The sequence below is a fragment of the Fringilla coelebs genome (assembly GCF_963513975.1).
Source record: "Fringilla coelebs genome assembly, chromosome: 1".
Lineage (NCBI taxonomy): Eukaryota > Metazoa > Chordata > Aves > Passeriformes > Fringillidae > Fringilla > Fringilla coelebs.
Genome location: NC_140028.1, coordinates 122,479,170 through 122,551,258, shown reverse-complemented (window position 1 = coordinate 122,551,258; position 72,089 = coordinate 122,479,170). Strand labels below are relative to the sequence as shown.

The following is a 72,089-nucleotide window of genomic DNA, read 5'->3' as shown; positions in this document are numbered from 1 at the left end:
GAGCTTTACAAATCCCTCCCATAAAAGAGAGATCTGTCACCACTGTTCCAAGAGAATATGAGCTATGTGCATGTGATCCACCATCTCTATAAGTGTTTATACTCCAGACATTTACTCAGAATCTTCCATCAAGATACATAATTCTTTAAAGTAAATTTGAGGGGAGAAAATGCAAAGAAAAAAAAAGATGCTGTTTTCTCTAAAAAAATATATACCAGGGACCTTTAATTTGGTCCATTGCCAACAACCTTGATTTCCTTTATCTCTTGAGCTGAACCACCCAACCAGTCTTCTTTGGGACAGAGCTCAAAAGACCTATGTGAGGTTTGGGTATCCTACTTGAAGAGTTAACCACAGATTGATTCAGGAATGCTTCACACAGCCTACATCTACCAGTTTACCTGTACTTACACGGAATGTTTCACTGGCTAATTGACATTTTGTTTTTCTATTTATGGAATGCCCAATGGAATAGATGTGAGATTCATAATTCATTGTTCCTGTCATGGTGCAAAAGGAGAATTCCCACAGCAGGGCTGTCTGACTGCATGTCCTGGGGTCTGACTCCCTGCCTTCAGCAGAACTCCAGCTCTGATCTGAGTAAAACCAGCAGACATCACATTAGTGTTATATTCTGTTATGCATCATCAAGGAAAAGCATTTCTCTCACTTGTATTGGGCTTGTATATGCTTGACTTTTGTATTCATAGCCTGTTTAGCTCTTGCTTTATTCTTTGATGTAAGTAAAGCAATCTTTTTTAAAAATAATTAAAGTTATATAATTTATTTCAGAAGGGGCAGAGAAGGGAAAAAAGATCCAAAAAACAAATATCTTTTTTTTCATAAAACCACACAAATCAGGATTCTGTCAAATATATCCTGGTACTTCTAATCTAGTCTGTGCATCTAAAATGATAAAATACATTGGATAGAGAAAAGTACAGAATTAAATTAATAAATTCAAAGAAAATGTTTGGTGCACAGAACCTTCATGCCTATAAAAAGACTTCAACACTTCAACACTAAAGATGACTCTTTTATTAAAGAGTTGTATTTTGCCTTCATTGTTTTTGAAGGATATTTATTTTCCAGGTTCTTAGATTTATAGAAGCCATCATCATTCTTGCAATGTGTGTCTACTGATAAGGCTATGTTAAGCATGTGCTGCTAATGTATATGCCTCCCAGAACTCTTCATTACATACTGGAACTCAGCAATTATTCTCTTTTAGGGGAGGGATTTAAACTGTGCCCTTTGAGTAAAACCAAACACTGACAGACTTTAAATGCTGTGGCATGGAGCTGAGCCTGCTTGCATCCCAGAGTTGTGCACAGAGGGCTGAAGAGTGGATATATGGCTCTGTGCTGCAACAGGGCAGTGATGCCAGTGAATTACAACCCACAGGATTGCATCAGCTGTACCACTGCTTGGAACCCCAAAGTGAACTCCACAGTTTATCAAGATACAGTTCTTTTTGCTTTTTTTGTGCTCTTAAAACAACTTGCAGATGTGTTGGCAGTCACAGCTCTTGCTGAAGGCAGTTGGGATTACAAGTCCTCATCTCAAAGTGATTAAAGATCAGATTTATGTATAATTTAAATATTTCATAGCATAGCTGTCAGCCCATTCTGAAGTGAAAACAAGTGTAAGAGCTGACTACAAGCTTTGGTTTGGTGTTTAGATGAGAACAGCTGGTAAAATTTTATTTGATTTTTTTTTTTTTGGTTTGATTATTTTAACTGTGTCTATTTGATAACCCATATTGACTTAATCAATAAAATTCTTGAATTAGTTATGTGGCTGTTAAGCCAGGTGCAGTTCTTTTGCCACGTTACCAAGAGCTCAAAAACGCTTGTCTTGGTTGAGGACTGTAGTCAGCCCGATGAGGCAGCACTTCTGTTAGTGTGCTGTCATGATTTTTTCTGTGAAGCCACACAGGAATAGAACTGCTTTTCCTTCTGAGAAGGAAAAGCTGGCCAGCATCTCTGTGGCTGAAACTAGTCAATAGGTCTCTCTTGCCCACAGGCTATTTTTTGTTCTTATAGTTATTAGCCATGGGAAAGGATGATTGGGTCCCTCCAAGTCAGGTCAGACTACAGCTCTGAATAATGCTTTCCCGGGCTTTTCCCTTGTTTCAGGCACAGCAATACACCTTGGTTTTAGGCACGTGTGTTTAGAAACTGGGGTGAGTATGTTGTCTTTCTTTTTAGATATCTGCTTGCTGGACTTGGAAATTCAGAGTGGTTTATCCTGAATAGTCTCCTTAGGAGTTACTAAAGAACATGTTACTTTGACATGGGAGGTGAGATCTGCTCTTCTATATTTTTATACACACCTTTAATTTCTAGATCCTAGATTTCCATATCTAAAGAACTGGGCATTTAAATACAGCATTTACCATCAAGAATACTTTTTATTAACATGAAGTACACCCAACATATGGTAAACTTTCCTGATATACATGTCTGGAAAAATTTAACGGTTTTTGTATTGTTTAAAATTGCATTCACATTTGAAGGTTTGACCTTGTGTTCATTTAATCAATTTCTGGTATCTATTAGAAATATCGCTCTCTCAATCTTTGTACCATCCATGTTAAAGCAGATTGCTCCTTATCACTTATTTCTTATGTCTCTCTGTAGAATAAGAACTGTTTTCAGGATGAAATGTTTCTTTGAATAGCATGTAAGAAAAGGAAAACAATAAAATCAGAATGCATAAACTTTCAGAAAGTGCATAATGTAATTTACTTTGAACTAATTATCCCTAAAAAAAATTGTACTAATTTTACAGCATTATCCATGTCTTTTGTTTTTGTAGTGAATAAGCACGTTTCTGTGATATAAATTGTCTCTCTTAATTTAAAAGAGCATTACACTGTTCTGCAAAGGATCTAGATACAGTTAGGGAGAGGACATATTTTATTGTCTCAAATGAGTATTTTAAAGTACTCAAATTTGTATTTTAAAACTTCTTCAGCAAAATATCAGGAGAGCAGGGGGGAAAAAGTCTTAGATGACATATTAAAAGAAAAAACTCCAAAAGTAATATTTTATAAGGAAGATAGGTTCAAAGACAACACTGGGTTCCAAGACAAGATTGGGAGTCTTGGATTTACTTCTTGCTCCAATGGGGGCTGTTTGTGTAGTTTAGTTGTTCAGTTTCTGTTTACATTAGTGTGCTTAACAGAACCTTAAAATAGGCCAAAATATAATTAAGTCTCTCTTTAAGGCCACTTTTCCTGTTGAATGTCATGAGAATTATAACTGAAAGGATTATAACTGAAAATCAGATCTCTTTGCTTCTGTTTTCCCATTTCAAGAATAACTGGAATGGAAAATAAGCAGAGATGTGGATTTGGAAAATCACTTATTTGGATCACCTCAATAAAAATTTGTTTGATTTTTCACAGAAGAAACCTGTGAAACGCTGAGAATATTACAGGTCCTATGTTTATAGTTTCTTTAGTCAATTTATCATTTACTTTTGGTGGAGTTTTTGCTGTTCTTTTTTGGGGGGGTGGGTATTATAGAATTTTTAGGTAGTCAAAGGCAATAATTCCTTAGCATTTCTGAAGTTGGTTTTGGAAAAATAAATTGCTTGTTAGTGCAAAAATGAAATAATGGGCAGCAACAGTGTTTCTCTTTTGCTTTATTTGTTTTCAGTTCACTAGTGCGCTTAAAATATCAATGAGTTGGGTTTTCTGTTAATCTTTGGTTGGTTTTTTTGGGGAGCTGGATTGTGGCTCTTTCCCCTGGACCAGAAGAATCTGCTGTTTTCTAGTGCTCTTCCCTTTCATTTTGCTAATAAAAACCCCTGCCTTTTGTTGATGGCTACCATTTTCTTCCCTCTTACTACCATCCCCCATTGCCTAAAACTCAACAACCAATTCTCTTAACAGAAATGCACAGGAGATTCAACAGAGTACAAGAAACCACATCCTGTTTTTCTTTACATCCCTTGTTCCAAACCCAGTAATATCTAACTTCAAGGGAAGGGAAGGTGCAATCCATTGATAAGGAAGTTCTGTGTTCAGCTCTGGGCCCCCAGCAGAAGAACTGGACCTGTTGGAGTGAGTCCAGAGGAGGGCCATGAGGATGATTGGAGAGCTGGAGCGCCCCTCCTATGAGGACAGGCTGAGAGAGTTGGGATTGTTCAGCCTGGCAAACAGAAGGCTCCAGGGACACCTTATAGTGCCTTCCAGTACCTAAAGGGGACCTACAAGAAATCTGTAAAGGGGCTTTTTACAAGGGCGTGGAGTGACAAGGTAATGCTTTAAACTGAAACAGAGGAGGTTTAGATTAGATATTAGAGGGCGTTAATTACTGTGAGGATGGTGAAACGCTGGAACAGGTTGCCCAGAGAGGTTGTAGGTGCTCATCCCTGGAAGTGTTCAAGACCAGGTTGAATGGGGTCCTGTGCAACCTCATCTAGGAGCTGGCACCCCTGCCTTTGGAAGGAGGGGGTTTGAACTGGGTGATCTTTACAGTCCTTTCCAACCCAAACCATTCTGTGGTTTGAAATATTATATTTAAAGGAGTGGATGAAAGAGAAAAAAAATCACTGGTAGTTTTGGCCGTGGTCTCACCTGCTTGGCTATTAAAAGAAGAATTGTAGTGAATATAAAAAGTCTTATGGACTTACACTTTCTCAGCATGAGTTATTGAAAAATAATGCAACTTTCAATAAAAGTGCTAGACTTTTATTATAACCTTAGTGCCCACCTTTATTCTGGCTTTTATTGTAGCTTTCAGGGAATAAAATGTCAAGCACATTCTTCAGTTAGTAGCAACTGATTCCTTGGTGAGAAAATTCTTGATGTTAAAAGTATCTGCCAAGCATCTTCACCCTACACTCTCTGTTGCTGATACACTATTATTGGGTGTGTGCATGTGTGTAGGCATCTGTCTGTCTATCCAGACACAGATTATAGTGTATACCTTGGCATTTAAAATTTTATCAATCCATGTGTTTCCCATGAAATCCAAGAAATTACATGCCTCAGAAAACTTCAGAAAGAAGAGGCATTTGACATTAAGACTGTTGTGACTTTTTGAGCACATCCAATTGATGACACCACTTAATTTTCTTCTCAGGTATTAATGTTACATTTGATATATTCCACACCATACCCGTTCCTTTGACATCAGTAGAAATTATAAGTGTAAACTCAATGAGAGAAAATATAAGTCTGTGGTACTTACAGTTAAAGATATAGCCTGGCTACAGAATTTACAGCATGAAAACCAAGAAGTAGGTTGTATTATTTATCCCACTAACCTATTATTTTCCTACTCTACTGGGGCAAATAAGTACATTTTTTTGTCAGAAAATCACTCTCCTTCACGTTTATTCTTCTTTAAATTTTATGCATTTTATTTGTTTGTTTTTTTTTCTTTTTCCACTGTTAACTTATACCCTAGGCCATAGTATTCTAATCTAATATTTTCTAAGGCAATTTAGGGTTTCTAGTGTCTATAGAGATTATGTACTCCATATGCCTAACAATATGAGCATGATTTTCAGGTACAGCCAATGGGCAGCTGAAAGTAGGGGAATTCAGTCTGCTCATTTACATGGACTCTGGATCAACACCTTAACATTTGAACAAGAAAGAAGATAAGATTGCTGACAAAACTCTTCCAGCAATTTGTCATTAATTTGTAGCTGGAGGTCATAATAACTTCCCAGCTACATTCACACAGACAAATTGAAAGGTCAGTATTTGAAAGAACAGTTATACCAGCGGTTGCTTCACTGTGAGGTCTGTGACAGGAGCTATTTCCTATTCCAAATGCCTGCAAATGCCAAGTTTCCCAGGAAAAAGGCAATAACTAGTGAAAACTAAATGTTTAGAGGGAACTACTGTGTCTGGTGCCCCTTATTAAAATCAATTTTGTTCAAGCAAAATCTTTCTTGTCCAAGGGAGGCCAATTATAAATACATCTACAAGGACTTTAACATATGTTTAACTGCTTACAAAATAGTTCTCTCCAGTTGAAATGAGGAAATTACACAGTGTTGTTGAATTAAACATGCATGTATATCTCCTGAAAAATTCAGGAAAATCTGGAGAACAATAGATTCTATTAAGTTTTGGTTGAGCAAGAACCATGTGCCCTTGAAAACTTTAAGAAATCCTTAAAGTTTGAAATCCTTAGAATTTGATTCTTAAAGGAAAAAAACCCAAACAACAAAACCAGATTTCCAATTGAATTGCAGGTTTCCTTCTGTTCTGCTCATTCCTCCTGCCTCTCTAATTAAAAAAAAAAAAAAATCAGAAGATTAAATTTTGGGGGGGGGTTTGTTTGCTTTGTTTGTTTGGGGTTTTTTTGTAATTTAATTGGAATTCAGGTTTTTGTTCACATGCTTGTAAATTAAAACATGACGGTTATCACCATTAGTTAAATGCAACAAAGAGATTTTAGCTCATTTTTTAAGACCCTTTTTGAGTACCTGATTATCCAATGCAACCATTACAATATGGTTTTCCTAAAAGCCTGGCAGAAGTATGTGCAAGAGATAAAAGCTTTGGCTGCTGCAGTGAGACTCTGGTGAATATCTTGTTACAGGAATAGCTACTGAAACACTTGCTCTAGTTTTTACACGTGCATCTCTCTTCTGCAGCTTATGCCACAAATGGTGCAGCTGTCCCTGTCTCAGTCCCCTGATCACCTGAAAGTTTAAATGAACGTGGAAGATGCGCATGGAACAGAGGAGAACATGAGTTGTGCATTCTTACAGAGTCACAGGAAAACGGAGTCAATGAAAGAGTTATTCTCTTAAACACACTTTCTCATGACATGGCAACTCTGAGGTGTCATATGCCTCAGATGACAGTGAAAGTCTTTATCTATGGATGTACAGAGCAGGACAACTCAAACACAGAACAGAGAGTTCACAGGACTATGCTGATAGTCCCTCTAAGAGGAAGGATGACACAATCCAAGTGAAGTTCAGGAGCCTCTTCAAGATGAGTAACTAAAGGAAAAATTAACAAGCCCCAGGGAAATTAATCATTTCAATTATGACCACACCAACTGCAAAAGGCCCTGAAAAATAGTAACATTTTATAATGCAAGGGATACAGAACTTAGGATAAATTTGAGAAGCTCCTTCATTCACACACAAAGTGATGTGCATGAGGTTTGAAAGTTAAATTGAAAGATCCATAAGAAAAATTTATGGTGACAGAGGAGAAGCCTGGACAGAGGGAACAGCAAAGCAACCAGATATCTTTCTGAACAGCAAGCAAGATTTTAACATCATAAAATGAGTATTATTAAACTAACATAATTTATCAATCATGTTTCTTTTCAGTATTTTTTCCTGCTTTTCCTTTCATGCAGAATTAAGAACTGGTACAAAAGGAAGGTATGTAGGTAAGAAAGACATGTAATGAAAAAATATTCTTTTTGTGAACTCTGAAAAATACCATGAATTATGATATACAATCACAGAACTAAATAATTTAAATAATTTAGTTCTGTGATAAACCATCACAGAACTAAATAATTTCCTGTCACTTTTGCACAGGCTGCATTTTTGACTCTTAAAAAAAATAAAACTATTGCAAAGAAACAGTAATGTGAAGAGGAATGTAGAGATCACTTACCTTAGCAAATTCTAGGTGCTATATGCTTTATCCCAGTCAAATTTTGTACTGTGAGGAAACTTATTCAGGCAAATCTGCATTTACCACTATGTTAGATTTAGAATCAGACAAAAGGAAAATAGGAGTTTATCTGAACTGTTTCTTCCATTAGAGATTTTTTTTTTCCTTTCTAGTTCTTCCAGGTACATTGTCACCTTTTACTTAAAGAAATTGGTGCTCTGAGCTAAACCACCTATTTCACAGATTGGTATGTAGATACAAGCTATATAATCAGGGAGGACTTAATAAATAGAAAAAGGAAAAGGAAAGTCAGTTCTATTTTGCAACCAGATTTAACATATAGGAAATATAAAAGATCCATCACACCTTTCAGTGATGAATTTCCTTCTCTATTAGCTCAGAGATTTCATTCTGCATAGGAAATGAGGAATTGCTCATTTCTTCCTTGCTTACTTAGGATTACACAGAATTTCCTGAAATATAAATATTGAAATTCATAACAGAGGGCCTATAATTGCCTCTAACTTCCAAGAAGATATGTGCCATAGGAGACCCCCATTCCTTTTTACATGGATGAAGGCCAGCAGCAGTCCTGCCCTGTAAAATGTTCTGGAACACTTCACACTTGTATCAATTGACATTAATCCTCTGTTTGTACAAGAAATATCACAGCCATGTGGGAAGCATTTACTGGATCAAGCAGCAAAGAATTTGAAAAAAATATGCCCACTGTGTCAGTGACTGATGAGATTTATATTAGTGGGAGGAAGAACAGGCATTAAATCAAGAGATATTTATGCAAACTTCATTTTACTGTGTACTTGGCCTTGTTATGAACTTATTTATAGTTATAATTTACTTAACCAGTGGTTCTGTGTCTGGCTCCTGTTTCAAGAATTCATCAAAAATTCATCATCTGGTCTGTTCAATAATATATACTTTAAAATGGAAAGCAACAAACTATAAATGACATAGGAGGGAAAGAAAACACATACTGCTATATATTCATTCTTAATGGGTATGAATCACAGCAGTGAGTGCAGGTAAAATGAATGGGAATATTGGTTTGCAAGATAGTAAATAGGAAGAGTTAAAATGTGTTTCTGTTTCATAATTTCTGATTTTCCTCATTACTGAAATTTAATGGAGGGAAGTACTTTTACTACACTCATCAGGAATCTTAACTTCAGGTCTTTCTGCCACCCTGCAAATTGACTGCATTGCACAGATCCCCGCTTGGTATAAAGGGCCCTGATTTCTGTGACCATAAAAACTCATGGGGTGTTTTGGACCCTTGAAACTCATTGGTTCTGAGCTGGTAGCTCCAACTTTGCTGCAAAGGTCCAGTCCTGCATTTCCAACCCGGTCCTAGGCAACATCACAGAAATGGTGACAGGATTTGGATACACTGTTTAGCGTTGATCTTTGTATACCCTCATTACCTGAAAGAAAAATCTTCACTGAAACCAGCACAAATGCTGCTGTCAGCAGTGAATGGGGCAGGTTCCCAGACTTGCAGTTTTTGGGTATGTGTCTAGCAAGTTTTGAGTAAGAGGAGACCGCTCCAGACAAATGGGGAAATGGGATATGGAAAAAACCTTCTTGCATAACCTTTGATTCATCTTTCAATAAAACTGTGTTCATGTCATTGTTAGTGACAAGGAGATGTGTGTAATCCTTGCGGGATTTTTCTGTTGGTGAGCCTTAATCACTTCTCCCTGCATGCTAGTGAAGGGCTCATGTCAGCCGTCAGAGTGCAGCCAGCGATGCTCAAACGAAAACTTCTTCTTAAAGCCTTGCTGGTAAGAGTTCTTATTTTGATTCCAGTTACTGTCAGAAGAGCTGCAAAAATCCCCAGGCATTTCTTGAAGTAATGAAGTGGAAGATTTCTCCCAGAGGAAGATGGACAAAGTTAGAGAGACACATATTACCTGGTATTAGCAGTGCCAGAGTCTCAGGAGAGTCCTGTGCAGAGTTTTCCAACAAGCCTCTGAAACTACAGCAAGTAATGGCATGTCAGAGAGCCTTATAAAATGGTGAGATGGACAGAAAGGCTCTTTGTGAAAGTAACCAGCATTTCCATGCTTGGAACAAATTAGGTTATTCTACTTTATAGATCCCCGATCGAAAGATTTGCAAACATCGTACATAAACATTTCTCAAAACAGTCAAGTTCAGTTGTAGAATTGAGAGCCATATTTCCTGTAAAGCGTTTGTCTAAGCTATTTCAGAAGCTTAAAAGTGAGCTGAGATTTCTCTTGGTGAAATCCAGGTAGGGTTGTCCTCCTTGCTGGTTTGTACCAACATAAAGATGTGAACCCCATGGTCTGTGGGAGTTCTAAGCTAATGTGTGAACCTGGACCTCCTTCTGCTTTGGTTTCCTTCCTGCTTCCAGAGTCCAAGTCAGTATTTCTTCTGTTTCAAAGCCACTTCTTATGCTTATTCCAAATGGAAGAACTTATCACCCTTCTCTCTTTTACCTCTTCTCTCAAATTTTTCTGAGGTGGGCACAGGCTCTGAGGAGCTGCGAAACCGCCCTTTGGCCAATCAAACAAATAGGTCTGGTAATTTTAGCTGTATTTCTAAGTCATAAATTAGGAAAATGTATGTGCTTTTCCATGGGCAGTTTTGAATTTAGCATGGTCTGTTGACACAAAAGTTTGGAATTTACTGAATTAGAGAACAGAAATAATTAGAACAGAAATAATCAGAACTGCAGTGAGGAGCGTCATCCTGTTGAAGCTCAGCACAAAACTTGAGTATGGCTTTTTCTACAGTCTCCTTTATGTGCAGTTGCACAGATGAACTAGTTTAACTTCTTTATGGAACTGGAGCCCAGAAAGGAGGGAGTTAATAGTAGAATCAAATATTTAAACTTTTTAGGTGATAAAGAGGAGAAATTATATATTTTACATAGCTAAATATACCTAAGTTACATACTCTTGATGGAAAGACAGTCCCCAAAGAGTTGTTTCTCCCCAGAATTATATAGTGAGCTATTTGCCTAGCATCAGGAAAAGTTATAAATACAGTGCTAAACAAGACTTCTTACAAGGATTGTAAGAAACCTTTAATACTGAGCTCAGGAGTGTGGAGGGTTTTACCATCTGTGGTATTTCTGGGCTGATTATTTTGTTTTTATTCTCTTCCTGGATCTTCTCTTCTGGGGAAGTATTTGCAGCAGTTTCAAAGTTCAGACAAAAAGGGGTTTGCTCCGCAAAGAAAAAATCATCATTTTTGTTATGGAGACAAAAATGTACATCAAGGTCCCTAACATTTTGATACTTCATATTTCTCCTTCCCCGTGCCCCTTATTGGGCTGGATTTTGGTAAGTAGCAACAGTAATGAGAAAGAGTCCATCAAATTCTTAATTTGGTTGCTACATGAATTGGTCGTTTTCTCATCTAAAACAAATGAATCTTCTGTCTTCCCAGGACACCTGAAAATGACAGTCTTTGTCAATTATTATAGCTATCTTATTGTATTGTTACCTTGTTGTTGTTGCAATCTTACATGCTCTTTTTCATTGATGCTTTATTTGTAGTGGTTACCCACAATGTAAGATTTGCAATTAAACAATACCGAGTGAGTCAGTGCCTCCAGAAGAAAATGTAGCTGATAGCATGCTTCTTATTTGTGTGATAAGTATTTTTATTAGAACTAGATTGCAGATTCCCCCTCTCCCCCATTCTCTTTAATACAGAATAATTATGGGTGAATACAAGACAAAATATTTCTTCATCTTCCCTTGTAAGATAATTGTTCATAATGGTAAAAATGGGTGATTTGCATGTTTGCATAATGAAATGCAAATGAAGGCAGACTGAGTGGAGGGAGAGGAATGGCTGCAGTGCACAGGGCTCCACAGGCACAACAGGGTGGCTGGTGGACTCACTAGGCTAAGTCAGAAAGCCTTGCAAATACCAGTGTACCAAAGCAGGTACAGTGATTGTGTTTACATTTTAAGAGGCATTTAATAGAGTATAAAAGTGAAAATGCCCACAGATTGGCTCTCCACAATTCATTGTAGGGGGCAGAGAAATTCCTTTGTTTGGCTTTGTGTGTTTCATCAGAATAATTAATGGGCCTGACAATTTAATTCTGTGTAATCATATTCTTATAAGCAACTTTACAACTCCTCATTTATCAAATGCTGCAGGAGAAGCAGAAATGTTGCAAAAATAGGCACAAAAGAAACCTGGGCTCCACTGGGTGCTGAGGTACCTGAAATTTCAAGGAAAAAAAAAAGCCATAATACATAAGTATGAAAACTAGATTATTCCATTTTTAAGGTGAAGCTTTTGTGCTGCACATGTGATAGAGTAGGAAGCAGATTGGACCCTTCCTGTGGTTCAGACTACTGGGGAACAAAAGTCATGAAGAATAACGGGACTTAAGGGAAGTAATGGGATGATGTGACTAGTATGACCCCCTAGGAAAGGGATATCTCTTTAAAACCACCTTTGCCCTTCCTGATGACACTTTTCCAGTTGAGAGGCCAAACACTGACCAAACACAAAGTCTAGACTCTCTCTAACCATCATCCACATCCAGTTTTCCAAACTACCTGCAAATGATCACAGTTACTGTTATACTTTTATAAAAGTGACTCAAGCAGTTTGAAGGTTAATGGTTAATTAAAGACAGCATGACATGTAGTCTGAAGAGGATTGATTAATGATCATTTATTATATCAGGGTTTTTTAAAAATGTTTCATATTGTACCACACTTTTCATAAGTACAAGTGCTACATAACACTTGGAACAAGAGTTGCTCTTACCATTTGGCACCCTGACGCCATGCATTTCTTCTGAAGGTACAGTACTAAGGTTCAAACACAAAAATTTATGAATTATCTACAATTAATTTTAGTTCTTACCAAAATTATCTAAAGTATTCAGTTATTTCCCAAGGGATCAGGCATTAGGCATGCAGTGTTCACAAAAGAGATCTGTTCTGCTGTTATTTCCAACCTTATCAGGAGATGGAAAGTCATAGAATCGTAAGATACCCTGAGCTGGATCATCGAGTCCAACTCTTAGCCCTGCACAGGACATCCCAGCAGTCATACCATGTGTCTGAGAGCATTGCACAAACATTTAAACTCTGTCAGGCTTGGTGCTGTGACCATTTCCTGGGGAGCCCATTCCAGTGCTCAACCACACTCAGGGTAAAGAACCTTTTTCCTGATGTCTAACCTAAATCTCCCCTGACACAGCTTTGGGCCGCTCCCAAGTCCACTTATTTCAACTCAGATCTGTTAGCAGTGACTCTCAAGTAAAGTGGCAGATTCTATGACATTTCAGATTTGAGGAAGATGTCAAACGTTCCTGACAACATTGTTTGTTTGGAGTAACAGCCCTTCGAGACCCAGGGGTAACCTATTGTGACTCACTACTGTTTGCAAGTGTTGGGTTTTTGGGGGCTTTGTTTTTTCTTTTTTTGTTTTGTTTTGCTTGGTTCTGTTTCCAAAGAAGTATAACACTCATTTCATGTTTCCAGGACATTAAATCATACCAAGGAGTCTTTGTCTTGCCTTTTAAGTCTTTTTTATTCATTTTTGTCCTTACTAACCAGGAGTGCAAATATTTTAGCAGCCCAGAGGTTCGTATTCAAGATTTCTTTTAACCAAAAGCAATAAATGCTATTTTGTAATAAAATCATTCTAAATACAGATTATAGTCTTACTATAGTCTTACATTCTTTCTATTCAAAACGTTCGATTCTTTTGTGATTTTCGTTCTCTGCCAGAACATTGCCTACACATTATAGAGGGTGTGCTTGTCCAAGTGCATATTTTGCACTGACATTCTAGGACGCAGTTTGTCCACTTGGTGAATGTTGATACATACTTGGACTTCATCCAGGGATGAGCTGAACTGCTCCTTTTCTGAAGAAGCCTGACAAAGAAGTTACTGCTTCTCTCTATTCTATGTCAGTACCGGAACTCTCAGGGTTGTATGGACTCCAGTGATTTCATGCTTGTCTTCTGTTTAATCCTCTCCTTATTTCAGATCCTTATTTCACTGCACAAGTTATTTAGTCTTGTAGGAACAGTGCTCAGACTGATAAATTCTTGCACTAGGCCTGTATGTGTAGCTTTGCTGCAGAAAGATTTACTACTGGACAGGCAGGTACAGGCTGGTTTCCAGGAACCAGCACATCACATTGGATCAAATTTCAAAAGCTGAAAAGTATGAATTCTAGGACAAAAGCTCTTATTCAGAGGCAGGTGTATATAACTTCCAGAATCTGAGACATGTTTGATATGAGAATCCCTAAGCATCTGGCTGTCTTTTCCTTCCTCAAAATAAGTACAGGATACCTGCTCCATCAGTGGCTGTCCCACGTGGCAGAGCACTAAGAACACTGGGTTTAGCTGCCTGGACTTAGCATGCACAGAGGCAAAGGTGCCAGTGTCAAGCCTTGAACACTTGGAGAGCACTCTGCCAAGAAGCCTTGTGAGAGCTTTTTCTCCCTGTTTCCATGCCCCAGCCCACTTTGTTCACTACAAATCTTCCCCCTATTTGCTTCTTCCCCCAGATTTATTTGAGGAGCATAACACCATCCAGCATTTTCCAAATATTCTTTTGGTCAGTTGGGGTCAGCTGTCCCAGCTGTGTCCTAATAACTAAGGTGTCCTAAGACCCCAGTCAAATCCAGCACAACACCATGATTCACCCATGACTTTCTGGCTTGTCCTCAGACCTGCCTCATCCCTGTGAACTAGTTGGACTATTGAATGATCTTGCAGCCAAAACCTGCTCTCTATGCTCAGATACTGTGGGCTTGTTCCTCAATCCCTGCTCCCTCTGGTTATGGAGCAGTACCTGCTTTTGCTGCTCCTTGACTATTAGAAAGAAAAACTGTCCATGTGTGCCTGGAGGGGACACCTGGGTTTGGAAAGTTCATCATTTATTAGCTGTTGTTGCCTTTAGTCATCTCCAATGAGTGACAGATACCTGTAAGATCAGGATTTCCCATTCATATCAATGAGGGTTTCCTGTAGCATGTAGCATATGGGAATTGACACTATTTACATACAGAACCAGACTGTCTGAAAGTCATACAGGGGCTATTAATGAGCAGCATGAAAAGATAGATGAGTAAAATGGCATCAATTGCCCCCTCCATGACAAATCCAACAGCAGATTTGTAACTCCAGGCTGGTTCCATAGTGGTAAGGGATCCAGGCTTCATGCTGGCACTGTTCCTGCTCTGGGACTGAAACTGAGGGGGGTGGGCTGGGGTGAGTTCACACTATAGCACAGATACCAGCACAGATACCAGTTTCTCCCCAGGACCTCTAATGCAGATTTTTTTTATCTTGAAGCTCATTCTTTCTTGCTAAGGATCCCATGTCAGGCAGGTTGGTACTAGATGATCTGGAAGATCCCTTCCCACCCACATTCTATGATTCCATGACCAGCTTCAGTGACCAGTATCCAAACTGGAAGAGACTAATTCATGCTACAGTTTTAAGACCTAGGGAGAGGATTATGGTGGAAAACTCTGAGGTTTTAAAAGCCAGTTTATTATTGCCTACATGCTAAAACTGTGTAGCTTCTAATTGTCATTCCTTATGCACAAGGAAAGTTGTTACTTCCTCAATCCTCACACAAGAACACTCACACACAGACACTCTGCCACCCTGCCCCAATTCTTCAGGGAAATCTACAATTAAAATTGTGCCTGTGAGGAGTTGGACTAGGAAGAAATAGAATAAATGCATTGTGTAGAGGTCCCTGTCACAGACTTCTTTAAAAATCTACTGTTTAGGATTATAATCAATTTAAATTTCTGGAGGAGGTTGGGCTCTAAGGGGTTGGCCCCATTAGCAAAGAAATTAAAAAATTATCAGCATTAAATTTAGTTCTTGGGGTGTTGTGGCATCTACCTATCACAAGTCCCACAACATAAATACCATTCCCAAATCATTTTTGTCCTTCCTAGACTGTGTAGATATAATGAAATGCTTTCTGTCATCATCAGAACCTGTTGCTCCTTTCATAGCAGGACCAGTACATTCTAAAATGGAACATTTCTTGGAAAATGGTACAGCCTGTTATGGTCTGAAAGAATGGCTGTGTAAAGGTTTTTTGGGGTTTTTTTTTGGTTTTTTTGTGATGTCTGCAAGTTGGAGAACAATGGCTTAGAGAATGAGGATTGGGAAAACATGTTATGAGCACAGTTGGCACCAAAAAAGGCACAATCAGTGAAGCAGGGAGCTAACATCATAGCTGATTGTATCAAGAGTTGATGATACACCTCAGTTCATCACATATTGCTGAAGTTCTGTAATTGCACTGAAATAGTTGAGCAGTAGTAGCATTGACCTAGTTCAGAAAATAGTATTTGTTCTCCTTGCACATATGTTAAATTTAATTCAAAACATTAAAAAAAAATTAAAAATACTAGCAAAGGCTTTGGAGAAGCCTTTTAATAGTTTTAACTAGTTAACTATGAAGACACATTTAATCCAAGTGCTATCTCAGGTAGACAAGAACTGCAGCCAGCAGGAGGACACAACGGGTTCAGTTTCCATGGAAATTTACTCAAAGGAAAAGGAAAGGTAGGCACTTAATCTATAGATAAGTTAGTAAAATATTCTTTAAAACGCTGTGAAATCAACTAGTCTGCTATAAAAAAAAAATCAATGAAATGCAATAGAAATTTTATAACTCTATAGCTGTAAAAATAAACAGCATAAATTTTTAGATACAAAAGGAGCAAGGGAAGGGTTCAAAACAGTACCTGGTAATAAGTTTGCTTAGTAACAGGCAGAGTCTGCTGAGTGAACCAAAGCTGTCTTTCCAAAGTCCTATTTTTAGAATGATCACTGCATTCTGCAAGCTCATCTATGACTTCACTGGTTAAATAAAAACACTACCTGGCCTGAAAAGAGACAAAAATGATGAGGATTTTTATGACTACAACTACCAATATAAACGAGGGGTTTATGATGTTTTTTATTGATCATCATTTTATACTGGTGATATTTGGGTTTGTTTAAAAAATTCAGGAGTCCTTAGTTTGAGAGTGGAAACAAGTGATTTTTAGTAAAATTATGCAATTGCTGCTTGAATATATTAGCAAAAGGGTTTTTTTTTAAATTTTATTGTAATCAGCAATATACATATGTTTGTACACAATATTCAGTAATGTGCATTTGTATCCATATTCAGACTTTTTATTTGGGCTTTTTTTTTGCCCATCTAGAGTCTGAAATACCCTAAGGGAGTCAGAATGAAGTCTTTTACAAACAAGGTCTGTGTCAACTCAGGTATTGGTCAGCATCATTCAGAAATATAAATATCTTCTTAGTAAATTAAACAGCATTATTCCAAAGGCAAATGCTAAATTCCATAAGCAGAAGCTGTAAGAGGTGATTATTAAAACTCAGTTTAATTTCAGTGAATCGCGGTCCTTCTGAAGTCACCTCTGCTGCCTGCTGGCTGTACATTAAATTGCACATCTAATAGAAATCAGCCAGTGTCTTTTGTGACATTGACATATTTTAAAGGTAAATTCTTCTCATTAATTAATTATCTTGTTGAGTGAAGGACTTAGCATGAAATTTTGACCCTTCACTCAAGCCTTTGTGAAGCAAACAGGCAATTCCTGATGACCTTAAGTCCGTGGTACAAGCAGTACTGGTATAAGCCTTCCTTCATTATTTCTTTCATTACTGAAGCAAAGCAATAATTTGTGCTCTATTTTCATTTCCCAAAACTTACTGATTTCCAGAAAGGCTCAGATGTGATAAGCATCAGAATTTCAGCTATAAATGTTAGCTCTTAATGCTTTGTCCACTAGAGGTTTGTTTTCCTCTCATTTTCTATCATATAAATGTTGAGTCTTTCATACGGGGCAATGTTAACATAAATCCATAACAAGTAATTAGATCTATAATATTCTTGCAGAGATGTTGCCATTTAAATTAGCTGCACTGGAAGGTAGCTAACAAATCCCTGAGATTTATGTAGTAATTATCTTTTGCTTTTAGGGTCTGATCTAGATTCCACTGAAGTTAATGTACATTTTATCATTCCAAGAGCAGTTGGCTTAATGCTTTAGGAGTGAACTTATTAAAAAATAATAATAATAATAGTAATAAAAAATTAAAGCATCATCTTGCTTTTGTATTAAAGTAGCATCATATTAAGGAGATAATTAGGCTTGATGAAACATTATGAGTTTGGCAGTCAAATGCAAGAATCATTTTAGAATAAGAATTCTATTTTAAAGATACACAAGATCATTGTTAGTCAAAGTAAAATAGTGCTAGGTCAAAAGAAAGAGTTCAAAATTTGGCCGACTTTATGGTTTTTTACCTTTTGGAAGGCACTGGGACTTGTGCTAAAACAGATTTCTCTCTACCTCAAAAACACTTTCATATAAACATTTATAGTCTCACTTTGTGACTGGACCTTTCCTTTTAGTCCTACAGCAATGACAATATTAAGTAGGTATAATAATGAATATCACATTGTTAGCATGTGTAGCACACAGCAGCCTTGTGAATCTGTGAAAGCATGGAGCATCCCTCATACAATGACAAAAAAGGCATTTTATTTAATATATTTCCTAATGCTGAAATAAACTGCTGTGCAATTGCCTGGCATTTGGCAAGCAAGAAGCACAGTTCCTGCAATGCTGAGGATGTCTTAATTATGATGCTACTATTTTAGATCATCCAGAATGTGTGTGCCATATTTATTCCTGAAATGCTTCCTCTGAAGAGCTGAACTGCTATTTTAATTACCCAATGCAAATTCCCCCCCAATCAAAAACAAAAACAAACTAACCTCTCAGACGCAGATAATGAGAACAAATAAATAACACCATTGTAAAACAGTACCAGCTTCGGGAGACAGATGCACAAGTAAATAGGTCCATTTGTTTTGAAATCCTTCCTGAACATCATGACTCATCTTCTGGTTCTATTTTGGGCTCTGTCGTGTGTGTGTGTGTGTGTGTGTGTGTGTGTGTGTGTGTCTGAGGTCACACAAGCCAGTAATCCAAGCAACTGGAGCAGTGTGTGTTGTCAAAAAGAATAGTTTATTACATGGATTTGCTGTATAGAAACGTCTTTTCATGATCTGCCTGTTCATAAAAGGATATGAGCAATAATCTACCTTGTCTGCAGTGACTTAAATCTTCTTACTCAGTAATGGAACTACCTTCAAATTCTTTCTCTAGGTTACATCAAATCTAACCCTTTATTTTCAGGGAAATCAGGTAAGACCTGTTATGAGGTTTTTTGATTTCATCTGGAAAGCAGTGTGGGAGAGGTCATAGAAATAATATATATTTTAAATAGAAATAGATTTCTAGGTTTAGATAGTAGCTTTTCCTGTAATAGTGCCCTCAGGAGACCAGAAGGGTCACTCTTTATGCATTCATCCCTTTATTAGGAACAGTCAGTATGTATGCAGTTGATGAAAAGCACGATCATGAGTGCTTTTTTAGCTTGGGTGTTAAATTTGAGGGCTGCAAAGAGTGCAGAACAGTAGTGCTCAGTGGCTGGGACATCTGCATGGAGATGGCAGGCTGGGGCTGCTTCAGGGCACATGATGAGTCATCTGTGGCTGGCAGAGAGTGCTGCTCAGCAGGGTGAGCAAATCCCCCTGGCCAGAGCCTCTCCTGCCTGGAGAGAGCAGATCTATTGGGAAAGCAGGGAGAGGAGACGCCCACCATTCACATAGAAAATGCTGTGCTTTCTCCAGTTTTTAAGATTTTCATTTGCCCTTTTGAGAGCTGGGAATGTTGGTGGATTTTAATACAAACCTCTGGATGAAATAATGACAGGCTCTTAAAGTCAGTGAGAAGAATAAAGATCCACTAGTTCCAACAGGGTACTGTCACTCTGCACTCCCCACTTCAAAGCAATCCTTGGTTTTAGAGTTGACTGTTTTGGAATTCCGGGGACAGTATTGTGCTGCAAACACAAAGAAAATAAAGCCTGTGAACCATACTATGCAGTAAAATTCTGGGCAGTGTATGTCTGCCTCAGATTCTAACTTTCAAAGAAGACTTGGTTGGCAGTTTGGCTTGGGGGTTTTGCTGCTGTCAATTGCCTATTTAATTTTTGAATTTTTATTTTATTCCTTTTTTCACACAACTCCAAAGCCTTTCACAGTATGGAGAGCTACTACATTTTCTAGCTTAATTAGGATGGGGATGGGTGTTTTTAAGACACTAAGATTTCTAGATCCATTAGGGGGCTTCAGCAGACTCTGACAAAAATCATGTCTAGATTTAATTATTTTTACCAGTGTCCTGAAAATAATGTCTAAAGGAAGAAAGTCATTTTATGGCTAGAAACAACAGGCCCAGCACTCCATCTGCTTTCTGACTTGTTAGGCTCTCTCACTGTTTCATCCAGGACTTGCTGTAATGGCATTCTGATACTACCACAGCAAAACATTGAAAAAACAGAAATTATTGGCAATCAACAGTAAAATAACTAATATAAGCTTTATGAAGAGTTTTGAACACAAGGGCATCTGGACACCTTGGAGTCAGCAGATAATGTAGACAAAATGGTATTTATCAAATGATAGCATAAAGTTCCTTGTGTTTTCTTTTCTCTTACTACATATAACCAGTATACTTTATGATGGATGGCTTTAAAACCCTGCAAGACCTTTTCAGACTAACTAACAAAGCAAGTGAAGAAATGGTGGTTATATTTTTCTGATCAATGGTCCTGATGCCCTATGAGGCTACCTAGAACAGTGTTAAAGGAATAAAGCAAGTATTTATTAAAAAGGCCCTCAAAGGATACACCTTGGGTGGTACAAGAGCCCGGCCGTGGCTACACCCAAGATGGACTCTGGGTCACGAGTTTTCACACTTTCATAAATTTTGGTCCATTTACATACTGGGGTTAATTGTCCAATTACAGCATCAGATTATGAAGTCCCATCCTGTCAGATTGCTCTCCTCAGTTTGCTGTTTTTATACTTCTTGGGCCTGAAGCTGCAATGATGTCCTTGGTTCTCGGGCTGGAAAAGGATTTTTTTGTCTAAACTGTGAAGAGAACCTGCCAGCACTTTGCATGCAGTTCAGAGTTATATCCTAATGCAGTACAAAATCTGGAAAATATGAAAGCTAAAACTTAGGGCATCAGTTCAAAGAAGTGGTCTAACCATTTCTTGAAGAAAAGCTGGTATCTACAAAAGATTTATGCTCCACATAAACTCCCATCTCTGCCATAAACAAGTGAATGTGCCTTCCGAATTCTGCGTAATTTGTCTCATATGTAACTTTACAAGAGACTCTAGTATCTTGAATACTCCTGGTAAGAAACTTATCAAGGAGTCTAAACAGACAACGAAATCTGGTAAATTCTAATTAGAACAACATATGTTGCTATCAAACCGGAGGTATTAAACATACCCATGTTTATTTATCTGGAGCAAAGTGACCTCAGCAGCATACACAGCAGCATTCCAAGAAGGGAAATGTGTGAAATACCCGATTGATTATTGCTGTCTTCCTTTTGTGGTTGTAGTACTGAGATTACATGCTAGTGGAACAGGGATATTTGTCTTGCATTAAGTCAGCTGCGTAGCTTCTTTCATGCATAGGAAATCATTGGCTTGTGGGCTAACTTGCTGTGATTCTCCAAAATGAATGTAGTCTTCACAACAAAACGACTGGCTGGTATCAGTAAGACCTGCTTGAAAATAAAAAATTAGAAAGAATATACTTCTTCTAAGGTACACAAAAAAATTAATTTCACTTGCCTCAATTCCAATTTACCTAAATTTCCATATGTACCAAGATGTACAGACCAACTTGTGTCTATAGCACAGATATAAAAAGATCTAATCAGGCAAGCCAGTAGGAGCTTTTGCTTTGGTGTTTGGTGAGGTTTTCTTTGAGTCCAGACCATAGGCCTTGCCTACATCATGGCAAAGCTCTGGCATTTTAATTAATGCAAATCACAGACAAGTTGCAACACATGACAATGAGCAATGGAAGCAAAAACTCCTGTTGCTGGTTGTTGCCCTCTTCTATGGAAATTTGGAAGCTGCTGTACAAAGAAGTCTGCTGAATTCTATGAGAAAGTGAAAAAGTAAAGATTTTTTACAGAAATATTGAATGTCATTTAATAGGTCCACTTTTCTCTCAAGGGAGAATAGATTTTTCTTCTGTAAAGATTTATTTTATTTCCTCACAGTGTTCAGAACTATAAATTTCATACAAGGGATTTGGTTGGAGTTTAAAAATGACTATAGCCTTTTATTGTGTTTTATGTACTTGTCAAACCAGAATGGCTACTGTAACTGAAGTAATATAGTAGTCATTTTCTATGCAATTTGATTTAGGGAAATCTAATGTCTGTGGAGAACTTAATACAGGATTGAGCATTAATATTATTTCCTGCTATTTTCTGGTTTAGTATCTCCCTTCAAACACAACATTCATTGACATTCTCCCAGTCATGCTCAAGGTTATTAATTATGTGATCATTACTGCCGACCCTCAACTCACTTTTGGGGAATTTGCAGTCTCAGGCAGTTATAGTATTTGAAAAGTCCTTCAACAAATTTAAGTTTCCCAAAAATATATAATAGTCCTTCAGCAGTATCCAAGGCTCTGGGTGCTATTGAGACACCCTGCTGCTCCCACCTTGCCCCACATGAGGAGCTGCAGTGGTAATCCCCAACAGCACAGCTGTGCCTTTGTTCCACATCCACAAAGTTTCCAAGTTTGCCATGGGCCTCCACACCAATCTTATCCTTTTGATGTGTGATTTTTATTCCAATACTCTTAAAGCTATTTCTTGAAGTGGATTTGTGCTAAAAATAAGGACGATTGAACCCAAATGTGCCAGAACTCTATAGGTTTGATTTGCAGGGAACGTGCCTTTCTGCGCTTTCGTGATTTTAAGATGAAGTCTCCTGACATTTGCTGTTTAAGTAAATGACCTGTCTCTTGAAGATTGGTGATTGTAAGACTGTCCACTTTCATTTAGGTGAAATCTCTAGGCCTTTGACTGCATGGTAAAGTTTGAAAAGTTATTCTGAGTTCACTTTACATTTTCAGAAACAAAACCAGAGTCTTCAAACTAAAAAGCAACTTGAGGTTCAGGATTGTTTGGGTTTTTTTCTTAATAAAACTTCTTTTTGTCTGGTAGAGTTTGGGCTCTTTTGAGGTTATGGATTTCTTATTTTCATTTTGGATTGTGGCACGTTTTCTAAACACAGACCTTTTGCACCTGGCAAAAGAGCACTTTGCCCCTACTGTCATTTTTGTCACTGGTCAGTGAAATAACACTGGCAACTGTTGAAAATTCCTTTGAAGATCTCTTAGATCACTGCTTCTTATTAAGTCAGGCTTTAATTATAAGAGTTAGTATAAAATATGGATTAAGCAGTTAACCCAGGGATACCTTTGTGAAAATCAATGCTGTTAGATGTTTCAGAAACTGAATGAAATGAAAATTCATTAGGTTTGTCACATCAGCTCTTTGCTCTTGACCAAAAATACCCTATCTATAACAATGTAAGTATTTTTAAGTATAAAAAACTAGGGTAGAGATGTCTGACAGAAAAAAAAAACCAGTAAGGTGTTGGAAGGAAAGGAAAACCGAGAAAATCCAAGTAGTTCTTTTCAGCAGTATCAATATAAGAGAGCTGATTAACACGGAGAAGTTGGAACTCTTGTTGCTGACACAAGGCAAAGAGAGGCTGCCATGTTGCAATAAAATAAATTTCTGCTCCAAGGGATTTTTTAGCTGGAGATGTTTCACCACTTCACAGAAATAAATCATTGGGAAGTGCAAAATACCAGGCTATATAAACACTGTCCAGCTATAGTAATTTTTGACAGACTTCCTGTAATAATTTTCTACAACTTCTCTCATCCTAATTGCTAAACTTTGTTTGCCACAAGTAGGTGGGAGATGTCTCCTTGATGGGAAAGGGGCAGAAAGGACCCCAACCTGCTCTAAAAAGGTCAAAGAGGGAAAATTCCAAAAGTTTGGAGGGGAATTCCTCTATCCGATTTAGAAACCAGAATTAAATTATTATTGAAGAATGCCTGCATGTTTGACTCTGCAGTCTAACTCTTAGGGCACTTAACTGATAGAGCAAAGACCTTGTTTAAGATGTATGTATATTCCATGGGGATATGTGAATGTATTATTCCATCCCTGAATTTTAAAAATAATTATTATATCTATAAACACCAAACCAGATAAAAGTAGGTTTTCCTCTGTTATATCAGTTCCATACTTCCTAGGTTTCAAGGCTGAGATATTTCATCTCTGATATCATTTTTGCCCTCTAACCATGAAGTTTCAGAATATAGCACAGATTTTGGGGGGTTAGAACCTTACATTTGAGTTAATATTCCTTCTTTTTCAAACTGACACTGAGGCTTTATCTCCTCCAGTGATTTGTCCCAGCTCCAGGCAGCATGTCATGGCAAAGCTTACCTTGTATTGGCAATGAGTCCACACTGTAAAGGGTAGCAAGGGGATTATTCTGTTTCAACCACTGTCATTCTAAGCTTTCCCCGAATTTCCTTGCCTTCCTGCAGACTCCAGGAACAGCAGCGTTTCTCAACCTCACCAGTAGCTGGCTGCCACTTTAGAATACCAGGAGGGTTTTCAAACAGTATATTCAACAAGTACAAACAGCCTCATTTGAGTATTAAATTACTGCTAGCTTGTAGCTGGACAGTAACCAGGCCATGGCAATGCAGGAAAGACAAGACTTAGCAGTTCATGACATTCTCCTTCATTTTGCCAGATATTTTTTTTCTTTTTTCTTTAAACATTCATTAGGGAAGTGTATGGTGCAACACAATGTAATCTAAACATTTCTTCCTCATAAAGTTTCAATCTTCACCAACAGCTGAATAACCACTCATTTGAACTCCTCAGACTGTTTATTGAAGCAGCAGAGGTAAATGCAGATTTTATAGCCTAACTGTAACAGTGTTTGTCATGCACTAGAAAATCACTTAGAAATGGTTTTTCCATAAGCCTTCTGTCTTGGAGTGCAGAGGGTTTAGAATTTGCATAAGGTGGGTCAGTAGGCTTTTTTGGTCAGACCTATGTTTTTATTCCATTAAATTCAAAATATGTTGAAGGTTTGCCTTCTTCTCATTTCATAATTATTTTCATCTTTTAATTTTGAAAGTTTTTTCCTCATATTTCCTGTGTGTTTTTCCCCGGTGCCTCTTTTTCATCCCACTTTCCTGTGCAATCTGAGTTTTGATTGTCTAATCAGACTTGTTCTTACAATGGACTTAAGCTGTAATTGGAGAAGGATGTTTGCCCACTTCTCATAAATAGAAAATGGCCAGGAAAGATGCGTACTACCTGTGATCAGAATATAACTGAAATGGTAAGAAATGTAAATTTAGAGATAACGCACTCCAGGGTTTCCTTACAGGTGGGACAGGGAAAGTTTTCAAAGGAAAAAGCTCATTGCACTGCTGAGAAGAAAATGTTGAAACATTAACATTCAAGAAATATTGGCCCCGAGAAAGGAAATATTTTGTGAATCAAACAGTAAATCTAAAGACTGTATTGGTGGAAATGTGAAGAAGGGGACAAGAGCGAAAATAATGTCGCGCTTCATGAGAAAATATCACATGTCCCTCTGGAGAGAGTCTGCACCTGGGACACCTCACCAGCACTGCACTTTCATCCTCTTTCCCCAGTCACCTTTTTCGTGCTCAGTCTGGATATAGCATTGTGCAGAAATAAGAAACAAATTGTGCTCACTATGCCAGAACAACCAGTTCACTGGAAATTCAAGGGAAAATTATGAGGGAGGAAAAGAAGGAAGGAGCACATGATATAAAAGGAACTGATTTACAAAGGGACAAGTGGAATAGTAATATCAGCATTCCTTGCTGTTAATGAACAGTGGGCCAGCAGGCTGACTGAAAACGACTATTTTCCTAAAGTCACTTTTACAACTAGAAAGGGACTACTGTATATGAATCTACACCTATCTTTACAATATGCTGCTGATCCTGCAACACACATACAGGGAAGCCTTGTTTCACCATTTGAATAAACAAGAGGGGGCTTTAGTAAATGCACAGTCTCAAGATCTTTGTCCCAGCTGATCCTTTTGCCCAACTTTGTCTCAACAGATCCATGTGCTATTACCAGAAAATAGAATTTTGCGTGTAATATAAATGTGTTTGGCTTATTTGCTCCTTTATTTTCAAAAAAAGATCTTAGTGCACTCTGCATGAATGGATCTGAAAGCTACAGAAAAACAAAGTGGTTTTCCAACAGAAGTCATAAATAGTAAATTCTGCAGAAAGCAGCCACTAATTCTAACATTTGAAAAAAAAAATTGGTAGTGAAAGGTGCTGGGTTTTTTTTTTTTTTTTCCGCAAAGGCAGGTCCTTGTAACTTACAGACCTGATGCCGAATCAGTGTAAAACTTTATGAGGGATATTTTTAAAAACTCCTGGTGGAGCTGAGGAGCAAAGGTGACTAAACTACAAAGTGTTCTCAGGACTGGAGAAGTGAGCAGCTCGCAGAGGACCCTGCGGCAATACCAGCACTGCCTTTGTAACCCAGGAGAGACAGAGCCACTGGGGAGATCATTATGCAGAGGTTACTATTCAAAAGCTTCACAACCCCTTATAAAGAAGTAGCAAAACAAAACTATTGCAGAGACAAATCTTTAGGACCTCAGCACAGTAGGCATTGCCTCAAAAATAGGTAATCCTTGCTTTCCCAATCCCCTAAGAGATCAATTATGGAATTCTTTTGAATAATAAAAAATAAGTCCGGTTTCAGTCTCCACAGCTAACTTACCTTATATTTAAATTCAGTCCTCAGAAAGCTTAGCTCATGACAGAGGCACTGGGGCACAGAGAGTCAGAGAAGTTTATAGCTTGTACTTTATAATTCTTATACAGCTTATAGTGCCCTAACTTGGCATGAATAATGTAGGCATCTTGAACAGAAATGCTTTAAAAATCTTCTCGCTACAGTGACAGTGGTGTTACTGGTTTTGGGCACATAATTTCCATCCCATCATTTTTAGATGATCCAATTGTGCTGCTGCAGAGACACTAACCCTGGAGGGTGGTTTGGTGCGGGGAGTCCCAGGCAGGCAATGGTTCTCAGGCTACTCTCTCACCAAGGCAGTGGCTGATGCTCCCCACTGCCCACAGTCCACTGCTGCCCAGGGTCACCTGGCACAGGCTACACCAGCAACAGATTACCCAGCCTTCAGCTCCCCTCAGAAAGGAACATTTACAAATACACGGATTGCTGCTCCAGGATGAGCTTTTAACTGGTGCTATTTCTTTGTAGTTAATACACTTGCTTATTTTTAACCTCCCACAACAAGAAGGTTTTTTTCTGCAGGACTTCCAAATTCCTGGTTCTACTTCCAGCTTTTCCCACATGGTTAGTGTTGGAGCATGCTGGTTGTTCATTTAACAGTGAGGCAGCACCTGAGAAATGGGACAGCAATTTCTGCACCCTTGACACATGGAGCTTTTCCCCCACTCTGCTACGCTAAGATACTAACATAGCATGCAATCTCTCCTACTATTTTTGCAAGCAGTATTTGAAAGCAATGTATGGAGAAGCAGCTCCTGGGCTATGAAGTAAATTTAGAGTGAGAAAGTTGCAATAAGAATACCCAGCTTGTTTTTCAGAGCATTCCTCTTTTCTTGCTGTGAAATCCCTTAGCAGAATGGCCAGGCTTGCACATAGTTGCTAGAAGGAAAATATGTACCATTGCATACTTGGATTATCTTTTTTTTTTTTTAAGGAGGGTTTGTATTTACCTCAACAGAAGAGAGAGAACACTGTGGGTCACAAGCCCTGTGACCCTGCAGCAGCTGGGCTGGGAGGCCAATGTGACTGCCCCAACTCCTGGATTCCAGCTCATACCCAGGCACAAATCCTTTAAAGTCAAGGTGTGAGATTATGGGTTTTCTTGAAACTGAAACTGAAGCCTTCAGCTACTAAGTTAGTCATCATAAATCTCATAAAGTTTTACAGAAATTTTCTAGATGAAGTATTGATGTATGTGGAGGTGTTGCATTAAAAAACAAATTGACTATTTACACCTCCCTTGTTAGTAATACTTTATGGAGACACTGTTTGGAGATTTTGACAATTAAGGCAGGTCAGATCATGCAGAATATCAGGATGATATTTGAAAGGTTAACATTCAGTGGTGAGACTACCAAAAACATCTCAGCCAGAACTGACAGTTTTATAGCATACTAGAAAATATACCTTTACTTTGCTCGGCAGCACTTCGGAGCCTTCATATATCAATCGTCCCAGAAGGAAAATGTGAACATTATTGTTTAGTCTAAACAAAACAAGTCTGTTCCAATAAACTTTCTGTCCAAAAATAATTGGGCTAAAATAACATGACAGAATCAATGTGTCCTTAATATCAGTGTGATGTTCACTTGTATTTGTTTGTGTCTATACACCAGCAAACATTTATGGAATGTGGAGTCCCTTTGAAGTTCCATGGGTTTGGAGCCTATAGACAAATTCCAGTAACATAAAAATACATGTGACTTGTGACCAGTACTTGAAGTGGTACTTCAGAAGTATCGGTAAAGGTCAAATTCTTACATGTCCCTATTCCATCTTGTTTCCTATGGAAAATGTCAGTATGTGTTGCTGAAGCCCCAGTATGGTATATATAGGTCCAGTTGTGCCATTGCACAGATCTTTCAAACTTATCACTGAGCAAATAATTTTTGTGGAGGTCACTGTGGTTTATGAGGAAGTTATGCCAGTTCCAACCAACTGATATTAAGCTCAACAGAGTGCAAGGCATTTTCTTCTGCTTTACAGCTAAAATCTCATAACCACCTCTATCCAAAAGAAATATGAGCTTTTAACAGCTTTGAGGCAAAACCTCATAATAAAAACTTTTTTTATGTAGCCTTTTTCATTTCAGGATTGCACAAAGCATTTTGATTCATGGAATCAAATCAATTACTTGTAAGCTGAGACAAATCATGATCTTGGCCTCCTGCAAAATACAGCCCCTTAGTTCTTCTACAGTGCCTTGTAACTTGGGACCACTGTAGTAACCTCAAGAAACCCCCATCAGACTAATTTTGAAAACAAGAAAATTGTGGTATTAAGTGGCTGACTCTCAGAACACGCAGCAAGAAGTGTCAGTCCTTAAAATAAACTGAGATTATTCCAGGAGTTACTTGTTTTACCAGCTGTAAAATGCTTAGCTATTTTCAGACATGCATTTCATAGGGGAAAAGCAAGCTTTGAGCACAGTCTCTTCGAGCACAGTCTCTTCTTTAAGTCTCAAGGACTTGTGTAAACAGAACTCACTCTCTCTAACTGAAAGGTTAAAAGCAGTGATAGAAACATACTATTTATAATTTTGGGGGTTCATTATGGTATTTCAAGTCACAATGTAACGTAGAGGAGGTCCACTTTTTCTTCCTCATATACCACTAACAAGGCCAGTGGTGACGCAAACAAGTGTGCAAATAAGTGATGCAAACAAGAAGTGCTTTAAGGAGATTTTATTACATTTCTTTACCATGAAAAAATGATGAAATAATAATAAAAAAGAGGTAAATCAAAAGGCAGAAGCAAAAGAAATTGGAGATTTTACATCGTTTATTTTCCATGCTAGTAAAGGGCACTTGCTATTGTTTTCATAATGCATTAATGACTAGAGCTATCTGGATAAAGATGGAGCAATTCCAACAGAATAGCAGGTACAAAGGAGCTATTCCTTTAAAAAAATACTAATAGAAATGATGAAATTATAAGGTTTTTTTTTACCTACAAGGGTGACTTTCTGAGATGCAGGGCAAGATATGCTATTCAAAATTAAGATCAATGTAACGTGGTTAACAGATCCAATTTATGGCTAAATTAAAGTTACTGGATTGTTCACTTGCTATTGGAAAAAATAATATTAACATCAACTCAAGTTGCACGTACATCTTTTAGACTTGATTTTAGATGCTAGGGCTAATACCTTTATAAAATGTTTAATAAATCCAATTCTGCCAAATTCTTATTTTAAGCCTTTATTTATAAGTTTCCATATAGTCTTTTTTAAAAGAGTTGCATGAATGTTTGTTTTAGAAGGGTTTTTTAAATCTACAATTCTTTTATAAAGTTTATTTTAGATGTTGTTTCTTCATCAAATTACAGGATTTTAAATACCTGAAGCCAGTGATAAGTCTACAGCTTGTAGGGAACATAATTTCCTATAGAAAAGTCTTCACTCTCTTGGGACAACTATTATTTCATTAATATGAACATGTTTTTTTATTTAAACCAGTACCAAAATTATCCACTTTGTTATGAAAGATAATTTCTTTCTCTATAAGTACAGTATAGCCTTTTATCTATTTAGAAGTCTGAGAAGTGTTACACTCTGAGTCAGGACCTGGGTATTGACTGAAAGACTCCATCCTGTTAAAGGATGCCTTTCATTGTACCACTTAGTAGATGAAAGGGGTGTTCAAACAGGGTCACCTTGTTGTGTGGCTGGTTTCTCATCATTCTGGAAAAGGCTTTTCCAGCTTTACTGAAAAAGCCAAGGAAGCAAAATAAAATTACCCATTTCTTCACCTTGCACACTTAGAGCCACTTGAGATCAGTGTCCTGTCTTTTATCACAGCAATATATATATATTGTTGAACACTCCACCAGAGGAATTTGTTAAGATTTTTCATCTGACTCGAAGAAATAATGAATAGGTTTCTTTTTATATTAATGACATTTCTTTCAAGATGATTCTATGTTGAGTTCAAGCTCAAGTACACACATCATTGATTTTTAAGCACAAAGACGTTCCTGATTTTCCACAGATTCAATAATGTCAGGCTGCTTGGGAAATGGTAGTTTATTCTGACTTTTTTTTTCAGAGTTTAGGTGTTCAAATTTTTCTTAGTTAGTGCTGTATTGATTTTAGCTGCTAAGTGACCTATGATTATAGGCTTACTTTCTAATGCTGGAAGGGGAATGACTTTCTCTGTATCAATTTTCCTTTTTACTCTAATGGCTAGGAAACCATGAAAATTTGAGATAAGCTGTGTCAGTGAGATTTCAGGGACAAAATGTTGGCTTTAAAGCATTCAGTTTATTTTTGAGTATGAGATGCAACATAGCAACATAACTTCAAGTTACTGAATTTTTTCATCTACAATCTACATTCTTTGCTTGTACTCTCAGAAAACAACAAAAGTGCTGAAAACAATGAAGGCTTTAACTTCAGCACTGCAGAAATGTACACTGGAAACTATTTACACCAGGTAGCATGGTAAATTTTACATTGATTGCCTGAAAAAAAGAAAACAGTAGGAAGCATGCCTTTGTAGCTTACTGTGGCTATAAAATAACAAATTTAGCAAATTAGAATATTGGCACAGAACAGCCTCTATGCAGCTGAAGAACTATCATAAATGTTGCAGAATGGTGCAGAATCCACTAAAATAACATATTACTTTATGCAGTGTCTTTGATAATCTGACTAAAAATGACCTACCACAGACAACAAACCTGAAAAACACAGATGTATTTGGCATTTTGCACAAAAACACAGGAGAAGAATTGTTCATATTATCTCGTATGCCCAAGGCCATCACTTGGCCTGCAGAATACTGCAAGTGCTACAGTTGGGGTTTTCATTAAAAACTCTTGTCTAAGCTTCTCAGCATCACACAGTGGAGGGCAGGGACATCACCCAGATCTGAATCTTGTGCTGCTAAATGTTCCCACCTTTACTTTTCCTGCTGCTCCTGGCATAATGCTATTTCTGCCCTACAGAATTACATGACAGTTCTAGAAAATTTACTGATCAGCAACAGGATGAAAGCAAAACCCTCCTAACGTTTTTCTCTCACTTCTGAAACACTGGATTATCACATCTAATCCAGAATACCCAGGACTTCCATTGTAAGGAAACTTGGGCTGCATATGAGTCATGAAAAGAGTGGAACAAGCAATACGACTCAGATTTCCTGGTCTGAATTATGACACTGCTGGCTTTGAACCCAAAGTTTCTTTCTTCTCACCAGACTGTCCAAAGTACAAGAAAAACAGTATCTGTGATAGCTCAGTAGTTGTGACTAAAAAAAGTTTTCTGCAACTTGAGAAATCCTTCCTAATGAAAATTGCTGAGTTTGATACCTGAAATGTTTCATATCAAGTAACATTATAGCTGCAGCTTGTTCTGCAGCTTCATTGTCCCTGCATAAGTCTTGAATAATACAAAGTTGGGGTTTGACAGATTTTTTTTTTCTGTACTTTTTCTAAGGGGGTTGGGGGAGTGGTTTTGGGTTTTTTTAGATTCAGCTTTTATTTTATTTTTGGTCTTATTATGCATAGGCACTCTGGAAAAGATAGAAGTATCCCATAAATCTCTCTCTCTTGCACAAATAGACTCTTCCATTCTTGTGCAGATGCCCATCATATTGGAGAAACAAGTTGGTTTTTGTTGTCCTTGGACCTCAGCTTTGATCTGTCTGCCAGAGCTCACTGCTAGACTGTTCAGGCCAGTATGGAGAATGAGTATAAAGTGTCAGGGATGTGTTCCTGGGGAATGCAATGCAACTTTCTGTACTGATTTCATATCTGCATGGGACATCTGAGTGTTAGCTTACACATCTGTAACTGAGATTAACCCACAGTCTCCCAGAGACACATAACCAGCTAATTGATCAGAAATGGTAGGTAGCCACATATATCAGAAATCTTTCATGGCATCAAAATGTCCAGAAGGCATGCAATAGATCTTTCAAAGTTCTTTATATGTCCACACCTGTTCTGGTCACAACCCACAACACAACTGTGCCATGACAGGCCAGCACTGCTGAAAGAGTTTCTGTGCATAGAGATTATCTGAGCTATAAAAAGATGTAGAAAGATGTGTAACACAGTGGTCAAAGAAGATACTAAATATGGAAATTAGGCAGAGATTAAGAAGCTTAAAATATGAAAGTTTCACTCAATAATTGCCTGCATTACTGAGGAACTAGTCTTCCTTGTATTTTATGGTTGCTGTTTGTTGTGGCATCTAGGAAATCCAGCAATTAATCCATCCAGGCATATCAGATATATGATATTTATAATAGGAATATATTCTCATCACAGAGGAACTAAAAATGTAGTAGTTGGACATCTAAGAGACAGCAAAGGTATGAGTATAGAGAGAGCAGTCCACAGGAATAATTATGTATAACCTCTCATCCTTCAAAAACACCAGAAAATGGGCTTGCAAAAACCCATATTGAGACCCTTGATTCCTTTTTCTTAATATCACATCTAGAAAATCAGAAGAACAACCTGCTCTAATGTTCTTTTGAAATTGTGTTACAGAAACAATTTTTCCCTTTCCCTGCCTAAACTGTAGCTTCTCTTTCGAGTTAGCTGGGAAAGTGCTTTCAGAAAGTCTTTTCCTAACCACTCAAATTGCCTGCTTATATAATGAGTACAGCTTTGGAAAACAAAAATTTAGTTCTTGGATTAGAGGCAAGTGGATGTTTATTCCAGAGTATCTTGGCTCATTTTAAATTATCTACAAGATTGGTTAATACATTTTGCAAATTCATATGTCATAAAATCATAGGATTAGGGAAAAACAGGCCTGGAAGGCATTTTAAAAAGGTCATCAACCCTATTCCTCTGCTTTATGGTGGGGTCAGCCAGGTGTGTGGCATTTTAAAAGTGGAGCTCTCACACCCTCAGCAGTGGGTTCTCCTTCACTGGTAGGCTATTCCTGATAATGAACCCCCACGTTTTCTCCTACAAGACAATCTCATCCAGGTGTTCTGACTGCTCCTGCCTTCATAATATATTCCAGCACACTGTATTACAATAAAAATGAGCAATGATCAGTAGGAGATGCATAAATTTTTAAATTATGCTCTCTTTTTATACAGTTCCTTTTTTTTTGCTGTAGGAACACTGGCGCAAATAGAAAGTGAGGAGACTGACAGTATCCTTTAAATTAACTCTTTTTTTAATTAAGGTACAATTGAAAAACAGATCAGGTAAAAAGGAAATGTAGCACTTATGGTTTCTGCTGGTAATGTAATAGTTCAGATAATTGCAGTACTCTAATTGCATTTTTTAAGTAATCAAGCAGAATTTCAGTTTTTCAAAATAATTGCTATTGGTGATTGCCATATCTTCCCCAAAAACACTGTAACCAATATGTACAAACCCAATTAGAATCACATCAAATCAAAATAGACAGGATCTTTTTTGTAGTTTTTGACAACCTCTCCATAAAATTTTTTGCAGAGTGAAGGTTGAAAAACTTAATGTTAACTTTATTTAACAACTAAAGATTTTTATCAGGCAAAATGGCTTTTATATAATACTCAAATATTTTATCTCTGATTCCTTTTCTGAACCCATTGTAAATGCTTCTGCAAGGTCGATTTTTCGAGCATTCACTTCAGTGTTAAAAATTAATTTTTACTAAATTAATTGTTAGTAACATGACAGTTTGAGGTTGATATACAGTGCTATATAAATACTTAATTGCAGTGAATACTGAAGGTATTACTGACAGTAAAGAGTCAATTTACCAAAGCATTTTTAATATGAGCACAAAAATGTTTGATTTCAGTGGAAGTTAAGCTGAACTGAATTTTCTTAACACACTTGTAATTTGTTTAATCCCCATTTTGCAGTGAGGAAAATAAAAACTTGCCATTTAGCTTGACTTACTTTGTCAAGAGCAAAGATAAATAGTTTGCTTCCTCACCTTTCTACCATTACTATGCTACTTCTCTAGAATAAGAGGAAAAGCTGTCGAAGGGGAAGAAATCCATGACATCTGAACTGTCAAAGGTGTGATGTTCAGCCTGAATGTCTGGTAACTGTAGAGATAAGGAAACAGACAGTGCCATCCTCTTGCCAGTATGGCTAGTGCAGAATGGGCAAACAATTACTTTCCCAGGCCTTAGTCCGACAGGGAAATTGGGGAGACAACTCCAAGGCACTCCTCTGGTTGGGCTTCCTATCTGGCCTCATGTACATCAGTTTTCCAAATGTAAAATAAAGATGAACATAATTCCCCTTTCTTTCAAGTGTTAGGAAAAGATGTATGTACCAGATGCTCAAGAAAGACTATATGGGTCATCTGAAAGGTTCCAAAAATGTTCAGTATGATGCCTTTTAGAAGCTTAATACTAGGTGGAAATTTAATCTATCTAAAAAACATTCTGAAGACTTATTGCTAGTCAGATCTTTTAGGGAAGGAATATACCAAAAATTGAAAGAACAGTAATTAGATTTTCATTGTAATTTAACCCGCTGAAGAACAGTAAATGAGTTCATGGCACCAATATAATGTTATCAGAGTGGCCCAAACCACAGATTCTGATCAAGCTTTTAGCAGACTAAACACTGAAATTGTCAGATTTTCAAAGAACACTTTCTGAAACACAATCCTATAAAATTGCTTTAAATTGTTGATTCAAAAATAGACAGTTCAAGCCATTAGTTTATCTTGAAAATCTCAGACTTTAGTTAAGAACAGATCACCATATTTTAATGAATCCATTGAAAGAGCTCCTTATAAACTCTCCTTCAGAAGTGTGGGACGTGATAGTTAATGTAAGCAATTTCTACAGCATAAGTCATGGGGATAGGTTTCAGCTTAGACACAAATTCTGGTACAGTTAAAGATCTGAAAAATGAGTACAGAATAAAAGGGCTGGCTCAGTGTTAACCTTGTGCAATTAAATCAATACTGTAATACAGACCCCCGAGCTGAGGCAGCATGACCCTTCCTGCGCAGCCCTACTGACTGCATGCTGCAGTGCATTGTGTGAATCCTGCCCCCACCATCACAGAAAACTGTTTAAAAATAGAAATGAGGTGCAGTCCTTACCTTGGGTCTCACTTTTGGAATGGAAAGATATTACAGACATCAGAGAAAGATCTTATCCTTTCCTTCTAAATGCACTGGGTGAGAAAGACATCTTGCCTTAGCTATGCCAGCTGTATTTTGACACTCTACTGGTAAAACTCTCATCTTTTGCAATTTTTTGGCAAGTTTAGAAGCCCAAAAGTAGGACCGGACCTGCATACTTGATGCAGAATTCAAGACTGCCTTTTGGCTCTGGGATTCCAAAATTTTTCTAGCAGTTTTACAAATAATCCTGTGGTTTAGTTTATTGTGGTTCAGTTACTGATCAAACAAAATTATTAGGTGGACTCAAAAGATTTTTTCCTAGATAAAAATAATAACTTTAAAACAAAACAAAACAAAAAGGAAAAAAAATAAAACACCAACAAAGTCGAAACCATGCATTTCCTGTTACTTATTTTCCATTTTTGAAAGGTGTTTTTCTTTAATGACTGTCTAAATTAGCCAGTTTGCTTCTGTTTAGAAAATGTCAAAAAATATTCTGATACTTCAGGAGGTTTGTTATTACTCCTCATTTTTGTTCTTTCCCCCCATGGTGTTTTTTCCTGAAGTCCTCCGGAATTTTTTTTAATCTTATCCAAATATTTTGAATAAATTGGGGAGGGGAAGATTTCTCTGTCAAAGAGATTTTGCTAAATAAATCCTCCATCTTAAAGAAGTGCCTATCTGTATTCAATGGTCTATTTAAAATGTGTGTGTGCATTTGGTCCAGTCTTTAGAATTATAATCAGCTTAATACCACTGTTAAGCAAAAAATCACTGTCAAAACTGATTCCATTGCTGCCACTCTCGCTGAGCAGCTCAAAGACCGAATGGACTATGGGGTAATTGGGCATCTGGAATGGGATCATTTCTTATCTGTAAAGCTTTGCTCATCAGAACAAGGCTAGGGAGGATGATGGAAGAAGAGCTTTTTCTTTTGTTACATGAGCCTACTGTGTTATTTTCCATTTCATTTAATTAAAACATAGAGATTCATTGCATGACAACCTGATAATTTAATCGTCATTATGAAACTATAACAAGATGATCCCTGATTTTTGACTTAAATCAGAACTCATCTCTGATAAGTATGGAAATCATAATACTGATTTCCAATTTGCCCTGTCAGAATTATTTTTCTAAAGGTTGCTAAAAACTCAATATAACATACTCAAATATTTTAAATATCATTACAGAAATGCAGTGATCTAATAAAACAGTATCAATAAACATTAAGGAATCATATTTTAAATTGCTGTCATCACTTTTGTTAATTTCACCAACAGACACCTTTAATATGGATTTTGAATTCTGAAATTAGGTTTCTATTTTTGCCCAGAGATTCTCTCTTCTGTCTTTAATCTGATTGTAAAAATTTGACTGTTATTATAAGGATTAGTTTATTAAAACTCTTCATCTCTCTGCTTACACATTCATTTCTGCTGCTTGAACTGCTACACTCCAGTAAGTTAATGCTGAAGTAAAATCTATTTTTCTTCATAGCTGCCAAAATGACTGGTTTTTTGTTAGAAACAAATTGCTCATTTGCAATTATATTCTGATGTATCAAAGAGCATTTGTACAACTATTTTTCTATTTATTGTGGGGATAAGTAGTCTTTGCTTGAGAAATTAATTTCAATATCTTCTAGGCAAATCTTACCTATTCTAAAAATGCAGCTGAAAGTTCACCAAAATTGTTTAACACTTATGTGACTTCTTCATAATCTTTTCTCAGTCTGCAGCAGAAATATAAGATATTTAAGAGGATATCAAGAGTGCCAAGTATTTTCTATAAAAATACTTGTCTATCACCAGAATTCAGGGGTTTCATAATCATAAGACAAATCTTGGAAAAGAGAAGTTATAAAATGCATTTTGTATGCTTTTTACTTACCCTATGGCTTTACTTTAAGATATGATCTTCAGATATATTTTGCACCCTTTTCTTTGCCACCATTTGGTTCCTAAAAGAAAATGCAAAGTGAGATTTTCTGAACTATAAGCTTCTAGAATCTGGAGGTCTAAAGAATATTTAGACTCTAAGAGTTGATAACCGTGCCTTAGGGTCTCCAGTTAATATGGAAAGGGATTCTTACTACCAAGATCTGACTGCAACCCTTTAGACTGGTGACTTAGGAGGTAAGAGATTTAGGTGGTTGCGATGTTCATTAATTAAGTAACACACCACCAAGAAACCATTAGTTCTCTAAACTAGAGTTGTGTTTATCAAAAAAAAAACCAAAGCAAAAACCACAACTAGAAGTATTGGGTCACCATTGCAGTGCTATGGAAAACCCTTTCAAATCACACACATATTCTTTTCCTTTCTCCATGTAGTGTTCGGATACAAGTCTGTCCCTGCTTGCTTTGTCCTGTCATGCCATGGTATACAATTGATGGGGATCCCAGTGGATTGTCTAGGGAGTTCTTCCTGGCATTATATGAGACTTGGACAAAGTGCTAAAATATTTTTAGTCCCTCCCTCCTCCAAACAAGTTCATCATAATTTAGTTAGGATGATCTGCTTCTTTGCATGAAAGAAAGAAAGAAAAGAAAAAGAAACTTATCCATAAGAAACATATGGGACATGGTTCATTTTGAAAAAGTCAGCATCATGATGAGCTAAGTAGTTGTCACCGGAATTTTAAATTGTTTTGGCCAAATTTGGACCTCATGCCATGATTCTGCCTACTCACTACAGAGGTCTGTGATATTTATCTTCTTAATCATGAATTTCTCATCATGTGTTTTGAAGGTGGGTGTGATGCTCTGCTGGCTACAGGAGCCCTACTTGGCTCATAGGAGAAAGCTGAATGCTTTCTAGAAAGAGAGGAGTGATAGAGACACTTCTAACTGAAGGGCTGGTGCTGGGCTGAGCTGCTAATCAGGGAGTACTTAAGAGGAGGTCACTAGAATGTTCAACCAGCACAGGTCATGCAGGTGTAGTTTAAGGTGTCTTAAAAGTTTTACATTAGTCTCTGGGAATAAAATACTAATATTAAGACCTTACAGCATTTTGTGTTGCTCAGCTAACACTACTAAAGGGTGAGTCAGAACTCTAAGAGATGGAATCTGGCTCGGTCATCTGACTTAGATTACTTGTGGTTTTCATTAAAAGATGAGAAAAAGATACTTGCCCAAGAGAGTAGATTTTATTGCATATATGAACAGTGAAAACTGTAATGAGGCCACTTGGCTTAAAACATAAAATAACGGAGTCTCCAGTAGTTAGAAAAACATCTGATCTGTGTCTAAACAACTTTATAACCCTATTTAGAATAAACAATATACAAACAATATGTTGTCCCTTGCTTTCCATTTGAATTAGGCTGGGAAGCCTTACAGGGATCAAATAGCACATGCACAGATAGACATCCCTCAGCTGACTGTAATGGTATTTTATGATGTAAAACTAAACCACTATGCAAAGTCCTTAAAGGGGGTTATTAAAATTATGCCAATCTGGACATTTCTGAAAATTGCTCTGTGTTTGCTCTGGGTTTTTCTCTTCACAAAGGCATATGTTTGAAGAAAGAAAGAAGTATCTTTTCCTCTTATTCAGTACTTGGCAAATGCCATAACAGAGTGAATTAAACGCCTAAAGATGGTCAGCATCCAAGGAATAAGAAAACTGAAAAAGACTCAGTCTGAGGCCCAGGTGTCAAGAGCAAAAGTGGAGCCATTATTTTCTTCTCAGTCTCCACAGTGGACCTTATTTTATCTTTCATGAGAACCATAATCTATATACTTCAGGCAGTTAAGTAAACATTATATTTTTTAATTCTTATTTTAGACATATATAGCTAATTTCACGATATAGATGTAAGAGAAGTGAAAAAGATCCCAGCACTTGAAGTTTATTATCAGTGAATATTTTCAAAAGAAAAGAGCAAATAGTGTTAGTGGAAAATAATTAGAGTGCTTTTCCCTTAGGGCCATTGCTTTTAAACCTTATCCAGTTTGCCCTGCTCTTGCCATCCTGCTGCTGGCATCAAATGGGCTCATTTTATAGGGAGTTACCTAGGTTGTCTCACAGATGTATATGTCCTAGGAGAAAGTAACCATATGAAAGCAGCTTGGCAAAACCATCCAGCCATTTACAAAGGGTCTCCAAACACTAGCTGGCTTTTGCAGTAAAATTCAGATGCCAGTTGCCACAGCTCCCAAAGAGCTTCAGAGCCTGCTTCCCATTTGGATGGCAAAGAGGGTGGTTAGCTCTTTTTTGTCACTGTTGTAATTGAAGCACACTTCCAACAAGACTTTAAAAAAGTATTTTAAAAGTTGTATGTATGTATTATGCTTTATAATTGCAGAGGAGAGTGGTCGTAAAAGTCAGCATCCCACACTGACACAGTGTGCTCTCTGATGAGATCTGTCTGACTCTAGGAGCAGGAGTGTGGGGCACACAGCACCTTGGGAGGATGTGACAGCAGGCCATATTTATAAAAGCTGTAGAAGAAGTGATATTTCTAATTTCTTAAGTGTTGTTAAGAACACTGGGTTTTCTTGGGTTTTTTTTCCCAAATTTGCAGCTGTCTTGTATAAATAACAGTATTGTCTACTTTGGATTTACATGAATATGTGCTTTCATTTGAATTTGACCTTGAATTGCCTTGAATGAAGTGAAACTTCATGGTAATAAAATAGCAGGAGGACATTCCTTACATAGCAGTGCTCAGCACCCTGGGTCCCTCCAGAGGATCTGTGAAGTGAGAGCTCTATTTCAGCTGCTCAGGCCACTTAAAGATCCAGCACCACAGCTGTGTGAAAGAAGTTTCTACCAGTGGAAGGTGGTGACCATGAAAACAATCCATGCTGCAGCAAGACAGTGAGATTCATGTTTGGACTCCAGTTTTTCTGCAGCAGAAACTCTCAGGAGCCAGTGAAACAGGCAGCTCGGGAAGCTGACCCAGGCAGATGACTGAGCCAGATTGTTATTCCTGATAATTTCTACTGCCAGCTCTGTGAGTTCGGGCATGTGAATAATGAGAGCAGACACACTGATAGTGCTCAAACCAAGGTATTTAGGTCAGTCTGAATTTTTAACTGACTGCTGTCTATTAAACATCACAGGAGGAGCCAATGCAAGAAACGGCTGGTACAGCGGCTAGAACATGTGATTTTCAGTTCTTTATTTCATGTCAGTCACCTTCACTTGTCCTGTGCAGTCAATCATGAATATTAATGTGAAAATTCCTTGTTTGCAAGAGAACTAAATCCATGGTTCTCAAATCACTGTTTCAGAATCAGATGGCTAATGGTATTTAAATAACAGTCCTGATTGAAGGGACTATGGCAGTTGTAAATTAGTGGACATCTGTGACCTTTCAGCATAGATGAAAAGCATCTCTGTGCCCTTTACAGTTGAATTCTGTGGTTGCTTCAAGGAGATCTTGACAACTACTTTTTGCTCTGACTTTATGCAGTGCTTAGCATAACAGTACTGATTCTGCCTGTTTCTGGATCGGTTACTACAAATAGCACAGTAATAAAATCTTTTAAATACATTGGTCTAAATTATCTCCTGACCTTCAGCTGTGTCCTATCAGCATCAGACTACAATTCTCCACAGGCTTTTTCAGTGTTTACATCAATAGCCAAGATGTGTCAGAGGCTGAAATAGGTTTAGCTATAATAGAAGAGTAATGAAACACAAAGACAGTGTTATAGTGTTATATGTTGCCTTCAAAGTAATCTTAATGAGTCTTGATGTTAATATGGCAGTGAAGTGGGGGAAATTAAAGCAGTCTGTAAACAAAACAGAACCAAACAAACCAACCAAAAGCCAAAAATAAGAATCCAATGATCATAAAAAAATAAAAAAAGGACAGAATTCTGAAGACTGAATTCAAATATCATTACTTTAATTTCAGGAGGTATTTCATAGTTACTTAAAATTTTGAAATTTTCCTATGATCCTCTCCTTCAATACCTAAGCTAGTGACAAATAGGAGCACAGGCAAAATAATCCAAGCTAGAGTATGATTACTGTATTGTGCTCAGAAGTGATTGGGATTTTTTTGAGGAGAGTACCAGCTACAGGAAAATATTTTCCAGAACTGTATATGAACCAAACAAAGCTAGAAAAAGGAATCCATATTTTTCTATTATTACATTCATGCATGGAAACTATGAGGCTTTTCCATTAAATGAAACACAGGAAATAGAAAAAGCTCCAGAATGACAAAGAATCACTCTGGTTTTTATTAGTCTGTGACTTGAGACAATGGCTGACATCAGTATTCATTTTGTTTTGTCAAGCTGTTTTGCAAAAATTTAGGTGGGCCATAACTAATAACAACATACAGGAACTCTCTAACCTCAGCAATTATTTTTCTGCTTATTACTCTGCTGGCTGCCTCTTAGCATTTGTGTAAGCACTTTTGTGCTCATTACAATCTTAGTCATGTGCTGCCAGCATTTCAAAAAGTACCTCCCACAAAAATGTTTCTTTGGACTGTGTACCAAATGCTGCGTCCTTGCGCACAAAAAAGGAGGGAGAATGGGGGGAGAGAAAATTTAGATTTTTAAGTACCTTTTCCAAAGAAAAAGGGAAAAAAAACTTCCTAATAATTTGTAGTATAGGCCATTTAATATAGGTAAGTACAGAGAAAGACTATGGGATTTGGTGGGGTAATTTGCCAGCATTTGCAAGACTACAGTCCTAAAATTGTAATGTTTGGTGACATTAAGCTATCAGAATACAGGCCACTGTTGTTATATAAGTATTTTCATAGGATAGTGAAAATAATTATTGCTGCACATAATAAAGCCATCCAAACCTCTTTTACTTGTAAACATCTTTTAATGTGTCCCTTCTGCCTTAATTAGAAAAAGAGAGACCTAGCAGCACTATTCTAAATTAATGGGTATTCCTTAGGGTAAAAATAGTTGGATTTGAGGAAAAAAAATTATGAAAAGCCAGTACCTTATTTGGAGACTTGTAGGTGGGTCCAGATTCTCATTTAGATTAAGGAGCCTGGGATGGTATTTTCCTATAATCAGTGATATTTTTTGAAAGAGGCAGTCTGCTAGAAAAAGCTCATCTGAAATAATACAGTTAAAAGAAAGCTGTTTTCTTTGAGAATGGTGAAATATGAAATAATATTTAATTGATAAAAAGTGATCAAAAATCTCATTGCTGCCCTTTCTAGAGATGCACCTGACATTACATAGAAAAGATATCTGGATTATTTAAGTGTTGTCTTTTCTCAAGATAAACTTCCTGATTTGGTGTTACACAGCTTCTGGTGTTACTTGCAGCTGACTACTACACAGAAACAGGGAGACTCCTCCAAAAGTGTCTTTTTCTGCTAAAGATATTTCCCAGCTTTTATTGTTAATGTCCACATTTACATTGAAAAGGCTGAAATAAAAGATTTACAGCAGTCAGGCTTTCTACAAAAAAAGTCGTGACTTACATGTCCATTAGTGTATGAATAAAAGCATCTCTTTTATTATCATAGCTAATCTTTCAGTTCATCACAGGTTTTGGCCTACAGTTGCAATGCAGGCTAGCTCCTCTCTCCTAGAGCTTCATCCCACATCTGCATGTGGTGAGGTATCAATGACCCCTCCCAGGAGTGACCAGCAGTCAGGGGGAGGGTACTTTCTCCCAGTGCAGTGAGATGCATAGATCTCATGTGCAGAGGATGCCCACAGTTTGGCTAAGAGAGGAATATGTGTCTGTTTGTGTGACAAAAACCTGCACACTCTGAATAGCCTGCAAATGGGTCCTGGAAGAACCCATGAACCTTGTTGTGCAAAACCACGAGTATTTCTTAATATACAGCCTCATGATAATCCACATAACTCTGAAGGTAGCAGTGCTTAATGGACAAGGCCTGAACAAGAGTTTAGAAAGGTCCTGGAGATATCCTTTTTGGGACCTTGAAAAAAGGTTTTCCTAGCTTCACTTTTCTTCATGTGCTTTTTCTCACGATTCATTACTGGAGATCATTGCACAGTCCATCTTCAGCTTCCAACCAGCCACTGATGCAGTACAAATAGCTAACAACAATCATTTGAGTAACAGTAACTTCTCTTTTTCTTCTCTCTCCTCTTTTACCTTCCTCTCCTCTCCAGACCTACTTTAAAGTTGAAATGTGTGGGGCTCAAAGTGTGTTGGCTAGCTGTTAATATCTTGTAGTCGTTTCAATTATTGTGTCTATTGTGTCTTTTGTTATATTTTCCTTCTCTGGTGAAGTAACTTCACAAATTTCTGTAGAAACACAAGACTGTCGACATTGTTCTTAGATTAACATGCTGAGTTTCTGTGCAAGCAGTGCTCACCTTTATGCAACCCAATCCCCAAAGTAAAATCCTACTTGTTAGAAGTCTTTCAAAAGGACAAAATTGTCTTGTAAGGTTGAAGTCCTTGCATTAAACAGATACTGGCCTTAACTACGGTGTTTGTCCTAAATATCTTTGCTTAATTAATTAAAAATATGTAAAATAGCAACAAACAATAAAGCTGTGAGAAAGTGTCTTTAGCCTAGGGTCAAAATTCATATTTTATCTTTGGTTTCTGTCCATTAAAGGACACGACTACCACATTTCTGTGTTTTCTTTTGATTTTTGTCTGGATATATTCAGCTCTCCTGCCTTCAAAGTCATCTGTGGGCAGATTTTTTGGCTGAGGCAGCCTGTGTTCATGTTCTTCTCAGTCTCATCAGGGGCTGGATCCTGAAGTCTATTCCTGGGCACAGAGCCAAACAAAGGGCTGTGCTCAGCCAGAGCATACTGACCAGAGATGGAGCAACAGGTAACACAGGTTTTGTGACAAACCTGCAAGGACCTGCAGGGCTGGGGTGGGGTGGGCATGGGGCAGGCAAGAGCTGCAGAGCAGCTCACAGAGATGTGTTACAGGTGGTAGAAAGCCCAGGCAGCTAAGGCTGCTGGAAGTGGTTGTCCAGCTCAGGAGAAGCTTTGGAGAAAGAAAAAAGCACAGAGGACTGGGGGTCAGAGGAGATGTGGATCTCATTTCCAGAACCCAGAGCAGTGGGTGAGGGAGAGCAGCTGAGCTGTGGGGTGGAGTGGGGTCTATAATGACTGACTTCCAGCTAGGCAGAGGAGAGGACACCTCTGGGAAGAGGGGCAAGAGGATTTGAGGGGATGAGAAGGCTGGGAAGGCATGCTTGTAGCATGGGATTGATCTGAACACTTCTGATCTGAACACTTCCAACTAGGACCTGTGGAGGAAAATTGTACCAGACAGTCTCCACATGGATCTGCACTGGTCATTCTCATTCTCCTCATCTTATTTACAACACCAATTCTGCTTTATGGAGCAATATAGAACTTCTATGGGCAGCTAAAAATTGAGGAAAAGATAAGGTCCCTTTAGTTTCCTACAGTAGTTTATTATGTTTGATACCTTAACATGAATGTAAATGGCTTCCCACTGAAATCATCCTGCTGGCTGGAGGTCCCCAGGTGAAAAGGCTTGTTTGTGTGTACGAAAATGAAGCTTCTGACCTAAAACCTTTAAAGAATCTTGCGGGCACATGAAACCAATTCAAATTTCTGTTTCTATGAGATAATCCCCTGGTACTAATGACTGAGGACTATAATTTATTCAGCAAAATGTCCCAACTCCTTCTTCCTGGGGTTTCAGGGCTTTGGGAGTTTTTTATCTTTTTTATTCTTTTAGATTTGATAATCCTATTTAACCCTCCTGCAAATGGGACCCCAGGGAGAGCTTTTCAGTTACACACAATTAGTTTTATAAGCAGTGTTATTAAATCATCCATTGGCTGTTTGGTATTTTTAAATTCCTTTATAAATAGCGATAGATCCTTTTGTATGAAGAACAGAGGGTGGCATTATATGAAATCATTTTAGACTCTAATAATAGCTTTTCCTGCTTGTGAGTAAAGTTAAGAAATGAGCTTTCTTGTCTTAAATTTTGTTCAAAATCCTATCCCCCACTCATTCTTTCTCTTCCTAATGGTTTTCCCTCAGATGCATAAAATCAGGCTTCATTGGATCCTGAGAGAAAAGCAAGTTCATGGAGCAGGGCCAGCCCTGAGGAGTCTTGCTAGGCTGATGTCTCCCTGCCTAAAGTTGAGAACTGTGGTCCCCTATCAGTGACCCCATTGCCAGAGGCAGCATGTTGGAGGATCACAGCTCAGTCCAGCTGCCCTTGGACCAAGGCCACAGAGCTGGAGAGGGGCCACGGCTGTTGCTAAATAAATTGAGGAACTGTAGTGTGAACTGAGGCAGAAGGGAGGCAGGTGCTGGAAAGGAGCCTGCTGGCATGTCTGAGGACCACGTGAGCCCCATGGTTGTGAGAGGATAGTTCCTGAAAGGTAATTGTAGTCATATGGGGGTTGGTCTCTTTCTCCAGGCAGCAACTGACAGGAGAGGTCACAGTCTCAAGCTGCGTCAAGGGAAATATAGGTTGGATATTAGGAAAAAGCTTTTCATGGAAAGACTGATAAAGTACTGGAATGGTCTGCCCGGGGAGGTGGTGGAGTCACCATCCCTGGATGTGTTTAAGAAGAGACTGGATGTGGCACTCTGTGCCATGGTTTACTTGTGGGGTCAGGGTTGGACTCAATTATTTTTAAGGTCTCTTCCAACCTTGTGATGCTGTGAAGAGTGCAGGAAGGGTGGGGTGAGAGCAGGCATCTGCCCACTCCAGACCCACAGTCTCTAGGGGAAATGCATAAGTGGAGGACAGTATTTCTCCCTGCTGCATTTTTCAGTGTCCAATTCTGTATTTTAAATGAAGCAGGTGGCTGCAGAAAAACCACCACATCCGGCACTTTTTTTTTTCCCTGTGAATTTTCCTCTGTGAATTTTCCTGGTTTTCTTTTGCACCCATGTATGATTTTGTCTTCAGCAATATCCCATAACAACATATCCCCCAATTCCTCACTGTATAAAAGGGTAATTTTGTTTATTTTTAAACCCATTGCCTGATAACTTCATTGTTAAGAGACAGACTGAGCAGTCATTGCATATTCACTTCCCCCTTGTCACTCCCGATTCCCATTGTTCTCAGGGTATTGTACTTGACAAGGCTGTATTTTAGATCTTGCACTGAATTTAGCACAAACATAATGTTTAACACTCTGAAGCTGTGGAGTGGAGCTGAATGCTCTTCATCTTTGTCTGCTCTCCAGGGACTATTGTGCTGCCACCCCTATTCCTGCCAGGCCACTTCATTTACATTTTAAAACCTGGGATTTAGAATGGATGTGAAAATTGACCTTTCAGTTCATACAGTAACTCCTGATACGTAGCTTTAAATTTAAGTTTGAACCATAAATTTAAGATTTAAGATATAGGCTGTGTTCCTGTCCAACTTAAACTGAAAGGATCAAAAGAATTTGATTTGAGAAAACTGAAACAAAAATTCAATTAAAAAACTAATCAGCACTATTATTTCTTTCTATGGAAGATTCAGAAGCCTGTGTTAGTTTTGACTCTCCTTTTCAAATGAGGATTTATCTTTTTGAACTTACATTCAAGATTCTCCAACAAAAAAAAAAGAAAAGAATTTATAACCTATTCTTGTAAGAAGAATATGGTTTCCACTGGTTTCCACTGCAGCATCCACAGACTGCCCACTTCTCAAAAGTGAGATAATTCTGTTTCTGGAAGTAATATCAGCAAACTATTTTTGCTTATGAACATAGTAAAAGGAGTGTGCATTCATCTTTTTAACACACATTTTTACATGAAGAGAAATGTGTATAAAGACATTGCTCATTTCCTGGTATTTATTGAACCATTTTCTTTTACCTCATGACTTCTTCCTCTGTTCTTCTTAGTCTTACAAAACCAAAATAAAATTCTTGAGAGATTCCAGTGGACAGCATAATTTTGTTTATTTTCTTTAAAAATATATACTGTAAACTAAAAAAATAGATTATCTACATATATATATACATTGGCAAGAAATAGAAAATGGCACTTTTTGTACTAAGAATAATCACAAGTTATTTGAATATCCCATAGTGTCTGTAGATATTTATTGGCAACATATCTTTCAAGAACAATGGTTATCAACCACACTAGACTAACATTTCCTTTACATATATACAGTTTTTCTAGGGCCTTGCCAGAGAACTTAACAGTTTGTGTCTCACACTAATGTGAAAAATATAATTTATTACAGTCTGTTCCTGGGCATGGTGGAAAATACAGCCCTTTGCTCACTATTTAATTCCCATCTTTTCACAGGAAAACTTCTTATCTATGGCACAAACACAACAAAACAGCATGGCTTTATTTCCCTGTTTGGTACAGCTGACCATAGCTGAACAAGCTGTTAGATGATGAAAAAGCAGGATCCTTGACTTTAGATGGGAAAACAGCATTGCCATCCGCAGTTCTACATAATTGCCTTTGTTATTTAGTAGGTCATTGTCAGCTGGATCACTTACTGAGCCCAGAGATACTTTAGGAGTAGGTCTTTAGAGTAAGCTCAACACAACAAAACTGAGTTGCTCCTTTGGAACTGCTTAGTGTTTGTTTTCCCCGCAGCTTAGGTTTACAGAAAAGATTTGTGAAAAAGTCTTTTTCATGAAAAAATTACCTACAAAGCACTTGTCTGCTCCTCCAGGTTTTTCTGTTCTCAGTAGGAAGAAAGATGGCTGGTGCCTCCTCCCATTTTCTCCCCTAGAAAATTCCACACAGAACACCCATAACATATAGCTTGGTCTTGGCATCCAGCCTGCTGCTGCCTGGAGCCTGGCTTGGGGAGTAGCCCTTTACTTACATTTTAGAAGAAACATCCTTTTCCTTCTCTAAACCTCTGCTTTCCAAAAAAAGCAAGGGAAACCTAAGAAACTGAACCCTTCCCCAAACCCAACTGGAGGGCTGGAACTTCCAAGGAGGAATAATATGCCTTTTCTCTCCAATCTTGACTGTTATTAATTCAGTAATATGTCACTGCACTGTGTCATTAAATGGCTTGAGCCCTCTGCACTGCAAGATGAATGGCTTCCAACTTCACTGAAAAAAACAGCTTTTTTAGTGTGAGTGACAGGTTTTCCTTGACACTGCCCACCATGGAAGGTGTCTGCCCCACTCAGACGCTCTCAGCCAAGGGAACCATTATTCCAGTTTTCATGGGTAGGTGGAATCATAAAGCAATAGATGCACTGACAAATTTCATTCACTCATTTGCTTAACAAACACCTATTCAGAGGATAGAAGGATGAAGGAAGGTGGAAGGGGTTTTCTGCCTGTGACTTCAAAGGAAAATGGAACTGGCTGACACAGCTGTTTTCTACACAAAGAAATTAGGAAACCTGGAAACAGAGGGTCATTTAAGGCAAGGACCAGCGGCTGGTATTTTTCCTTCTCTCCTTCCAAGAAGCTGTTAATCTCATCTCACTTTGAAGAAACCCAAGAAAGTATGTGTGCAGGCTCATGGGAAAGCTGTTCTCTCTTGACAGGGTGGGAGGAAAAGAAAAAAGGTCAAGAACAGAGCATGTTTACCTAAGCCATGTGCTCCAAGCTGCGTGTTGCTATTGAGTGCAGCTGCTTTCACTCTGAGCTGGCATTTTGTGGTTTTGAATACTAGACCACTAAATAAAATATGGGGGTTTAATACCTTGTTTTTTAAAATATATCCAGTGTGGTCTGCTAAAGTAAACAGCATGTTGCACGAGTGCACATTTCATTCATGTGAGCAGAAGCTTAAAGCAAAAACGGGAGTGCAATTAGCAACCAGCAGTCAAAGGCCCTGGAATACAGCACAACTACAGGCAGATATAAATTTCCTTTTAAAGAAATATACTTGGAGGATATGTTGCATAATTCTGCAAGCTAAGGAGAACACTGACTCACTGAGTCAATATTTGCTAAATTTGCTGGGCCAAATTCAACTCTTGTTCACGACAGAAAAAGCTTTCAGTGCAAAGAAGGGGCTTGGCCATGAGAGTTTACAGGCAACAGTCTCTGATCCCTGGGCTCTTCTCTCCCTGAGACCATGACCACTGACTACCTCCTTGGGATGGGTTTTCCTTCAGCCTCAATGGCTTTGAGCAACTTGTCCTTTATATTTTTATTCAGTAGACTCTTGCCATTAGGAATTGGCGCTTCTGGTAGCTTTTCCCACTCTTTTGACTAGTATTCATGACAGAAAAACACAGGACTGAACAAAGAAATTACTACATGCCCTTCTGAAAAAGAAAGTAAAGACACATTTACTAAAGATAAGAAATGAAGATGTGGAAGAAAAGGATGGAAGCACAGTTTCACTTTCAGAAGCAGATGCAATCTGGGTTGCTTAGCTGTTGCAGGAGGTTAACAAAAGAGGGAAAAAAGTGAAAGGAAAATGGTTTTAAAAGTTGACTTAACAGGGCTTTAAGCAAGGGAGCATGGCCTGCTTGGATGCATGAAAAGCAGATAGTAAGGCAACCTAGTGAAGCTGAAGATTTGCTTTGTGATCTCCTCTGGTATTTCAGCTCTAAGGGAGGGAAAAAGTATATTTCCCTGAGGTTTTAAGTTGATTTGGTGTGCAGCCTCTTGCACCACTACAAAATCCTGTTCAGGTTTCACAGTCTGCTGAGAGCAGGGTCTAAGGTCAAAGCAGAAGCAGTCTAGGAAACCTAAAAAAAAATTCTCAGCGAGTCTGTATTAGTTCTTAATATTTTATATTCCGATATTTGCATGTGTCTTTTTACCTTTAAACACATCTCATAATATATTTTATACCTTTTCCTTACCTAGCAGCACAAAAGAGTAGGACAATCTATTTTCTCATCTTTTGGGGTCTTCACTGCCTGCAGAAGGAAGGACAAGCTGGTTCTGCACTGAAGTGCTGATCACAAGAGAAATTTCTATTTTCTCTACAGCTCTTCTTAAAACTGTGTTGGGAAAGATATGAAATCAGTGCTGGCACCTGAAACAGCAGGGAGCTTTTTCTCCACCTTTCCTTGATCAGCAATAGCAGATTGTGCTCTGTGGACTGAATTCCTCATTGTCTTGCAAATCAAGGGCAAGTCCTCTGAAGGCAGATAACCTGCACGCATGCTAATTCAGAAAATGCCCTGATGCTAGAGGACCTTCTGGTGAATGAATTTACCTTTTATCCAGGCAAGAACTCCTTCCTCAGCCTCCTTCCTGAGCTATAGGTACATTGTGAAAGTTTAATAAAAGTAGAAAAGAAAAAGGTTAGAGGAAAGGAAAGGAGAAGAAAACTGTTTTAACGTTGTTTTACTTTAGAATGGCAAAACCTCCCTTAGTAGAAATGAACGAAGACAACAGAGGAAGCACAGTTTCTGGACTGAAGTGCTGTTTTGTGCTATTCCTGAAAGAATTTGGCTTTGTCTTGTCAACCACAAGTGATGGCAGAATGCCAATCCTCTTTTCAACTGGTTGTCTTGAGTATTTGCTGATGTTCCTGAATGAAGATCAAAGGAGCTCAAAATGGATTTAACCTTTAAATCTACCACTTAACTAAAAATATATTTAATACATTAAAAATTATATTTAAAAATTTGGTCAGCCTGTAACTATTATTCAGCCTGTATTTTCTGTACTTATAATAAGCTACTCAGTTATTGGAAGATTTTTACTGATAGCATCTTAGCAGGGTTCTTTTCAGAACATATGACTACTTATAATTAATTGTTCCACAAATAAATTAATCTTAAAAGCACTCCACTGTTAACTTTTTTTGAGAAAATAATAGTCATCTTCCATATTCAGTGAGGTAGAAGAAAACAATCAACAGATGCAGGTATGAATTGTTTCCATTCCTTGTATCTACAAAGTCTCCTTCCCTTCTGTTCTTACCTAAAAGCAACAGGGAAGGACTACACAAATGATCAGAGGGATGGACAGTGTGCAAAAAGAAGGCTTCTGGAATTTTCTGGAATTTCCATTCAGCAGAATGTAGGAAAAATTGCAGAAATTATAAACTAACAAAAATATGAGAAGAGACAAAACCCTGTTGAGTTACATCAACAAATAAATCAAAACCAAACAGTTTTGAGATTTTATCTTCTGTCTCTCTTGAGTCTTTAAAATAGATACCAGAAGCTGTTTTGGAAAAGTGCAGCACACACCTATTTTTTGAGTGTGTGCAGCACACACCTATTTTTCCAGGAACTGTTGAATTCCTGTGTGGTGAGACAATTAGATTAGTTTTGTCCCAGATGAGGATGAAAGAATCTTGAAGTGTTTTTTGTTGGCTAACCTGCACCCACTGAATTAGAGTTGACGGGTTTGAGCACCAAATATTAAATATTTAGATTTTAATACTTCACTGAAAACAATGTAAACCTAGGCTCCACGTGCTGAACCCATCCATGAATAGTTCCATTTTTAAAACTGATCTCTGCCTAGAAGTCAGTGCAATCAGAAATTGCTCCTTTTAGAAAATATCCCATAGAATACAAGTCATTTTTGTTGACCTCATTAGTTTAATTCCCCATTCTTTCCTTATTTACTCAGAAGCCACTAGCACGCTCTGGCAATCTGTATTTGAGAACCATAGGGCTAGACCCAACATCAGCTCAGTTAAAACAAACTTCATTCTGTCATTCTCTACAAGTATCTCTGAAACATAAATACACAAATAAATTCTACACGGAGGTATAGTTCCTTAAGAGATTTTCCAAAAACATATCATGTTCATTACTCTTCCTCCATGTTGGAGAAGGCACTTGCTCTCAACACCTCCATGCAGTTCACAAGAATCAGAGCTCCAGTTAACTCTCGCCACTCTTTTGTTACTGGGTTTTTCATTTTATCCAAGGCTGATTGCAGGTCTTGTAAGACATCCCTGTAACCATCTCCATAATGGGCAGCCCAAGTGTAGAGAAAGTCATATGCAGGTTTCCACATCATCTGAAAAAAAAAGGGGGAAAAAATAGTGGCAGAAATTTAATTATTGAGAAAAAAAATAGCTAAATAGTTGAAAAGTCACAAAAAAAGAAAAGAAAAAATAAATGTTTAATCTCTAGGCATGCAGAAATGCTTTATAAAAAGAGACATGTTGATATAAAAACTCCATTATTATGTTATTTCTATGAAACTCAAGTCTTCAGAGAGGTAAATAATAGATAAACTCTTCAAACAGATGATTATCACCAAGTCAAAATATATCCTTGTCTGAAACTACAAGTCAAAGAGCAAGAGTGGAAGGAAAATACTTTTCATCTTTTGCAATGCATACACCCATGTCTTAGGCTGGGGGTGTGCATTCTGTTTGCCATCTGTTAGATGTGTGGCAGTTATATTCTGTTAATTGGGCAGTTTTCTTTATCTCTTCCACAACTAATCCTCCCTCTGGGGAGACATTTGCTGCTAATGGGCCTCTGAGTGTCACTGCATGACTGATAAACTCCATATCCCATTGTGAGAAGCTCTGCCCAGAGGGAGGAGTCAAGCATTCCTACCTCGATATAATCAGAGATTTGGAACACCAGAGACTGCTTTTTCCCACTGGATTCCAAGAAGAGTAGCTTTATTCTCTGCTGGATTCCCAGAGGAAGACCAGGCCCACCTACACAGCCACTGGACCTTCAGAGGAAAACTCCACCCTTCTACAGGATCCCTGCTCCAACAGAACCACCCTGTCACTGCAGGAGGACTGCAGCCCCCATTTAACAGGACTGCTACCAACACCCTGACCAACAGGGCGTCAGGTCATATTCTGACTCAGTCTGTGGTTCATTTTCTCTTTTGTACTATTACATTGGTATTTTTACTTTTCCTAGTAAAGAACTGTTCTTCCTATTCCCATATCTTTGCCTGAGAGCCTCTTAATTTCCAAATTATGATAATTTGGAGGGAGGGGTTTATGCTTTCTGTCTCAAAGAAGGCTACTGCCTTCCTTAGCAGAGAATTCTCTTTTCAAACCAAGACAAACCAGCAACAGTTTCCCTATTTTGATAGTTAGTGCCCCATTAATCAACATTCTACAGTCCCTCTACTCAGCCTGGAAATCTTAAGCACGCTTTTTACCTTTCAGAAATGTTTTCTGACAACAGCAGCAGAAACTTAATCTGGCTACTGCCATAACAGACAATAAAAGATGCTTCTAAAAAGACGTCAGCATCCTCAGGCTAAGGAGAATCTCCAACCTTTATTAGATACGGGGGGGGGCAACGCTGTGGCAAAGGATGAGAGAAAGGTTGAGGTACTTAATGCCTTTCTTGCCTTAGGCTTAAATACCCAAACCAGCTGCTCTCTGGGTATCCATTCCACTGAGCTGGAAAACAAGGATGGGGAGCAGGATGAAGTCCCCTTAATTAATTTAGATTGGATATTAGGAAAAGATTCTTCACTAAAAGGTAGGTCAGGCATTGGAAGAGGCTGCCCAGGGAAGTGGTTGAGTTGCCATCCCTGGAGGTATTTAAATCACTCATAAGTACTTAGGGACATGGTTTAGTGGTGGGCTTGGCAGGGCTGGGTTAACTAGGTCATCTGACTAGCTGATCTTGGAGGTTTATTGCAACCTCAATGATTCTATGATTATAACATGATTTATCCTTAAAATCGATTTTTAAAAGGGGGGGTGGGGGGAAGCATCCAAACACTCTAAAGCAGGCAAGTCAAAAGCTTTTATAAATTTTAATCAAGACATAAAATTTTAAAATTTTCCTGCAAGAAAAAAAAAGAAATTAAAAGATTACCAGTATTTTTTTGTTTTTCAAACTATGATTTATTTGGTTTATGCCTAACAAATGGAGCAAATCCTTAGCAGGTGTAATTTGTCATTTGTCTAACAACATTAATTAAGTTATACCAGCATGATTCAGATACCAAGTTGGACTTTTATCTTTCAAAGTGCTGAGTGAACTTGCTCAGTTAGCAAACAAAATAATTATTTTCCCAGTTACTGCTTTTCCAAATGTTATTGAGCCATCAAAATTCTGGTTTCCCTCTCCTTATTGGCAATAAAGGTTTTGCAAACAGCAGTTGAGTTAACAGTTGCAGGGATGATGCACAAATCCACAAAGAAACCCACGACTCTCCAAAAAGGTTCTGTAATTCACTGTTTTAACAAGAACATGCCTATGCATAGTAATAAATGGACTGTTGACTGCATATTTTTATTTATATATATATGCACACACACACAAAAGTGATCAGGAAGTTGAGGGGTTTTTAGCATCTTTTCCTCTTTTATCAAAAAACCCCAGTTTGTATGGTTGTGAGGGATAATTATGAAGGAAATTGGCTATTTCCTCAATATTATCTTATTAATTTACAAACTGCACAACATAAAGCTTTGCTTCCTTAATTTAAGCTTTATTTACTTGATCCCTGGAGGAACTGTGTAGGAGGAGAATTTCTTTGCTCATAGGTCTGAACTTTTCTCCATATTTTTGGGCTATCTTTCAGCTTACCCAGGACTGATTCTGTCATTGTTTATGTAAACATTTCCCTCAAATTCTGCTGCCATACCCAAATGGGAAAAAAAAACCCATTAGACTTACAGCCTGACAGTCTCATTAGTTTAGTCTAGTCTAAACTTACTGTCTCACCATCTGATTAGTCTAGTTTCTACCTTGAGTTTAAGTAATAAAAGTGTGCCTGTCCTCTCAGTGAATTTTCTCATTTTAGGTCTACAGGAGAGAAAGGTATCATCATTTTCCCAAATTAATGGTTCCAAATATTTCCTTTAAGCAAGTCTATCTTAAGTCATAATCATAAGTTTACAGAAGAAGAGAAAAGTACATTGGTGGTAGGTGGGAAGAAGGACACTGATGAATTCTTTTGGGGTTTTTTAGAGAGGCTAAGTTGAAAATAGTTTTTTAATATACTAATGTAAATATTATATATTATAACATATCTTAATGAACTAAAGCAGATCACTACTGTTTCATCTATGTTGGGACCAGAAAGCTTCTGTATTCTTATTTTTAGCTTGATAGCCAAAGTAACCAACAAGAGAAGCTGGTATCCCCTGAAATTCTGTTCTGACCTCTTTCTGGGTCTCTTTCTTCATTTTCTTACATTTCTGTAAAACCAGGATGTTTAAAGAATGAGGGGACAGTCTTCTGTCTTCACTAGAATGTGATAAAACAACGAATAGGAGAAGATGTTATGCTTTGACTTATGCTGAAGGTCAGTCTGACTTTATAATAAGACAATTGGCTGAAATATCCTTAAATACAAACCTTGATTTCCTCTAATCGTGCACAACGCTTTTGCTTTTTTTTTTAATCTAAGACAAAATAAAAGAAAGAAAGAAGAAAACAGAGAATGTAGGGATCAAAAGCTTTAGAAACTGGTCACCATTTATGAATAATTAACTCAGCAATACTCTACACACTCATCACATTAAACTAGTACTGCAAACACAGCAGTGGTTCTAAGGCAGATTCTTCTCCACATCCACGTACTCTAATGCAATGGGTGAACTGAATTGCATTCAAAATTCCTGAATTCAAAATTCCTGTATCAAAGCAGAATCTCAGGCAAAACATTAAATCACTGCAGCATCCTGGTCAAGTCTCATCTCAGCTGTGTGCATGAGTTTTCCCTCTTTCCCACTCTCCCTCTGAGTATTCAATAATGACACCTATATCCACTGCAAAGTGGTCTGGAATTTACAAAAAATGCTTCATCATCTATGCGCCAGTTGTAGGTACCTCAACTTGCCTCTTGATCATTTGCAAGATCTCTCCCACCAAGAAAAAGATGAAGTTTAAAAGCAGAAACATTTTTTAACCAATAAATCCTCTTGATGATGGAACAATGCTTGGTGGGGAATGAACTAGTTAATATTTTTATGTAATCCTCAATAGCTAGTCAAAACTTATTAACCTCCCCCAGCTTTGCTGGATTTCAGGTTTTAAGACAAAAACTAGCATCAATGGAAAAGTTGGAGGTCAAAAGAAAGTACTGATATCCACTAGAAAGTACTGAAATTAAGGTTAGATTCAGAGGACATTGAGGGTACTGAGTGATCACTGAAGACACCAGTGCTGGAAACCTTGTGCTTTGAATTCACACACATGTGGGCAAGCACAATTAAAAAGCTCACCCAAATCAAATAAATCCTCCATAAGCCCAGTATAATCTTTGAGAACTGACACAGAAATACAGCAAAATTCTGATCTTGATTGCTTGTTGAATGTTCTCTGAAAAAAAATAGAGTGTACTGTATTATAGGCTTTTAATTATAATGAATTTGAATGCACTGTTTTGTCAGCACATATTGTCACTGAAAGGCAAAGAATTTTCTGGATGGTTTGCCAGAAAAATAATTTTAAAACTCTTGAAAACAAATGAGTAGAGTGTATGAGGTAGAAGACAGGCTTCATGGAAAATCAAAACCCATTCAAAGCAAAGTGTTTATTTTAAAATTTTGTTAATATAAAAATAAATAGTCATGATGCTGGAAAAACAGTTATAAGATTATTTCTACTGCCTATCAGTAAAGGGGAAACATTCCCAAATAACATGGAGAACAGCAGAGTTGTATATTGTTCATGTCAATAATTCCTTCTGTAGAAAGCTGGGGGTTTGTTAGCCAAACACAGAAAGCTCAGTAACTAGAACAAAAGTGTAGGAAATCAGACAAGCCACTGCCTAACAGTAAAAAGAGAAAACCAAGAGAGTAGATATGGGATTGAAAAGGCTGATAATTTTATGATAAAAAATTGGAGGAATGTGCATCCAGACTGAAGTACTCAGAAAAGAAAAAAAACTGCACAAAATAGCTCAAAGAGAAAACTGGATCTGTGAAGGAGGCAGTGATTGCAAACAACAATTATGGAGATAACTTTGTTGAAAAGTGCAGAAGCACATGAGCAAACACGTAGAATTTTGATCAAATATTGATTGGGGAGGGAGGGCAGAGCATTCAAAAGGAATAAGAGGTAGTAGTTCATTATTAGAGCAGAAATATCTTGATAGTTATCACCAAGCAAATGAAAACAAGATGACAGATGCACTGGATTCAGACAGTGGCAAGGAGTGGAAAGGAAAGGTTTGGCAGGGAATAAGTAGAATCAGCTACAGGGAAACAGAAAAAGGAAAAAAAAATTATCTTGAGTAGTTGTGAACCTGTGAATGGGAAATAGCAATTCCTTTGGCACTAAGAGGTGAGGGAGAGGGAATGCAGTCTGGATCGTGTACATTACCTGCAATAATCAGGAGGTGATGGTCTAGGCAGAGGGAGAGTCAAGCCTGAATGTAAGCTCTCAAGTCAGAACGATCAGTCAGAAATGCTCATAAAAAAGGTATTTTTAGAGTAAAAACCAGTCTGGAGCCTAGAAGTCATTGGCACATAACTCTGTGGGTAAGAATGGAGCTACTGCATGTTTTGATGTTAGAGGAGAGAAGGGCAGGACATAACCTGGCTGCCCAGGCAAAGGTATGCCAGGAGCAGAGGCTGACCCTCAGCTCAGAAATGTGGACAAGGGTCCACCCCAAGTCTTGTGGCATGCCTGACATTGCAAGGATGCCACGAGTATCTCTGGCCACCTCAAATGGCACTAGAGATTTAATTAGGCACCTAAATTTCTCCTTAGGTCTGTACGCACTAAAATACATCTGAGAGGATAAACTGGCTTTTATACAAAGCTCAAACTTCTGTACAAGGAAAATGCTTTACAAAGGAAAAAAGAACCCATGATCTACCTGACAAACTATAAACTTATAGCAGAGATTTTCCACATTCACACAACAAAAGTAAAACTGGTGTCAGGGCTTCCAACCTCTTCTCATGCTACTTAAGCTAAACAATAAAAAGTTTTACACTGGTACAGAACAGTATTAATGATAGAAGTCAGCTTCCTTTTTGTGGAAATAGCAAAAGCTGTACAGAATGTGATTAGAAGTGGCTCCTGCAAGGACCAGCTGGTCCTTCTCTCTGTGTCTGAAATGACAGCAGAGGTGTGAGTGAGGTTAACAAGTGGACAGGACAATAAAAAAGGATTGAACCTAGCCCTGAAGCTCAAGACAGGAACTGAGACCTTCACTGGACAGCGCAAAAGGAGAGAAGCCTGCAAAGCCAGGAAGAAGGAAGGTCCCTGGCTGTGTTTGTGCAGAGGAGGAAAAGTGCATGCGCTGCTACACCAGCTCCTTACCTCCAGAGCTACTGCTCCATTTTTCCCGTGGTGGGGCACTTCGTAAGCCTCTATTTGCTGCTTTGTCAGGCGGGCTAGCTTCTCCGCAAGCTCCCGCCAGCTTTTGCCAAGCTTGACAGCTGAAGTCAGGATGATGGTGTCCTGGGTAAGACGTGCCACCAATCCCTGGCAATCTATTTTCAAAAGTGCCTGCAACAATGATTTTCATTAGTGATCCTTCACCAGTAATTACAAACAGAACATTTCAATTTAATTTTATAGCACTATTCTGCATTTCTACGTAAACAATAACACTTTTTTCACTTTTGTGCTCTTACAAATATGTGGGGTTTTTCCTACAAAATGGTGCTGCCAACACTTTCAGAGGAAAAATGCCCATGAGCTTAAGAAAAAAAAATCAAGCTGGCATTCAGTTGCTTCAGCATTCCAGTGTCAAGTGGGTCCTGCCAAGCTTACAGATCCTGAAAGAAATCATACTTCTCCAACAAAAATATTTGGCACAAAAAAAATTTAGCTTCTTAGAAGTATGACATGAGACTTCAAAATTAAGTTAGAGCACTATTATACTAAGGTGTGGTTCTTAATCTAGGACTTTATTTGGAAAATCACACATTGGCCAGCATCTTTTGATTTACTCCTCCCACAGTACCAATAATTTTTTTGACCATTAAGGAGAAATGCAAACATGAAACCTTTCCCTCCTCCTTGCCAAAAGAGCATTTAAAGACACTCAGATTAAAATGGTAGAAGGAGTATAACCTTGAAATGTAGATACGTTGCATTCTTCTTTCTTTATTTGTTTGGATAAGAGCTAGTGGGAAAAATAAATGTTGGGATTTTTCCTTCTCCTCAATTCACACCAAAACATTCCACTGGAACTGTTCAGGTTTTCAGCGAAAGATCAAGATCAAAACACAGAAATTTTCCTTGTTTTTTAGATACTGATTTTTACTGAAGTATCAAGGATTTCTGCAGAAATCAGACATACGTGTGATTTAATTTTAAAGTATTAACCAATAAAGTCCTCACAGCAAACAATAGAACTTTGGTAGCCAGAGTAGTGAGAAACTGACTACAGTGTATTGTACTAAATTTCCCTAAACTGGAGACAAAGTTGTTCAGTTTGTGTTTGCTCTGATAAGCAAGAACCCTATGAAACACAAAAAATAGAGATTTCTTAAAAGAAGTAACTGAAAATTCCACCCAAAAATTGCATGGATGACATCTAGATTTATAACTAACTCTACAAAGACAAGGACCTGTATTGCCACTTCCTAGCAAAAATACACAAATCTCACAAAACAGGGCATTGAGCAACCTGGTCTAGTGAAAGGTGTCCTGCCCACGGCAGGGTGGTTGGAATGAGATGATCTTTAAAGTCCCTTCCAACCCAAGCCGTTCTATGATTCTATAAGCTTAATCTAATTATGCCCCACTTTTCGCCTGTTTTGTAATAAACTCTGTTTAACTGCATTCAGTCAAAAGTGTGGAAAATTTCACATTTAGGTCCCCCTCTCTTTTTGTAAAGAGACATGACAGGTTTTGCTATACTTCATACTGGCTCAGCTTCATTCCACAAAGTTTGATGTGCTCTAAAGAATTGTAAGTGGCCACTGCTACCAAAACATTCTGAATCCTGCTGAAATTTCTGTCAACAGTTCAAAGGGGATAGAGTAGTTTTGAGAAGTAGACTCAGTTGAGGTTTACAATTCAGGATAGTCAAAGGGCTTTAGATGAGTTTTTAAACATCTATATTTAAACATCTTTATTTGCATATCAGAAATTTAATTATCTTCTGTCCCTTAATATGTTGGTCAACTTTTCTGTCAGAGCCAAGGAGAGTATTAAGTGACCATGAATTTCAAACTAATTTGACACAGATCAGTAAGTAAATTAGGATTGTTAATAGTGCCACTTATTACCTGGAAGCAATTAGAATAAACTTTTGATTCACATTTGGCAGTATTTAGTCACACAGAAGTTATCCAAAGGCTTACAAATGAGGTCCATGAAAATACATACTGAAATACTTGCAAAATCCTTCTTAGGCTGCTACAGCATTGACTGTGAAGTTGTAAGGTGTGGATAGAAAAATCTTGCACTCAACATTTGGGTCGAGATGTCCCTTTTAATTATATGAAGCTAAGCTAGACATGCAACTTACCACAGACAAATATCTATGTATATATCTACAGATATAGACATATAGGTATAGACAGATAGATGATACCTATCTGTATCTATGTATGTATAGTGGAATTCCCACAGTATAGTAATGTTACTTAATATTTCACAACAGGAATGTGAACTTCTCAGGAAAGCAATTTACCAAGACAAATGACAAAAGAATTTCAATCATGGCTATTTAAAAACCAGAAAAGTCGTCTTAGTCAACCTACTAAATGAACACAGTTCATGCAGCATTAACAGAAGAATGAATTGATCAAAGTATTATTCTTCATGAGAGTTTGGATGAATTTTCCACCTATTGGTGTCTACAATTTTTAGTAATATATTCAGGTTTATAAAGATCCTGCAAGGATACAGAATCACGTTTTCTTGTTCCTACACTACTAATGAGTAGTTTCTTGTCAATACATTCCCGACAAGCCAGTTAGCAATACTTACAACAATGAGTTCATAAAGAAATAATCTTTTTTTTTTGTTAGCATGGCAGTCTTGCTTCATCTTTTTCACAACATGTGCAACTCTTTCTGATTCTTTATCAATATGTGCCTCATTAAAGTCATCCAAAGACATATGTGAGTATCCCAACACCTCAGCTAAAGCTCTCCAGTCATAAACACTCTCTGATACTGTAGACAGAACAACTGAGTAGATATAAGTCAGTTTTTTGAATGGCAATGCAATTTGTTCAACAAGATTCCTGGTTGTTAGCTCACTATCAGCAGTGTCCATAGCTTGTTCTTTAGAAATCACTTTAATGTTTTTGCAATGTACAAGACCAATCTTTCTTCTGAGAACTCCCACGTACCACTCTTTCACTTTAGTTTGTCCAATGGCTTTAACTTTATCTTCACCAAGCAGAGCGATTGTGTCTCCTTTAAAATATTCCAGCAAATAGTCAATCTTATTCTGACGTAACACAGTTTTCAAAGCCACTCCATAAGTGTTGACACTCAAAGTTTTGTCCTGAAACTTTGGATATTTTATTGTTGGTATCAAAAGCCACGGTGCAGACTTGATTTCTTTGCGGTTTTGTAGGCGCTTTGGCCTATTAATTATTCCACTTAATTTTGGAGCTGGATCAGGAGTTGTAACATGGAACTGTGTTACTTGGCTACTTTTCAAGATTTTAATCTGAACAAGGAAAACAAAGAAATGCATCTCCCTGCATCCAAGCATGGAAAACAGGAATTGTTGGCGGACCATTTCACCAGTTTTCAACTCCTCTTTTTTAATATTTTTGCTTTGATCTTCCATTTTTACTTGAAAGTCTGGATCACAGGATATCAAAGAAATGTTTAGGTCTTGTGGTTTTTCAAGAAGAAATGTATGCTTTCCCCACAGCTGAAACACCACAGGTGGCATACTTTTCCCCCCTTTTTTTATATCGCAAATAGTGAGTTTTCCTGGAATGTAGTTATGACCAAAGACTGTAAAAACTGCTGTAAAAGATGGATGAATGTATTTGGGACCATAAATTCCAACTGAGACTGTTCTGTGGACATAGTCCCACACATTAGTTGCTGGAGGCTGGATTTTGCTTGCTTGTACGGCAATCACTGCATACATCACATGACTTAGGTCTGTTAGCTTCACTTGTATGGTATCTTGATAAATATAGCAATTCTCTAGCTTCTTAAAAGGTCCTTCTTTGTTGAGACTAAAAAAACACACAATATCGCTCATAACTTGGCTGAGTGGATCACTCTTCACTTTAGCTGCAACTTTCACTTCTAGGAAAATGGCTTCACTTGTGTTGAGGTTGCTCAGTGTAAGCTCTATCAGAGGACTTACTGTGCTGGACAGCTCAGTGTTGCATGACAATGGAGGGTTAAGGATAGCCTTTAAACCAACTTCTTGGAATTCTCCTGGTAATACATGACCCACAGGGACATGAATGTTGATATCTGAGTCAGGGAGCTGTACCGAGCCCCCTTCGTGATTCAGTTTGCAAACGACATGAATGTCTGTGGCTTGTGTTTGTGCCCACCCAGGGCTGTGGCTCATGGCTTCTAAATCCAGGCAGGAGCGGGTGAGCTGTCGGTGGCTCAGCCAAGCCATCTTGTAGGCTTCACGGTCATTCTGAAGCCATGTCATATCAGAAGCTGTTTTTTGAGGCGCTGTCTTGTGAGGATTAAATCTTTGGTTATCAACTATATCCAGGAAGTCAGAGACACTCTTGGATCGTCCAGATCTTCTTGCTGAAGTCTTTCGTAGGAGACAGTCAATATCTAGCTCATCACCTGAGGAATCCAAAGAGTCCCTATTGCTTGAAATTTTAGAGAACAAATAAGGTTTTTCCTTTAGGATTGAAAGACACTTATTATTTTCATTTCTATTGGAAGCAGCTATGTCATGTACAAAAGGGTTGGATCCTGACAGTTCATTCCAGAAAGGATTAGTCTTGGAAACAGATTGGGCATGTTTGAATACACCAGGCCAGTCAATATCCAAATCCAGTTTACTTTCATTGGCATCTGTTTAAAAGAAAAAAAGAAGCATTTCCTGAAGCACAGAGACTTGAGGTGTTCCATTCATATCCAACTGATAGTTTGTTAAACTAAGAGGTGACTAAATTTTTCTCCTCAAATACACATAAATAATTTCAGTATTTCTCCTTCAAGTTTTTAAATAATATCAGAGTTGATTTAATTAAGAATCTTAATTAATAAAAAGACTGCTAAGAAATTAGTGCTGAATAACAAATTGGTGTTGAAGGATGTAAAGACACTTTGAGGTGTTGATCATTATCAACTCGTATGATTATTAATTGGCATTGAGTATGATAAAGTTCCATAAGGTTCAAACCATTATATTCCATTAATCTTTGGCCTCTTACACAATGCTGTGGACTTCTTTCCTTTGTGTCTGTCTCTTTGCAAAGATTAAACAACTAGTTTCATTTTTCAAACACTGCAGACTGTACAGATAAATGCATTATTCAAGATTCCTTTTCATGCTAGTACATGGGTATTCAGTTGATAGCAGCACTCTTACAATTTGTCTCCATGTGGACGGAATTTGTTATACTAGCTTTCCATTAAAAAACAATCATTGTTATAATTTATGAGACCTTGTACAACTTGAGGTTTAGAGTAAAATGTTTGTGTGACTAGTAATTTTCTAAGACTGCATTTAAACAGACAAATCCAGGTGCATAAGTGATATTTATATATGTTTTCTAATAAAAATCTCATTATTAGCAGTAATAATTATTTTTTTTCTGAAGAAGAGACATCCTTACATTTTATATTAACAATTGTTCAGAAAAGCTGGTTTACAGTTGATTGCAACTCACCCTTCTTGCAATGGGATATCTGCAACTTTTTATGCTAAGGGTTTCTATTACTTCATTTTGCTATTTTTTTTCTATATATAGAGGCTATACCGTCCCTTCTTTATATATTCTTATATAAACTCTTGCAAAGAATTTAAATTTTAGAGGGAAAAAGCATTATTTCTATTTTTTTTCACCATTTCTATAGCTTACATTATTACACCTTCCATAGTACTTTCCATTTCCAAGGTTACTCTATACTGCTCAAATGCAAGCATGACAGTGCATACAGCCACAAAAAGAAAAAAAAAAAATGTTAGTACTTCTCTTTTTGTTTCCTTTTTCAGCTTGTAATAAAAAGCCAAAAGTGTGATGTCTTTCCACGGTTCCAGAAAATTCCCAGTTTGGAAGAACCAAGGTGGAATTTACCTGTTTACCAGCTGCCTATCTACAAAGCTCTAACATTGTCTTGACAAGAGCCTTCCAGGTGAGCTGCCAGGGATATTGAGCACAGGGGCAGCCTCCTTTTCCTTGAGCACTTTGTTTTAACCAGGGTCACCAGAGGGGGACATGCAGTTCAAGTACCACTGAAAAGTTCTTTTGTCTCTGCCCATAGACCAAAACCTTTCCTTGTGCTGCGATGTTATTACAGTCAGATCAGCATTGCACATAAAAAATATAGATTAATTAAGACCAAAATAAACATAAGGGTTTTGTTTGGGTTTTTCCCCCATCCTAAAGGGCATGTTTCTACAGGAAAAATATAAGCAGAAAACTCTGTCAGAGCCTGAGTCACTACGACAGACACTTTCTCATGCCAAGAGCATGAGAAAGCACAACAGCACAATTACTGGGGTGCAGCATGTCAGCAAAGAAATAATTCCTGCTCCACAACTTGCACAGCAAGTGTCAGCCTTGCTGTTATATCTGCTACTGGACAAGAAGCTAAGAGAATGTCTACCTTGTAGAGGGCAAAGTTTTCTCAGGTTTGGGGTTAAAATAGCAAGGAGATTAAATCAACTTTGCCAAGACTCCAATTTTAAATTGAGCTAACTTCAAAAGTAACCTGCCTTCTTGCTCTTAAAGCCCTAAATGAATCTAGTTCTGCTAAGAACTTCCTCCTCTCTTCCCCACCTTGACCCCCAGGAAACTTACTCTGAGTAGCATTTGTTAATGTAACATTAAGGATTTCAACTCTTCCTCTCAACCTTCCTGACCCAGAGTTTTGCAGAAATAAAGACTTTAGCTGGAGAGCCTTAGAACAGAAAATAGCAGAAGAGCCATACTGTAGCTGTCTGAAGGTGTCCGGTCATCCACATCAATCAAAGTCCCCTCTGACCGGCTTCGTGGAATCTCTCCACTGCTTAGGGAATCTGTTCCACTACTGGAAGAATTTTCCTCCTAGAAGACAGTTAAGAATGTAAAACATCAGCAAGTATGAAATTTGAAAAAGGAGAAACTGTTGAAGAATAATTGAGCTTGTTCCTGTAGTGTGACATGAAAAAAATAGTGAAGGTTAGATTATGAGTAAATTTATGAACTCTGCCCAAGAGCTTCACATTCCTGAATCTTATGATTGTATGTGCATCAAACCCAGCAGATGCTACAGCTGCAGTGCAATGTGATACCCCAGCCCATAGTGGAGTCCAATAACTCACAAACTTAAGTGTCTTGCAATTGGAACTGAGCTAATTATGCAATAACTTCCATTCAGGTCTTGAGTAAAATATTTTTTAAAAAATTACATAGACATCCTAGCTCCTGTTTCCACGTAAGTTTGAGTAGAATCATTAAGGGGGAAGATCTATATATGTTACTTTCCATGCCAATTAATAGAATGTCTTTTCAACCCTTTCTGCTTTATTATTCTTCTTATATTCCTCTCTGAAAGAAGATCAGGTCAGATTTCCTTCTAGTCAGCTCAAGAATGACTTAAAGTATCATTCCTTAGAGACCACACCATCACAGCAACAGCCTAAGAGAGGATATTCAGGTCTCTCTACTTCCTTGTTCTGGCTACAAGAAGTTCTGTTTCATTTTAGTCCAGTCCCTTTGAGGCAGGCAACAGAAGGATGAGCCTCTCAAGGTACATTGCCTAACACTGAAGAAAGCAGGAATTGTTGTGTCTCCTGTAGAAAGAGGAGTTACAGATGTTTCAAGCAAGCATTTAGTATCCTACATGCTGAAATTGCTGTATCCCAGAAACAGAAGTTAGAGGAAATTAAAGATGAGAGGTCTTTTGTGCAGAAAAGCTCTTCAAGCCAGTGCTGAAAAGCAAGACATCATCTAGTGACTTCCCCAGAATCCTCTCACACATCCTATATGTAGTGAGACATAATAAATGCTGATGAGCAACAGATACATTAAGATATCTGGTGGAAAAAAATGAGACAAACAAAGAAACAAGGAAGGGGAAGGAAGACAGAAGGAAAAATTCCAGAATTTTTTGGGGTCCATACAAGGGATACAATAGCTTTGTTTGGGAGCCTGAAATATTGCAGCCTTGTTACTACTACAGCAAACATTGCAGTCTAAGTAGCTCTCTTTTTATCATGTTTTAAATGAAGAAAAAAAGGATTGGGCCTGTTTTTGCTGCAGATGTAAGAAAAAGGAATATCCAGTTCCAGTTCCAGCAGGTGAGTTATGGGAAAAGGAAGCATACCTTATATCCAAGCATTGCTTCGGAAAGCTGAAGCCAGCTGTTTGTTTTCATTGCACAGTGCCATGGTTTAAGATATCTCCTTTTTTCCCTGCAAATGTAAATTGGTACTTTTTGCTCTGACCACCAGAGGTACCTTCAGCTAATGGCAGTCTGTTCAGGCGTTGTTTAGTACACAGGCAGCATGCAAGGCTGAGGTCAGGCAAAGCTCAACAGTCACCCAGCACCTCCAAGGTCTGTATAGATTTTCAGGTTCCTTTGTTACCTCTTTTATTTGGCCTTTGGAGTCCTGATTTTAGCTAGTAGGTAAAGCCAGCTTCCAAAGCCAATACATTCTGGCTTCTGCTACTACTACCCCACCAGAACAAAACTGGAAACTAAAATGCCTCCTTAGTCCCAACACCATTAATTCCAAGATTTGGCATTCCACATCTGTATAAAGATATCGCTGTTTCTTCTGTCTCTGATAAGTGAGGATATTTGATAACATATACAGACTTCTTCAAAAGAAATAAATTTTGCTTTGCTACTCCATCTCAAAATGCTGAAAAACTGAACACATTGTATTAATATGCAAGATAATTATCTCTGGCTTCTACATACACACTATGGAGGTTTAAACATGCAAGCATAAGGTATCCATGGTCTAAAATCTCAAAAAATGTACAAAAAGCCTTCATTTTACAGTACCAGTGTACTTGCTGCCAGCACTAATCTCTGACAGACAACTTACTGATAATTCACAAGTGAGTTAAAGAATAGTTCTTTAAATAGTTAAAACACCTACAATTATTTCAGTAGCTACATAAAGTGGGAGGCAGTAAATAAGGATGACAAAAGGGCATAAGAGTGCAAATTAACAGGGGTTAAAATAGGAAACTCATGGAGAAGGGAGAAGAGAGAGGGAAAGAAAAGCAATCTCTTTACACAGGGGGATTATATTGAAAGAGACATGACAACAAGACTGCATGTGGAAGTTTTTTAAACATAATAAGGACTTCTGCAAATAGAATAAACTATTTCCTTAAAGTTCCCTCTGGGAATTCCTCAAAATGTTCATCACTAGCCTGGCACAGAGATAGAAAAGGCAGATACTGAAAAGGAAAACCATTTTCAAAAATAATCCTCCACCCGCATGAAAGCATTTCTTTGTATGACAGGATGATGAGGGATCCCTTGTGACTGGGGCACATCTTCAGGCCAGCCAAGCAGGGGATGAGAGAAAGGGGGATATATAAACATTCCTGGGCAAAAGATGACCACATCTGGCCAGCATGTAAAGGGATGTGGGAAATGCTGGGGACAAGCTGTACACACACCCCTGGGTACTGGGCAATGTGCCTTCTGCACAGGGTTCCATCCGCTGACGCCAGGGTTGGGTCCCACCTCTTCTCTGTTCCAGCCTGAATGCTAGGAATGGCTAAAGCCCCAGTTCTTTCTATGAGACTAAGAAAATAAGAAAAGCAAATGCTTACCCTTTTCCATGGATACATTCCGTGATAAAATAGCACCCCAAATTAAACTTTTCATAGCACAAACCTATTAACTAGAAACTTACCCGAACAAATTCTGAAGAGCAATCATTCACAAGAGAAGTGAGGTGGATGCATATGGGATAAACAGGGATACTGATCAACACTGAAAGGGAAAGGTATAAAAAGCTTTCACTGCAAAAAGAGGGAACTGTGTATGGGAAGAACTAGAGACCAAGCTTTTCATTTGCTGTAGCAACTGAATAAGAAAGATATAAACTGACAAGTGCTTAATGGTGCAAGGAATTATTTGACTGATGGCATGTCAATTCACAGCGGGAAGTCAGGAGAGAGTGAAGAAGTGAAGAGGTTGGAAAGAGATCAGCTGTGGAGGTGACCAGTGAGTGAACTTGAGTGACTGCTGAGAGAGGTGGCACTTCTTGGATGAGAGCAAGCAACAGTTTGCCAGGTGCCTTCTGCTGAGGATTGCTTGACCCATAAGAGCATGTAACTCAGGACCCAGAGCACTGCTGGCAGCGCTGCTACAGAGGAAGAAAAATGCACTAGATGCCCTAGAGGAAGAAGAAAGTCTTGGGTAGAAAGTTCCGTTTCACAGAAGTCAAGAGACAGATTTGCTGCAGACAGCATTTTTGCTGCATAAAATGCCTCCAGAAATTTCTTCCAGGTTTTTCAAAATTCAAGCGCACCTTTTTTTTCCCAGTCTCACTACCAAAAAAACCCATATCCTGCTGTGTCTAAAACAGTGGTAATGAAGAAAATAAGAAATGTCCAAAGGCAAACATGTTCCCACTGCCTTTGCCTACAAAAATAAGAAAGAACACATTCCATTTTGTTTTTTAAGTATCAAAATCCCAGACCAAAACACTAGAAATTTATATTCCATTCTACCTTAATCCTCCTTCAAAAGCAGGTTTTGTTAAGAACGGAGCTCTCCCGTGGCCATGTCTCCCCATGGATTTCTACATGAACTGACAATGCTACCCTTATTCAAAAAGATTCATGGCCTTTGTGTCAAGGATGAACTTCATGCATTAGCAGTGACAGTGCAAGAAATAGACATGGGTGTTGGTGATGTGTCTCATTCCTCAGACTCACTTTTGGTTTACGTGGGGGAAAATGACTTTCTACTTATGTGGGTTGGATTGTTAGACTTTCAAGTTTCTGAAAAAGGAGAAATGTAAATGCATCATAATGTTAAATAAAATGCTCCTCATCTAACCAAATACTGAGTATACTGAATTATTTAAATTCTATTATATGGAGAGAAGAGAAGGAATTCTAAAGAGACAGCAACCCACAGAAGAGGGAGTGTGTCAGAAGGACTGCCAACAGGACACCACCAACAAATGTAAACCACTGCCCTTTCTGAGCAGACTAATATATTTTTGAGCAAACATTAGCTACAATAATAAGCCATATTTTAACTGTCCCTTGGCTCTTGAGGCCTAGAACAGCTTTATACAGCTCAGAGTTTAATGAAAGGCTCTTGGACCCAAGTTACAAATCTTTGATGACAGAGCTGTACTGTAGGCAGCAGCAGTACAGCATAGCAAATGGAACATTCAGCTGACTTATTTTAGCCTGCTGCATGTGAGGCAATCAAGGAAATGTATCTCACTTATAACAGAGATAAAATTGGCTTTTAATGTTCAGCAGAAACATTAATGATTTAATATGACCCAATACCTTGCCATTTTGGCTATAATTATAGAAAGGAATTTTCAATAGATATATCTACTCTGCTGTTAAACAGTTGCCAAGTTTGGTACCTACTTTTTCTATGTTCTGAAAACTTATCACTTGTGGGAACAGCAAAGCCATTCACACTGAACCCAGGGCTTAGACTTTCTGCAGACCCAACATTTGTCTGAATGGCTGCTTGGAACTGACACAATCACTCTTACAATGCTTCACCTGAGCTGGAGCTAAAGGGTAGAGCTGGTACTCTCAGCACAACAAAAATGGGAATTGAAGTGGGTCATTCTCTCAGTACATTTCCACTATTGTGCGGGTGGGTTTTTACAGGCTCTGCTCAGGTCTGCACAACCCAGAACTGTCTGCTTTTCAGCCTGTTTGGGGAACACTATGCAAACAAAAATAGCTATACTCTACACACTCCCTCCACAAGACAAGTATCCTTCCTTCCCTTTCACACATCTACACTTCTAAAACTGTTTGTTATAAGCATAAGTGGTAGAGTGTTTATTTTCAGTTACACACCTCACATTTGGGAATATTGCTTTCCAAAAGCCTCAGGAATGTATAGTTAAGTTTTGATGTTATCTTTTAGATTTTAGTCACCACTCTGAAATACTCCACTGTTTCACTTAGGCCTCAGGAAAAAATAAACTTGTTGCCTTCTACTTACTTTACTTAATAACTTCTTCAAGAACAGGAAAAGGAAAATAAAAATATCACTAACAAATTACTAAAAGGATCCAGCTTTGCAGTATTTATGAAACTGCAATATTTTTTCTTTTTCATGAACAGAGAAAACATTGCAAGTTTATTAGCCTTATTCTTCTATGGATGTCCTTACACCTATAAAAACAATAGTTAAATATCACACTGAATTCTCACTTAGTGTGTATATACTTTTACATGCTCTGGAAGAACAGTGAGTTTCTTCCCTTTTGGAGGTTCTGTGAAACAACTTTTGGTTCACAGAGATTAGAATACTACAAGTATTGTAATGTTGTACTACTGACTGGAGCCAACAGCTGTTCCTTCAAAGTGGGTATTGAAAGTACTTTGTAAGGAACACCTTTAATTTAGAATTTCATTACAAAATTCCATTTCTAGGTGCCACAAATGTTTCAGTGTCACCATAACTCATGCATTAAACATTGCAGAGCAAGGCAAAGTCTGTATCTGCCACATTCTGCCTGTGAATCAGAGCCCTGCTGCTTTTCCTTAAGTACTTTTAATGTTTGTTAAGATGGCACAGAAACCTCGGCTATCAAAAATTTTAATCAACCTAGAGAAGTGGGAGCAACCAGGATTCTCAAAATCTCTGTTAGCTATTTATATCCCTGTGAACTATAGCTGTGATCACAGGTTTTTAAGTACATGATACCTCCAAAGTACTCTATATTTCATTACCCTGATTTCTTCTTCTCTTTCCACTCAGCTAGACTTTTTCTCACATCCAGGCTGCTTGCAGGAATCATGCTGGGTCTTTAACTGAGCAGCTTGCCTGTCAGTGGCAAAGGGATACATCTGCCCACTAGCTTGGCTTAGAAAGTGCTCCCAGCCCTGCATAGTATTCATTGTGTCCTGACCTGGGAAAGGCTCATGTCTGAGTATGTTAATGCCATAAGTCAGCTTTGAGGAGGATAGAGCTGAGGTCTTTGAGGGCAGGAAGCAGTGGTGGGGGATAGAAGTAGTGGGAGCACAAGCTGAAATCCTTTGCATGCCTCAGAGTCACTGGGGCATGACCAAAAAGGAAAAAAAAAATCCTTCCTCCGTCCCAAAGATGTGATTCTGGCAACACTCTTCCAGATTTTCCATTTATATATAGAAAATAGCACATCTACTATCCAGCCAGAAAGCAAGCAAAGGATCCACTTTCCAGACAATCAAACCCAGGTCAAGTAGTGAAGTAGTTCTTCAGTTCTTCCGTAGCAATCAGGTTCTTCTGAGTTCCATGTTTCATAGAAATAATTACTTTTAAATTTAAGGGATGAGAACAGGCAGGGAGGAAATTCCTCTTGACTTTCAACATTTAAATGTCTCATCTGGCCCAGTGATGTGATAAAAAAATCCTGCAAAAGCTGTGCTCTCTTCACAGCATCAGGGTAAAGCAGAATACATCAAGGAAACCATCCTCAGAGAAAGACCAGTGTTTTAGTTGCTCATAGCTCTTAAAGCTCTTGAAATCATTATTGTAATTAATATTAACAGCAGACTGACCACCCAAATCATCTGGATGTGTTGCAAATATGTAGGA

The 72,089-nt window shown here is 38.0% G+C and overlaps 1 protein-coding gene across 1 annotated transcript; it reads right to left on the bottom strand.

Moving 5' to 3' along the window:
• Window positions 1-52,111: 52,111 nt before the first annotated feature.
• MACC1 (MET transcriptional regulator MACC1) lies at window positions 52,112-66,665 on the bottom strand (the record flags this gene model as incomplete). The annotated part of the gene is made up of 5 exons (XM_084209236.1): window positions 52,112-52,324; window positions 58,525-58,713; window positions 61,153-63,188; window positions 65,275-65,389; window positions 66,651-66,665. The coding sequence occupies 5 exons, from the start codon at window positions 66,663-66,665 to the stop codon at window positions 52,112-52,114; spliced, it is 2,568 nt and encodes an 855-aa protein (XP_084065362.1).
• Window positions 66,666-72,089: the final 5,424 nt, after the last annotated feature.